General features: G+C 38.2%; 1 protein-coding gene and 1 pseudogene across 1 annotated transcript; both read right to left on the minus strand.

The window, feature by feature from the left end:
- Positions 1-7,294: 7,294 nt before the first annotated feature.
- LOC127696017 (UDP-glucuronosyltransferase 2B17-like) lies at positions 7,295-23,292 on the minus strand. Its single transcript, XM_052198451.1, has 6 exons — positions 22,569-23,292; positions 20,955-21,103; positions 19,853-19,918; positions 9,353-9,440; positions 8,712-8,931; positions 7,295-7,574 (listed from the first exon to the last, which is right to left on the minus strand). The coding sequence occupies exons 1-6, from the start codon at positions 23,290-23,292 to the stop codon at positions 7,295-7,297; spliced, it is 1,527 nt and encodes a 508-aa protein (XP_052054411.1).
- Positions 23,293-51,741: 28,449 nt separating this feature from the next.
- Positions 51,742-55,181, minus strand: LOC127696721 (UDP-glucuronosyltransferase 2B1-like; annotated as a pseudogene).
- Positions 55,182-72,089: the final 16,908 nt, after the last annotated feature.

A 72,089-nucleotide genomic window follows, 5' to 3' on the forward strand; every position in this document is an offset into this window, starting at 1 on the left:
TATAGTAATGAAGTAGATAGATTAACAAGTATGACAATAAAACTTAAGGCACATTATCAAGGTGAACAGACAGGATCTTCAAAACTTAAAATTAAGAGGAAATGGATCCCTTTCTACCCCTCACTTCTCCTCTACCACTGCCTGCAGTGTTTGTTCCAATGTGGTAGACCCCTGCCAGTTCTGGCATGATAAAGACCTCATTTCCTGACTCATTCTAGAGAACCACCAGCATCAGGGCATTCAGTAAGAACTGTCCCCCGCTTCTGGAGTCCCAGAGACACAGGCTGGGACTCACCACCCAGCAAACAACAAAACCTGCCCTCCCTCCAGATCAACAGTCCTCCTCCATCCCTTCTACCCCTCCCTCCTCTGCCATCACCTGTCCTGTTCAATCCAATGTGGTAGATCCCTGTCAGTTCTGCCATGGGGAAGACACCATTTCCTGATACTTTCTAGAGAACCAGCAGAAGCAGGGCATTTGAGAACCAGCAGCACACAGGGCATTTGACCCTTGCTAAGTCTGCCACAGAGAAGACCCCATCTCCTGATACTTCCTGGAGAAACAGCTGTATGCAGGACATTTGAGAGAAAGGGGATCACTTCAGGACAGAGAAGTCAGAGTCAGAGACAGCTAACACCGGAGATAACTAGAGGCCAAAGGCAAACTCAAGGTCATTACCAACAGAAACCAAGGCAACAGAGCAACATCAGAACCCAGTTCTACCTCAATAGCAAATCCTGGATACTCCATCACATCAGAAAATTCAGAGCTGGATTTAAAATCATATCTCATGATGCTGATGGAGGACTTCAAGAAGGACATAAATAACTCTCTGAAAGAAATATAGTAGACCATGGGTCAACAGGTAGAAACCCTTAAAACGGAAACACAAAAATCCCTTAAAGAATATCAGGAAAACACAAACAAATAAGTGAAGGATCAAAACAAAACTATCCAGGATCTAAAAAATGGAAGTAGAAACAATAAGAAATTGAAAAGTGTGATGTCTCTGGAGAAAGATTGGCGGTTCCTCGGGAAATTAGACATAGGACTACCTGAGGCCAGCTATACCACTCCTGGGAATATACCCAGAAGATGCTTCTACATGTAATAAGGACACATGCTCCACTAGGTTCATAGCAGCCTTATTTATAATAACCAGAAACTGGAAAGAACCCAGATGTCCTTTAACAGAGGAAATGATACAGAAACTGTGCTATATATACAGATTGGAGTACTATTCCGCTATTAAAAACAATGAATTCATGAAATTCTTAGGCAAATCGATGGAACTCAAAAGTGTATTCCTGATCAAGGTAACCCAATCACAAAAGAATGCCCATGGTATGCACTCACTGATAAGTGATGGTAGTCCAAAAGATCAAAATAAACAAGTTATAATTCACCCAGCACAGGAAGCTCAAGAAGAAGGAGAACTGTAGCGGGGATGCTTTGGTTCCTCTGAAAAAGGGAACAAAATACTCACAGGAGCAAAAAAAGGAGACAAAGTGTGGAGTCGAGACTAAAGTAAAGGCCACCCAGAGACTGCCCTGCTTGGGGATTCATCCTATAAACAGTCACCAAACCCCAACACTATTATGTATGACAAGAAGTGCATACCAAAAGGAGTATGTCATGGCTGTCTCCGAAGGGGCCCTGCTAGAGCCTTACAAATACAGAGGCAGATGCTAGCAACCAACCATTGGACTGGGCATGGGACCCCCAATGGAGGAGTTAGAGGGTGGTCCAGAGGAGCTGAAGGGGTTTACAGCCCTATGGGAAGAACAACAATGTTGGCCACCCAGATGCACAAGGACTCCCAGGGACTAAACCATCAACCAAGAGGTACATATGGTTCCAACCAAAAAATGTGCTATATTGGATGTCAGTAGGAGGAGTGGTCCTTGGTCAGAATAAGACTCAATAGATGCACCAACAAAGGGAAATTGAGGGGGTGGTAGGAGTGGGTCAGGTGGAGAGGCATGTACTTGAAGGTGGGGGGGGGAAGAGGGGATAGGATTTTTTGGGGAGGGGGAAAACTGGGAAAGGTTTTACCATTTGAAATGTAAATGAAGACTATCTTCAATAAAAAAATAAATAAAATGTTAAAATTTTAATATTTTCAAAATGTAGCCATTTTAGTTCGGAGAAAAAAAAGATTTAAATATCACCCAGGATATTTGAGTAGGATAGATGAGAAACTCAGAAGAGATGAGCAAGGAGAACTCTTAAAAGACTGAAAGACAAGTGAACAAGCAGTTTCTGTGTTTATTTTTTTAATTTTACTTATTGAATATAATCTTCATTTACATGTCCAATGGTAAAACCTTTGGAAAGGTTTCCCCCCATCCCCAATTACCTGGGTCCTCAGGTAATACTATGTCTAATTTTTCTGAGGAATCACCAAACTGATCTCCAGAGTGGTTTTACCAGTTTGCAATCCCACCAACAATGGAGAAGTGTTCCTCTTTCCCCACATCCTCTCCAACATCTGCTGTTCCCTGTGTTTTTCATCCTATCCATTCTGACTGGTGTAAGGTGGAATCTCAGTGTTGTTTTGATTTGCATTTCCCTGATAACTAAGGATGCTGAACATTTCTTTAGGTGCTTTAGAGCCATTCAAGTTTTCTCAGTTGAGAATTCCCTGTTTAGCTCTGTACCCCATTTTTAAGAGGGTTATTTAACTCTCTGGAGACTAACTTTTTGAGTTCCTCACATACATTGGTTATCAGCCCTCCGTCAGATGTAGGATTAATAAAGACCTTTTCCCAATTTGTTGGTTGCCATTTTGTCCTATTGACTGTGTCCTTGGCCTTACAGAGCTTTGCAGTTTTATGAGGTCCCATTTGTCAATTCTTATTCTTAGAGCATAAGCCACTGCTGTTCTGTTCAGGACCTGTTCCCCTGTGCCCATGTGTTCAAGATTCTTCCCACTTTCTCCTCTATAAGTTTCATTGTGTCTGGTTTTATGTGTAGATCCTTGATCCACTTGGACTTGAGCTTTGTACAAGGAGATAAGAATGGGTCAATTTGCATTGTTCTGCATGCTGACCTCCAGTTGATCCAGCACCATTTGTTTAAATTGCTGTCTTTTTTTCCACTGGATGCTTTTAGCTCCTTTGTCAAACATCTAGTGACTGTACATCCCTGATTTTAGTTGGATTGCTTCAATTTCTCTTTGTTTAACTTGATGTTGGCTTTGGGTTTGTAGTATATTGCTTTCACTATGTTTAGGTATAGGCCTTGGATTCCTGAACTCTCCAAGATTTTTATCATGAAGGGACAATGAATTTTGTCAAAAGCCTTTTCAGCATCTAATGAAATGATCATGTGGGATTTTTTTCCTTGAGTTTGTTTATATAGTGGATTATATTGATTGATTTCCATATATTTTTGTATTGAACCATCCCTGCATCCATGGGATGAAGCCTACCTTATCATGATGAATTACAGATTTAATGCATTCTTGGATTCATTTGTCCAGGATTTTGTTCTGTATTTTTGCATCGATGTTCATTGGGGAGATTGGTCTGAAGTTCTCCTTCCTTGTTTGTTCTTTGTTCAATTTAGGTATAAGCCTTATTATGGCTTCATAGAATGAGTTCGGTTGTGTTCCTTGAGTTTCTATTTCATGTAATAGTTTGAAGAGTATCAGTTGTACAGAGCCATGTTGGGGTGTCATGCCACATGGTAGGAACTTGACTTTGGCCAAGGACAAGGGCTTTGGGCAGGAATCTGACATTAGGCCATAATAGGGAAGTAGGTTACAGCAGGAATTTTTATCCTAGGGTAGAATGCTCAGAGTGAACTTGACATTGGTCAAGGTGAACTTTTCTCCCAGCCTTTGTTGAGCATGGATTCCTGTGCTATTCAGGATCCTGCTCCACCTAGGGTGGAGTGCTCAGACTGAAGGTAAAGTTCTTTGTTCGTCCAGGTCTATGAATTCCTGAATTAAGCAGGTGACCCACCCATCTGCCTGAGCAGTGGAGCCAAGAACCACCAGAGAAATTCCACAGAACTCAGCCTGGAGTTTGGGGAGAGGTTTTTTTTTCCAAAGATGTATATTGACTAACATTTATTAAAGTTTTGGCCTCAACCAGCAACTGTCACCCTGCCCCTCTCTCTTTTCGCAGCTTCCCCATCCATCCGTCAGCTTCTCTTCCAGGAACCAGTTCTCAATAGCTGCAGGTAGCAACAGAATGCAACAATCAGCTTTAGCTCTCCTTTGAAGATCTGATAGAATTCCACTATAAACCCATCTGATCCTGGGCTTTTTTTGATGGGAGACTATTAATGACTGTTTCTCTTTCCTCAGCACTCATGGGACTATTTAGATAGTTTGTCTGATCCTGTTTGAACATTGGCACATGCCATGTATTTAGAAAATTCTCATGAGGTGGTGGTGGCACATGCCTGTAATCTCAGCACTGGGGAAGCAGGGGCAGGTGGATTTCTGAGTTCCAGGTCAGCCTGGTCTACAGAATGAGTTCCAGGACAGCCAGGGCTACACAGAAAAACCCTGTCTCAAAACACCAAAAAAAAAAAAAAAAAGAAGAAGAAGAAAGAAAATAAGAAAAGAAAAGAAAAGAAAAAAAAGAAAAGAAAAGAAAAGAAAAGAAAAGAAAAAGACAGTTGAAAATCCAGATTTTCAAACATTTGGTGAGTATAAACTCTTGCAGTAGGTAGGATCTGATGATTTTTGGAATTTCCACAGTTTCTGTTGTTGTGTCTCCTTTTTCATTTCTAATTTTATTAATTTGGGTAGTGCCTCTGTGCCCTCTGGTTAGTTTGGCTAAGGGTTTATCTATCTTGTTGATTTCTCAAAGAACCTGCTCCTTGTTTTGTTGATTCTTTGTATAGTTCTTTTTGTTTCTATTTGGTTGATTTTGGCCCTGAGTGTAATTATTTCCTGCCATCTACTCCTCTTGGCTGTATTTGCTTATTTTTGTTCTAGAGCTTTCAAGTGCACTGTCAAGCTGTTAGTGTAAGGTCTCTTCATTTTCTTTTTGGAGGCACTCAGAGCTATGAGTTTTCCTCTTGGCACTGCTTTCATTGTGTCCCATAAATTTTGGTGTGATGTGTCTTCATTTTCATTAAATTCTAAAATGTCTTTAATTTCTTTCTTTATTTCTTCATTGATCAAGCCATGTGTAGGTATGTTTGCCATTGTTTTTTGTTTTGTTTTGTTTCATTTTTTGTTTGAGCTTTAGAGCAGCCTTAGGCCATGGTGATCTGATAAGGTATGCATATAGGGAATTTCTTAAGAGCAATATAGGCTGGATTACAATCTTGGCAGGCTTCATCATTAATGATTCTGTGTTCTTATTAATTCAGTAATTACAGATACACTTGAAAAAAGGTAAATGTATGAACTATTTGGTTCACTTTACATGGACCTTAGTAGTTAATTTCAGTTCCAAGTAGCAAAACAAGTATCTAAACCAAAGCAATATGGTCAAATTAACGTGACCACTATTCAATCTCTAAAGATAGCCTTAAACCTATAGAATTTCCACAGTAGATAATCTACCATATCTATCATTCTATTATTTTCTTAAAAGCATGCTCAAGTAAAAAAAAAAAAAAACCCTAAAGCAAGGGAAGAAGTAGCAGTTCAACTGAGACAAGTGCCTGCTGAGATGTAAACTCTAAGAGACACCACTGTAGACTAATTCACAGACCAAACAAAGCTCAAGAAGGAAGACCAAATTATGGATACTTTGGTCCTTCTTAGAAGGGGGAACAAAATACTCTGGGAGGAGATAGAGAAAGTGTGGAGTAGAGACTGAAAAAAAGACTATCCAGAGACGGATCCACCTAGAGATCCATCCCATATATAGTCATCAAACCCAGATACTATTGTGGATGACAACAAGCACGTGCTGACAGGAACTTGATATAGCTGTTTCCTGAGAGGCTTTGCCAGTACCTGACAAAGAAGTGGATGCTCTCAGACAATCATTGGACTGAGCACAAAGTCCCCAATGGAGGAGCTAGAGAAAGGACCAAAGTAGCTGGAGGAGCTTGCAGCTCCATAGGAGGAACTACCATATGAACAAACCAGTACCCCCAGAGCACCCAGGGAATAAACCACCAACCAAAGAGAGGCCCATGGCTCCACCTGCATATGTAGCAGAGGATGGCCTTGTTGGATATCAAAGGGAGGAGAGGTCCTTGGTCCTATTAAGGATCAATACACCAGTATAGAAGAATGCCAGGAGAGGGAAGTAGGAGTGGGTGGGTTTGTGAGCAGGGGTGGGGGAATGGGATAGGGTGTTTTTATTGGGGAAACCAGGAAAGGTGATAACATTTGAAATAAAAATACCTAAAATATCTAGTTAAAAAATAAATAAAATATTTACTGGGCAAGCACTATCATTATATGCTTCCCTCTCCAGATACGATTTGTATATTGGTATTTGGCCAACCAGACACTCCAGGACTCCCAGGGACTAAGCCATCAACCAAGGAGTACACATGATTCCAGCCAAAAGAGTGCCAGAAGAATGCCTTGTCGGGCATCAGTGGGAGGAAGGTTGTTGGTCCTGTGAAGGCTCAATAGAGACCCCAGTGTGGGGAAATCGAGTGGGAATCATGGGAGTGGTTTGGGTGGAGGAGCATATTCTTGGAGCAGGGTAGGGAAGGATGGGTTGGGGGTTTTCAGGGAGTAGGTTAACTGGAAAGAGGCATAACCTTTGAAATGTAAATGAAGAATAAATTCAACAAATAAAGAAAAAAAGAAAACTGAATTTTAAATACTTGCACATAAACTACACAGAGACCGTCTTTTTTACTGTGGAAACAGGGTTTCCCTACATGGCCCAGATTGTCCCAGAACTCACTCTGTAGAACAGACTGGCCTCAAACTCAAGAGATCGACCTACCTCTGACACCCAAGTGCAGACATTAAATCCATAAGCCACTATACAAGGGTCCAGAGAACTCTCTTTATGAAGTTACCACTTGACAGTCTCCTGGAAACTCTGAACACTGGGGTATCAGAAGCTACAATGAAATATTCTTTGATTTTTTTTAAGACTCTATTATGTACATCTTTATTTTCCACATTTTTCTAAAATGTAATTTTTTTACATTAAATAGTTTGAAAATTAAAAATAATGGGATTTTTGATAACATATCTGTATTCACAGCATTATATATCTCCTTACACCATAAAAATTTACAAAGAAGATGTGCCTTGATTAAAAAAAAAACTTAGTCGGTGTTTAGAAGGTGATTCATAAATAAGAATGAGGCTGAAACTTTGTTCACATAATGCATTGTCAATGAGCTCTACTCATTCTTCATTTTCTTTTCTGTCTTTACAAAGAGTCGGTACACAAACAAGAGGCACTTTACAGCAATGGCTGCAATAACTGCCACACAGGTGAGCAGGAATCCAATCACATCCAGAGAGTGGTACTGGTACCAGGTAAGGTTATGCCCAAGTGGTCTCAGGTGCTTGGCACTTTTGTGGCGCATGATAAACTCAATCCAGAAGACTGCTCTGTCCAGGGGCTTAGTAAGCTGGTCATGGTGAATAGTTGACAACCACATAGCATTCTTTTTATAGCTGTAAGGAAAAAAAATGCCATTAATTAATGGAATGAATGTAACCAAAAAATCCTGTTCTTACCCACTGAGAGAGCTGTCCTTTGAGCCTAATTTTTGATATTATTGTTGATCTAGATTTTTTTTTTTGTTATCATTCCAATGTTAGAAAAGTGGTCCAAATTTCAGAGAGAAGCATGCAGGTACATTTGATTCTATTGTTGAAAAGATTACCAATGAGTGCATAAAGGAGAAGGGTGACTTAGAGACATGAGTCACCGGCCCTAAATATCAGTTTAATGTAGCACAACAAGTAGGAATTAGAGTGATGGTAACTTACATTCCTTCTGTTTACAAATTACAAAAGCAAATTTGTGTGTCTTTTCTCATTAAAACATTCTCATTTCTTAGTATGCTATTACAGTTATTTACAATTTAGGATTTAACTTATCTGATAGAGGAATAGGTAGATCACATGCTCCTTAGAGACGGGGGGGGGGGGGGCGGTTAGTTAATACAGAAGAAGATATGAAGAGTGTGAAGGGAGATGGCAGAATTAAGGGATCTGATAAGGGAAATGGGATGAGGGGAAGGGCAAGGGAAATAGGAAGAGGAAGGAAAAGGAGAAAATAACAAGAAGAATGTCTGAAAAATCAGTATACTATTAACTATGCCCTACATCCAATTCTACATGTAAACATACATATATATATATAGTTTAATGAACATTTCTCATCTGAACTGATGGTCCTCGCTCCAGTAGCCAAGGTCTTCCTACCCAAAAGCCCCACACTAGATATGAAAAACTTCTTTCGAGGTGTTGGCCAGGACTGTCAATATCTTTCTTGGCCAAGCAGTGTGGAGGATGAAGCAGAAGGATTACATATTTAGGACCATCCTGATTTACATAGAGAAGAAACATAAAGCATAACAAGAATTAGAAAACAAAAAGTAAAGGAGAGAATAATATATATACTGAATTATGCCCTAATTTATCTCTCTTCCTATCATGACCATTACTTTCAAGATAATTCTTGTTTATTTGGCATTCAGTAAGAAGACAATGAATGTATGAATAAATAAATGAATGAATGAATGAGAGAGAGACAGAGAGAGAGAGAGACAGACAGAGAGAGAGATTTTAAAAGGTTATACTCACAAAGGATTGTCTATGACTTCCTCCAGGGCATTGAGCATATCTGTCCTTGACATTGTTCTGATATTCAGTGTAACAGCTGCTCCTTTTGCCACCATGTGGGCAATGTTGTCATGTTGTTCTGCAAACATAGGAATGCCAATCATAGGGATTCCATGATAGATCGCCTCATAGATACCGTTGGCTCCACCATGAGTTACAAAGGCTTTGGTTTTTGGATGACCTAGAATAAGACAAATTTAGGTTAACATTAATTAGAAGTCTTAGCCATGAAAAGAGATATGCATACTATGAGGAACTGCAAAGAGATTTTCTTCATGAAGATTGTTATATTCATAACCTCACTGAAATATTTTTCTTTCTCAAAACTAGAAGAAACTAAATTTACAGAAAACTATTTTCGCAGATTAGTATGTGACTATGGATTGAAGCATGATATACTCATTTCCTGTGGAGCACGTGAAGTCCATAGTAGATACGGAAAAAAAATGAGTGGTAAAAAAAGACTAAATCCATGTCAGAACTTTGCATCCTAAATAAATAATCCATGAAGTCAGTGTAATACAAACGTTTTGAAGTCAAAAGGGATAGATATAGGTATCAAGGACATAGTCATGATTTTAAATTGTTTTCCAGAATCTTACCAAGAAGGTCATTCTGGGGAAGCCACTTGTAGACTCTGGTATTGGGTCCTAAGGTTGCTGGGGTTTTGCCATCAAATTTCCAAAGAACCTATTAAACGTTAGACAATATTTATTGGTGGAGGCAAATTTTACATTACAAAGACAGAGCAGAATGTATTTAGGAATATAAATGTAGAGACATATTCATATATGTATGTAACAACAACTAATTAAAAAGAAGAGTTCATGAGTTAGAAAGAGACCAAGGGGGTATATTTATGAGAGTATTTGGAGGGAGAACTGGAAAGGAAGAAATGAGGTAATTATAATTTCCAAAAGAAATAATTTTAAATGTTATCTTCTTTTTTTGTCCAATGTAGAGAAAACAGATCTGAACACCTCCAATAGGATAGATGAGAAACTCAGAAGAGGTGAGCTGTGAGAACTCTTTAAAGACTGAGCAAAGAGTATGCCAGCAGTTTTTGTGTTTATTTTTACACGCAGATAGGTTGAAGAAAATCATCACTTTCCACAAAGAGATATGTAGACAAATGAGACAGTAATACATGAAAATATTATTACATTGCCACAATGACATAATCCAACTGCAAAGAGTATTGACAAATTACAAATGATTTAAATTTTATATTAATTATTTTGGAAAATCTAAAATAGTTTAGAGTTTATCTTTATTCACTTGTGCTACGTTATTTTCAGTGAATTTCAATTTTTCTGTCATTTTTTCTTAGACATGTTCTTTATTCACATTTCAAATGTTATCCCCTTTCTGTGTTTCCCCTCCACAAACCCCTGCATCCAGTACCCCCTTTCCCTGCTCACTACCCCACCCACTCCTACTTCCCTATTCAGGTATTTTTGATTGTATATTCTTAATTGCTTCACATCCAGAATTATCCCTGCCCATGAGTACTTAGAAATAATGGCCAAGCTGTTGGTCAATAGAAAATGGAATCATCTGACCCACCTGGAAGAACCCTTACATACTGTAGTGTTGGAATGGTCCAGGACTGGAGTCATGTGAGTAGAACCTTAGTGCATTGAAAATATTCCAAGAAAACAGGACAAGAGTCTTGTTACCCCTGTTTCTTCAAAACACAAGACTTCTCTTGGCATGTGTCTATGCCATCTTACCTTGTGTACCAGATAGGAGTTGAGTCTATGTTATTACCTTAACTAGTCTCGCTATCTCTGGAGTTGGGACAAGTGGCACTGAAGGGGGGACCTAAAGATGGTTTCACAGTAGGAGAATGGAGACCCTCACAGAAAGATGTGAATGAGAATAAGCAGGCAGAATACAGAGAAAGCTATGCCTTGTGTGAGCTTCTGCATCATTTCTTTAAGGGAGGATCACACATCTCAAAGTCACAACTATCAGGCTGCTTACAATTACTTGTGATTATAAACCCTACCAAACAGAAGATGGCCCTTTAGATGAAGAAGTACCAGACAGTGTCTGAATGAATATAGAAAAAGCATATAAAGAAGGAGAAAAAGATCTCCTTTCAATCTTTGGTCATGTGGGCATTGATTTAGACTGTTATCAAAAAAAAAAAAAAAAAAACCTTCACAAAGATAAGGAGGTTACTAATCACAAGGAAGTAATGCCCAAGTCCTTGCATGAATATAAAGAGGATGATGATTAACCATTAAACCATTAAAACTGTTTTTTAAAAGGTTAAAAAGAAGATTGGCCAGTGTAGGCAAAATGGAAAGGAAAATCAGCACCACTACCAATTATGCAGGTGATCTAATCTTGAGTTCTCTCATTGTTTGATGAGGATTTTAGAGAGCATACAGAAAAACTAATATTATAACCAAGGTAAGCTAGGGCAATGCAAGGAAAAGAAATTCATTCATCAATTGCTCCCTGACCTGATGAGTTTTGCTCATTGTTTCCTGGAACGTTTCAATAAAATCAAAATGTTTATTAGGAATTAGACAGGGATATTCTGAAAGATAAGGAGGTCTGTGCTTCCTATGGACCTACTGTTTTAGATGGTTATGAATATCTTTCCAGTTGGAGCAATAATACACAATGTTTGCCACATGGTTTCCAGGTAATTGCTAAAACTGTTCTGAGCCCTTTCCAATTTCCTCATTGTCAGATATGGTTTTAAAATAAACCCCATAAAATGTTGGGCAGCTTGGACTGAGGAATAATCCAAGAAATGTCATAAAGTAATGCTGACAGGGATTTGTATTAACAGATTACCAGTTGCATGAGATACCTCCTTTGCCACACCAACCCTAGTAGAATCTATGTGACAAGGTCCACAGGCTGAGGCATTATACTTCAAAAGAAGGTCTCCTGGAACTGGTTGTTGAACTCTCTGCAGGAACAAGCATATTGAACCATGGTTCTCATGGAAATCTTTCTGTTTTGTTCTCTTTTGTTCCCTTTCTTTTTTTTTTCTTTATTAGATATATTCTTTATTTACATTCCAAATGCTGTCCCCTTTCCTAGTTCTGCCCTCTCCTGAAAATCCCATAATCCATGTCCCCTTCCACAATCAACCCTCCCCCACTTTCCTGTCCTGGTATTCCTCTATACTACAGCAACAAGTCTTTCCAGGACCAAGGGACTCTCCTCCCTTTGGTTTCTAGCAAGACCATCCTCTGCTGTTTTTGTGTCTGGAGGCATGGGTAACTCCATGTGGACTCTTTGGTTGATGGCTTTGTCCCTGGGAGCTCTGGGAGTACTGGGTGACTCATTTTGTTCCTCCTATGGCTCTGCAAACCCCTTCAGCTTCTTGGGTCCTTTCTCTAGCTCCTCCATTGGGGACCCTGTGCTCATTTCAATGTCTGGCTGAGAGTGTCCCCCTCTGTATTTTTCATTCACTAGCAGAGCCTCCCAGGAGATAGCTATATCAAATCAGCAAGTACTTGTGGGCATCTATAATAGTGTTTGGGTTTTGTAATTGTATATGGCATGGATCCCTGTATGGGGTAGTCTCTGAATGGTCTTTCCCTCAGACTCTGCTCCACCCTTTATCTCTGTATCTCCTTCTGTGGGTATTTTGTTCCCCTTTTTACCAAGTACCTGAGTATTCATACTTCGCCCAAGACACATTGCACTCCTTTTCTTTGTTACAGATTCCTGGGAGCCTAGACCATGATCTTAAGTAAGAATAATGGGTAAGAAACAATCCATTGAGATGGGGGTAACTAACATGATCTTACCTCTGGGGAAACTAATGCTTTATTTTTTAACTCATTTACAAAATTATTATGATAGAAAAAAAAACTTTCCCAACAATAAAATTTCATATAGCTACAGGTGTGTCATTGGAGGTGTGTTTCTGTATATGGTAAAGAAAGCCATAATTAGAAAGAATTAAAATAGTTTAAATTTATGTATTGAAGATTTATAAAAAAAAGAAACAGACATTAGAGGCTAAATAAGTAACCATATGATGCTAGAAAGTTGTCTCAGTGGTTAAGAGCACTGACCATAGATTTATTAACCTGTTCTTGGGAATATACCACTAGCCTTGGATGACTGCCCTATTGAATATATTCTTTTAGAATTGTTATATTTTGATAATTGATATTATTAATGATGAGGTTACCTGTTCTGTTTGTGATTCACTGAACATGTAGTTTCAGAGTTGTAATCCTCAGATGATTTTTGTAATTTACTGCACCAAATGATTTTTGGTGGTATTAGTGATTGTTTCACTGGATATGGTTTCTAGAGTTGTTGTGTTTGGTTTCTATTGTATAAAATCCCCTGCATGAGAGCTGCAAAATACATTAAAATTGAAACTGCCTCAGTGTTTGTTTCTGTTTGTCACCTCCCAATACTTACCAATGTGGACTTTGAGGACCACCATCCCTGGGACCCCCATACCTGGTTGGGATGGTCCATGGCACTCCTTCAGCACCCCCACATTAGAAATGTCACTAGGGCTGCCTGCATGAAAACTGATATGGAATCAGACTAAGGGTCTAGCAGTATAAAAAATAAATAAGGTCCCTCTGAGCCTTATGCTGAATTCAGAGGGATACTTGGAGATGCTATTGAAAAACAAATAAAGAGGGAACAATTTCAAGAGTTCTTACAAAAGAGTTAGATTTTCATAATGAAGATTGCCAAGAATTAATCAGGCCTCAAAGAGAGATTTAAAAAAATGCTATGGACTTTCTGAAGTTATGTAGAAATTTAGGGACTTACAAACCTAGAGCAAAATTCCCTCTTTTAGGAATGTTTGCTCTACAAAAATGATGTTGTCTAAGTGGCCACTTGAAGAAGCAAAGTAAACTGCCCATACTACAGTTCAATGCTCAGAATCAAGGAGATCATGATTTAAGTTCTGCATGCAAAAAGGGAAAACAGTGGGATAAGGAATACTAAAATAAATATGATGAGGATGGCAACATATTGCCTGGCCAAAATAAAAAACAATCGAGCAACCAGATGAGGGAACCCTAAAGACTCCACATGTAAGGATTTAAATCTAAAAGCCATAGCACTTTTGCCAGCTTCAGATTGTAACCAATTGATTCTTTTGTTACACGCTACTACTCAATGTTAGATATTCCTTGTTCTAAAGTATTGCCATTTACAGACTTCAATGTCCTAGTAAGTGACACACAGGTTATTTACTGGGGAACCAATCAGCCTGGAATAGTTGTACTATGTTTTTGGATCACAGTAGTTAGAAAAGGCCTCCTCTGCTGTCTATGTATCTGGAGCCATGGATCACTGCCTGTACACTCTTTGGTTGGTGGTCTAGTCCCTGGGTTGACTGGGTGGTGTAGCCAGTGGATGTTGTTCTTCCTATGGGATTTCAAACCCCTTCAGCTTCTTTAGTCCTTCCTCTAACGCCTCCATTGGGGCCCTGGTACTCATTCCGAGGGTTGGCTGCAAGTATCTGCATCTGTATTGGTCAGGCTCCAACAAAGCCTCTCAGGAGAAAACTATAGAAGCCTCCTATCAGCAAGAACTTCTTGGCATCATAATAGTGTCTGCTTCTGGTATCTGCATATGGGATTGATCCCTAGGTGGGGCAATCTCTGGATAACCTTTCCTTCAGTCTCTGTTCCACTCTAAATGTTGAGTGTTTTTAAATTGTCCTTTTTATGCATACTAACAGGTATTCTAGTTACTAGTTGCCCCAGATATCATGCAAAGTCTGTTATTTGTAAATTTTCTGGTGTAATAATCAGTCATATTTACGTAGTACATCCTGAGTCATGTCAGATTCAGATTATAGCTCTTTTTTATTTATTTTTTTTTTTTTGAGTTGACTAGCAGGATATAATCTAGATAACCAATACAATAAGCCTGAAAGAAGGCCTGCCTCACAGTCTCTAAAACATTTCCAGCATGGATTTTTGCCATGTCTTGAGTAAACAGCCCATTGATATCAAAGTTGGGGTTCTTTAGGATTCAGTGAGGAAACAGAAAAGGCTACATATACCTTATTATCAAGATGAATAGGTATTGTATAAATACAGTTGTTCAAATCCATAACAACTGAAGGCCAATATTTAGCAATGGCTGTCAGGGTAGATAATCCAGGCTATAAGGCTCGAAATGACCATATGGTGGCATTAAGATTTCAGAAGTCAATAAACCATTTCCATTTATCATATTTTTAATCAAAAACATAAAAATTTCAGCTAGAAAAAGACAGATCTGTTATCATTCTCCAACTGTTGTCTGACTACTGGAGAGGAGCCCAGAAAGTTCATTTAGAATTGGTTTTTGAGATGTTCAGATAGACTAAAGTTTGATGTTGTTTTTGGCCACTATGTAAAACCCAATCCATGTGGGAATAGAGGTTCCATAACCCCTTGCTACCCTTAACTCCTTTGATAACCCAACCTTTACCTTAGTAATTTAGATTGTGAACAGTAGGTAGCATTAGCATTAGGAATGTAGATCTCTGCATAATATTGTTTTAGAAAGTATGTTCACAAAAGATTAATAATAACATGTGTAACACAAGACTAACTGCTTACATATGCCTTCTGAATTTATACATTGTAATTTTGTCTAATCTTCATAGAGCTCATAGTTTAAAACTCTATCAGTATTTATTTACTTCTATAATATGCCATTAAGGGGAGTCACTATTCAATAATTATAAAGGAAACATCAAGTGCCAGGCAGTGGTGACTCACGCCTATAATCCCAGCACTTGGGAGGCAGAGGCAGGTGGATTTCTGAGTTTGAGGCCAGCCTGGTCTATAGAGTGAGTTCCAGGACAGCCAGGGCTATACAGAGAAACCCTGCCTCCATAAATAAAATAAAAAAAAAGAAAGAAAGAAAAGAAAAAGAAAAAGAAAACATCAGTTCCAGAATCTGAAAAAAGTTCTTCTTATTTTTAAATCTACTAATTATTTATTGCGTTCCTTTATTAGAGGCCTTAAACTTATAGACTTATTTATACTACAACATCCTTCCTCATGAAGTACATTTTCTTCATGAAGTAACTATATAGGCAATAATAATAACTGTGTAAATTTACTTATACCTTTAAATGCCGATTAGTAGGGACTGTAATCAGGACCACAATTTCTCATATATAACTTACATCAGTGACTACTGTAAGAAACATGGTTCCTTTCATGCATAAAGTATTGTTTGTTCATGGAAGGGTAGGCTCTTGGTCCTCTGGAGGCTTGATATCCCTGCATTGGAGGATGCTAGAGAGTTGGGGCAGGAGAGGATGGGTAGGTAGGGAAGTAGCCTCATAGAGGCAAAGGGGAGGGAAGAGAAGGAGGTTGTAGGATGGGGGGCTTGTGGAGGAGTAACCAGGAATTGGGATATCATTTAAGATATAACTGAATGGAATGATGAAAAAAAAAGCAGGGGGATGGGGGAGGGGATAGCAGGTTTCCAGAGAGGAAACAGGGAAGGAGACTAACATTTGAAAAGGAAATAATAAAATAACCAATAAAAATAATAGAAACACCCAGCAAATTTCAAAATTATTAGGAATTACTAATCACTCACATACTATTTTAAGAATACCTAATTTTGGATTAACCAATCTATTTGAAAGTCTGAAAGTCAAAATGGCATTGGATAATCCTTGATTTTATATTGAGAGTCAAAATTATTACAGCTATTTGAATCCAAACTAAAAGAGGTATTTTTCTATTGTGGGGCCTTTACTGCCTTTACACACATTTTCTTCACTAAGTTGTCTCCTCTACATACTAAAGCACAAGCAAATAAACCTTTGGAATGGATCTATGTATACCATAAGGGCCACAAAATACTATTTGTCTTTCTCTTCTTGCTCAATTAATAAATCAAGGGAAGATTTACTGTCAACAATTATATGGATATATTCCTTGCTCTATTATCTTTTACCTAACTAAAAATCAGTTTTAAAGAGAGTTATAGCACTCTCTGGAGTTTTCCAGTTTCAAACACAGATTGTTATGGTAGAATAGGAAACTTTTAATTTCATCTTCACATCCTACCATGCTGCCATAACTCCAGGATGTACAGCAACTAGTTCAGTCCAGCACTCATCCTTTGTTTATTACTCATTCTTGTGCACACTCTCACCTCCCTGGTTCTACTGCAGAACAAAATAAGCAAGATGATGCACTAAGCAGCTCTATTTTTGCTTTCCTACAACATGAACATCACCACATACACAACAGTGATTTTGGAGTTCATGTACAATATCACATCCCACTTAGATAAGTGAGGTTGATTGTATAAGAATGTCCTACTTCTCCCTTACAATATCTTATTCTTATAGCTAGAGTTAACACAGGAGGAAAAATACATTAGTGAATTATGGACAGCAGATGCAATTCACTATGCTCTTCTGACTTGGATACTGAACCTGCATGTGTGCATTGCTATATATTCTAAATTTTTTGGGTTCTACTTGTATACACAGAGAATGCTTTTGCAATATACTCTTTTCTTATCCAAACTTTGGATGATATGGGAGTGTCTACTTCAACTGAAACTGACAATGGGCCAGCTTGCAATAGAAAAAAATGAAAACTTCTTCAAATGGTGGAATATTAATCATATTGTAAGACTTTATAATTATGGCCAAGGCATAATTGAAAGAACACATAGAATGTTAAAATAACAATTATTCAAAAACAAAAAATTGTGGGAGATACCAAAAAACATCCTTATACTCCCTTATTTACTCTTATTTTTAAATTTACCTGAAGGCGATACATGTTCAGGAACTCAAAACTATGTCTCTACAGAACATTCTGGATTGCCTTTAGACTGGATTCTGTGATTTCAACTATTTGAACCTTGAAAACCTGTTTGGTTCAAGAAATTTGGCAAAGGATATGCATCTGCCATTGCAGATGTTTCCAATAAAACATTGGATTCCTCTCAGGTTCCTCTAGCCCTGAACAATGAAGGATAAAGGGGAGGGTGAGAAGATTGTGGCAGTCATCATGAAGATAGCAATATTCCAGCTAAAAGATAAAATGGATTTGTTGACTGTACCATCAGAAGTCAAGTCTGTCTACTTTAGGCCAATTAAAGACTGTGCAACAAGGAAGAAGTTAACTGGTGCCATAGGTCACCCGAGAATCTCCTTCTGGTGATAGCATCTGTTTTCACCTGTGAACCTGTGGATACTCAAGCATCCAAAGACAAGTGAATTTGAATACACATTAAACCAAAATAACTCTGGATATTCTGTATTTAAAAAAATTATAAAGGAGGAGATGTGAGAAAAGGGTCCAAGCACAGAGGAGATTTTTCTGTGCTTGTGAAAACACTCCATGAAAACTGGACAAGGGTCTTTGGCCTCAGTTTCTTCAGAGAGATTAGTTTTGGACTGTGATTTGGCCCCCTTCTCAGCTCCAGCAGAGAGGAGCGAGTCTACTTCAGGTGAACCACTACTACTTGTCAATGTTTAAGCTTTCCTTTGTGTTTCTTGTTAGAAAGGCAAGCTTTTGCCACACATAGCTCATCTTTATGACTGTATACAGCTGTAACCTATGTGTTATGTACTCATGTGACCTTTCTTAACCCTCAGAGCATAAGTTTATGAATATCTGAATAAAGTTGTCTATTGCATATGACTTTAATTTCCCACTTCCACTGGAGTAGTGACAGTGTAGGATTTAAACACAGATAGTACACCCAACTTCTTCACCCAAGTAGACACACATACTTTACAGAGCAATTTCTGTGGACCAATAGTTCAGAACATGTCAACATCATCTACAGACTGGACTTATGCTTCATCTCCAAATGAGGACTAGGACCACACAGTTGGATTGACATGTATTTTTTCATTTCTTTAAACGTTTCATATAATGTTCATTTTTTCTTATTCATCCCTTCCTACCCCAATCTTAGAAACATCTCCCCCTTCCCTATCCACCCTACTTGCATCCCTAAAAATAACCCATCTTCCTACCTTAGATGTCTGAGGCAGGAGAATTTCTAGCTGTTTAAGCCACTACTAGCCTGTGCTGCAGTATGAGAGTGTGTCAAATCACAGGCTCTTAAAGCAACTCCACAAGGGTTTGTGTTAAGTACTTCTATAAATTGCCATGGTATTGTGAAAATGACATTTGCTCATTTGACCTGTGCAGTTTTTTTGTGTGTGTTTTATCATCACAAACAAACAAACAAAAAACTTAAGGAGCCATTTGTCCTCTGCAAATATCTTGCATGTGTGCTTTTCCACTGGAGAATGCTTGAATTAGATTTGTTCTGCTTTTGCACAGGTTTTGTGCATGTTGATTTTGATTCCCATGAATTTAAAATCCATGTGACTATTAGCTTTTCAGGGGAAATCAAGAAGAATTTGTTATGTCTGTATACCCTTGACAGTGATATCATCATAATGCCAACACTTCAGGTTGTACCCACACAGATCAAAACATTGATGTACTGGCTAGTTTTGTGTGTCAACTTGACACAGGCTGGACTTATCACAAAGAAAGGAGCTTCAGTTGGGGAAGTGCCTCCATGAGATCCAGCTGTGAGGCATTTTCTCAATTAGTGATTAAGTGGGGAGGGCCCCTTATAGGTGGTACAACCGTTAGGCTGGTGCTCTTGGATTCTATAAGAGAGCAGGCTAAGCAAGCCAGTAAGAAACATCCCTCCATGGCCTCTGCATCATCTCCTGCTCCCTGACCTGCATGAGTTCCAGTCCTGACTTCCTTTAGTGATGAACTGCAACATGGAAGTGTAAGCTCAATAAACCCTTTCCTCCCCAACTTGCTTCTTGGTCATGATGTTTGTGCAGGAATAGAAACCCTGACTAAGACAATTGATTTCCAAGGTACTTGCAGTTAAAAAATACCTTCCCTATTGTAACATCACCTGTATGTTTCTATTTGTAATTTGGCTAGGGTAAATTAGAGCTTACCTAAACCTTTAGGTTTGACACCGTCATTTCTAGAATCAGACCTAAGTAATTTCATAGACTCAGTACAGAGTTGCCTCCCATGGGCACTGTTCCTTACCTTTTGTGGAATCTGGGCAAGGGCCCATGCAATTGCGTTGGCCTTTTCTTCTGTCATGCTACTGGCCATTGAGCCGAGAGAAAACACCACCACGCCATGCTCTCCAGAGCTCTGGACAAATTCTTCCATATCCTGTGATTAAAGAACTTATTCTATCACACAATAGCAATTGTAGAAAAATCACTTATGAAATTTTTACAAAAAAAGTAGGAGAATAAAAATTGAAGTGTTCTTAGGAATTTTTAGAATAGTGGCATTAAAACATACAGAAGACAGAGCTGGCAGAGTTAAACACAGGCAGTGGTATGAGGTGCACCCACATACAGTCAACAAGCATTCTCAATAGATTTTTGTGGCAAAATGAAAGCTAAGAAATGCAAGAATAGTATGTGAAATATTTGTAAAATTGTAGCTGCATTATATTATTCATCCTACAGAATGTATAAATTTTGTGTTGTTTAGTTTTCTCCTTTAATGGCTGATTTAATATTATTAGCCAGTATTTAATGAAATAATATCTACGTTGTGGTATCTATTATGTAATAGTCAATGCATGTTTCCTCCTATGATTAACAAAATGTTTTGGTTCTTTATAAAATGATCATGACTGTGTGGTAAATATGTACTATGTAATAATTTTTCTGATACTGTGTATAAGTGGGAGAATTTTCTTAATTTTTCCAAATCCCCTGCCTTTGTTTTAGCTAATGAAGGCCATGATAAAATTAAATGTTCTGCTCTATTAACTTTAACATATTTTTTTTGAGACTGTGTCTCATTGAAAACAAATGTCACCATTTTAACAGGTTAGTATTCTCAGTATTTACCTGTTTCTTCATCTCAGTACTAAAGTCATACATGCAATGCCAGAACAATCAACTTTTTATGTGGGGACTGGGATTTAAACTCACATCCTCATTGACCTTGGGTAAAGACTTTATGCAATGGATCATCAGACCAGTACAGTTCCTACATGACTTAACTCACTGATATGAATATTTTTCATGTCTCTCATATTCTTTGGTGAGTTTATTGAACTCCTACTTAACAGGACTCTTAATTCCATTTCCCATACATCTCTATCATTGGGAGAAAAAGGTGATGGTGGATGTAGAATCACTTTCACCAGAAATGAAGTGAATTGAAAAGGATATAAAGAGATATTTACCTTAGGCAAGGGTTTAGCAGGTTTGCATTGGAGTCCTCCAACATAGTCAACATTTGGTAAGGTTGGGTGAGGAAAATCCAAATCCCAGTAGGTTCTAATGAGCCACATTTCTGCTTTGCCCATTGTCTCAGCTAAGGTGGTGGGCCTTCCTAGATGGAGAAAATGAGAAAATGAGATAGAGAAAAGTTGACAGGACTGTTTGCTGAGCATGAAAAATATTTTCCTTAAAAATATTGAAAAAATTTTTACTTGATGTAGAACATGTGTTTTAAAATGTAATATTTTATGTGTACTAAAACATATCGATAATTGATTTGTAAATCACGCAAATACCCGTTAATTTGTGTTTACTTTTAAAACAAGATGTAAGACTTATTTCATGTATCACCAGTAATTTAAAACCATAAATAATTACAGAAATAAATCACTAAGCAACTATATGAAAAAGCACATATTTTTTCTCTCCAAATCTTCAAAAAGAAAAAAATTTATATGTGTGTAAATATAAACACACATTCCATGACCAAAACTTATCATGCTGTGTACCCTGGCCAGAATCCCAGATTCCCAATATCATGATAGTTTGTAGCTAGTTTTTATTCCTTACAGGGAGCTGTAAAGCTTATAAATGGCCGAATTTGTGGTTATTACATCTAATCTTGTTTCATATTGTGATATTGAATAGTACTTACACTAAAAAACAGTCACAATACATTCAGGATTATGAGAATAAAAATTTTTGGTTTGTCTTACCTGTGGTACATTTTTAAGAGAAAATAACTTGACTTTAAAAAAATATAGCATGTATGGTCATGCTTCTGTAGAAATAAGGTATTTGCAATCAGATTTAGGAAGAACCCAATAAAGAAATGTGGGGCTGATAGAAATATCACTTCTACTTTTAAGATTTGGAAATAACAAAAGTTTTCAAGATTAGGGGAAATTTTTATAAAATACAAAAAAATATTTTATATTTTATGGTTTCATTTATGTGTATGTGTATCATCATGAGTATATGTTAAGTTTATGCCAGTGCCTGAGGATACCATAAATGGGCAGCAGTTCCCTAAAAGCTGAAGTTACAGGATGCTTTGAGCCAACTGGACCTGAGTGGTGCCAAGAAGAGAGCTCTGGTACTAAAGTGTAACAAACTGTCTAATCCCTTTGGCCATGTTTTCTGACCCTACATTTTCCTTTTAAATAAAGACATTGGCCTAGGCACGAGAAAGTAATTTTTTCAATGTTTTAAACATATTGGTATTATAAAATATGCCATTCTTAAATCTCCAATAATCAAGATTAATTGGTAACTAATTAAAGACTTGTTAAAGTAGCGGAAAACACTTTGGTAAATGAGTAAAGAATTTACAGACCATCTAATTTCACCTCTTTCTAACTGTATAGCTAACCAAAATGTCTAGTATCAGAACTTTCTACCTTCTTCTGGTTGATCAATTGTATGAGCTTTTACAAGACTTTGTGAGTTTGATAGCTAATATCATTACACATTTCATCACATATTAAAGACTACTTCACTTTGTACTTCATGGACATCAAGTTTTACATACACATAAACCTTATGTTTTTAAGCTACTTAGAAAAAATATAACTTACCCAAATATTCACTGTAAAATGAATTCCATTTCTTGCCATTAAACATCTGGAACCAAAAGTCAAAATAAAGCATGCATATCATATTTTTTACCCTCTCTGTGAATGTCATTTGGCCACCTAATCCTGACAGAAGTACAGGTACATAAGAGGGAGGGAGTAGAAATCTTCCACTGGACTTTTCAATTGTGTAGCCTGGAGAGCCGCGAAGACTGTACAGAAAAGGAATCTGGAGCAGTTCGGCTATCAGCTCACCACAGGCAGCAACAGGATCTGACAAAAGGACATCAAACTTGGTTTCCTGTAGTTTTGTCATGAGCTGTTTGTTTGAAACAATGTCTTTACAAAGACTTAGATAATAATCAGAAAATTCATTGATCATATTTTGCAGTAAAGATGAATATGACAAACATGAATCTTTTGGAATCTCATAAGTCCACACATCCACAAGCTTTACGAAATAATTTTCCAGATCATCTTTACTGACAGAAGTAGAAAATGTTTCAAACTTAAGTGCAGGTGATTTTTTTGGATCAAGAACATAGTAAGCCGAAGGTCTCAGAACAGTGACTTCGTGGCCCCTCTGAACAAGTTCATCCAGTATTGTTTTTATGTTCATCCAATGACTGAATTCCATGGGCCACACCAACACCTTCCCGCTGTTCGCAGATCTAAAGCAGTAACTAATCTGCAGCAGGAGCAGAGCAGAAATCCACCTGATAGACATCCTGAAAATCAAAGTTCTTCTGTTCACAGTGTGTTCCCATCTGTCATTGCTTCACCTTTTATCTAAAAAGCTTTAGTCCAGAGGTTAAAATATAACTTGCATTGCCCAAAGCTGACAAGTAAATGACCGTTACTATGGTGACAGGGGAAAAAAAGCAAAGAATGAATTTAATTATTCTCTGATTACATGGAATGCTTAATGTCTCTCTTATAATGGAGTACATTCAATAAGCCAAGAAGTAATGACTTCATGCCCAATTATTACTAGTACATAGATATTAGAATATTCTAAAATATCTCACAAAGCTAATGGCATCATAATGTGATTGGTCTCTGAATTCTCCTCTATTTGGAATTAAAAGCATATTAATTTCCATAGTTGATCATAATTTATTCCATATAATGGATGAAAAAAATTGCATCTTTGTTCATCAATATAGTCATGTAATCCAATATAATTCACCAATATAAGTATATGACAAATATTTTGTGGTGTACTTGCAGTAAACTGCCTGACAAGAAGTTAGTAAGAATTTCATGACACGGAGTTATTTACCTCATTTTCTGTATCCATTCTTTTATTGGGGAACATCTGGGTTATTTATAGCTTCTGGCTATTGTAAATAAGGCTGCTATGAATATAATGAAGAATGTGTCCTTGCTATATGTTGAAGTGTCTTTGGGGTATATGCCAAGGAGTGTTACAGCTCAGTGCTCTAGTAGAACTATTTCCAGTTTTCTGAGGAACCACCAGACTGATTTTCAGAGTGTTTGTACAAGCTTGCAATCCTGGCAGCACTGGAGGAGTGTCCCTCTTTCTCTAAATCCTTATCAGCCCCTGCTGCCCCATGAGCTTTTGATCTTAGCCATTCTGACTTGTGTGAGGTGGAATCTCAGTGTTGTTTTGATATACATTTCCCTGAGTACTAAGCATATTGAACATTTCCTTAAGTGCTTCTCAGCCATTCAAGATTCCTTAGTTGAGGATTCTGTTTTGACCTGTAACTGCCAGCAGTTACATCAAATGGGTTACTGGGTTACATGGAAAGAAACCTGGGGATAGAACAGGGTGGCAAGAGAAACATGAAGCCAAGACAAATTTCCTGATCAAGGCTCAAATTAGTTTAATGGGAGTCTCCAAATATATCTAGGTGAGGGAAGACACTTCCCCTAAAGGCTGGAATCTCTCACAGAACCTGCTCACTTGCTCTGCAGTTGGCTAGTGTCAGGTGGCAAGTGCCTCTCAAGAAACTGCAGGTCCTTGGAGAACAATAGGCCTAACTTTGGTCTGAGTGCTCCACCCTAGGTGGAGCAGGATTATGGCTAGCACAGGAATTCCTGTTCAAATGCTGGAAAAGGAACTTCACCTTTGTCAATGTCAAGTTCCTGCCAGGTGGTATGACACCCCAATATGGCTCTATACATGTACCCCATTTGTTAATAGGTTTGTTTGTTTCTCTGGAGTCCAATTACTTGAGTTCTTTGCATATTTTGGATATTACCATTCTATTAGATGTAGGGTTAGCAATGATCTTTTCCCAATCTGTGGGTTTCTGATTTGTCCTATTAACAGTATCCTTTGCCTTTCAGAACTTTCCAATTTTATGAAGTCCCAAATGTCAATTATTGATCTTAGAGCATAACCTATTGATGTTCTGTTCAGGACATTTTTCCCTGTGCCAATGTATTCGAGGTTCTTCCTCACTTTCTCTTCTATTAATTCGAGAGTATCTTGTTTTATGTAAAGGTCCATGACCCACTTAGACTTCAACTTTGTACAAGGACAAAATGATGGATCAATTTGCATTCTTCTACATGTAGCCCACCAGTTGAACCAGCACCATTAGCTGCAAATGATGTCTTTTTTCCACTGTATAATTTTAGCTCCTTTGTCAAAAATCAAGTGACCATGGGTGTGTTGGTTCATTTCAGGGTCTTCAATTCTGTTCCATTAATTTATTTGCCTGTCTTTGTGCCAATACCATGCAGTTTTATCACTATTGATCTGTAGTATAGCTTGAGGTCTAGGATGGTGATTCTCCTGGAAGTTCTTTTATTTTTGACAATAGTTTTCACTATCCTTGGATTTTTGTTATTCCAAATGAATTTGAGAATTGCTCTTAATAACTCTAAGAAGAATTGAGTTGGAATTTGGATGGGAAATGCATTGAATCTTAGATTTCTTTCAGCAAGTGAAAGGATAGAAAATAATACAGCCTAACTCTAATGACCCCAAGAAGTCAGAAGTTTAAAATGCTATCTTGCTTTGTTAGAAACTAGGTAAAAGGTCACATTCCAGAGCCCACCCTTTGTTTAGAGCTAGCAGAAAGGCCTTGAATAGGTGATCCTGGCCCCATAAGGTAACTGGAAATGAGCTAAGCTTATCTTGCTTCTGTAAACTTATGCCTTTATCCCTATGCCGGAGTTCATGCAGCTGTAGACATTCAAGAAAATAGGAAACTAATTGGTCCACTGAGCGGGGTCTCCGATAATATAAACTGAATGGCCTAAAAACTATGGAGTGGTAAAAATCAATTGACTCGCATTTCACGGGCTCTCCATGCTAAGAGATGATTGGTTTGTGATTCGCGGGTTTTGTCATAAACTTATAAATGCTGTCGTGATTGGCTCGCATTTCGCGGGCTCTCCATGCTTAGAAATGATTGGCTTGTGATTCGAGGGCTTTGTCATAAACTTATAAAAGCTGTTGCAATTCAGCACTCATGGTCCTCAGTTGTCTACCTCTGCATGGTGTATGGCTGTGGAACCCAGAATTCTGGAATAAAGAAATCCTCATGCTATTGCATCGAGACCGTTTCTCGCGAGTGATTTGGGTATCACCTTCTGGGGTGTGGGGTTCTGGAGCACCCTTGGTTTTTGGGGTCTTCCATTTTTTGGTGCCTGGGCCGGTAAGTGCGATTTTCCTTCACACGCGAGAAACAACTCGGAGGTAAAGGGGATCCCCTATGGAATGTGTGTGAGCCAGCTGGTGTCTGTATCCTAAATGTCTGTACTGCTCTGTTTTCTGTATCTGAGGAGATGTGCGTTTCAGTGGACAGCTGTCCTTTCGGGTTCGTGAGAACCAGAGGACCATGGTGGGCAGATGTGCTCTGTACCACAGGCTGTGACCCGGGGAGATGTTCCCAGGTATTTTGGGGGAACTCCAGAGACCCTGGAATTTTCCCGTCTGAATTTCAGAGAGACACAGTACTTCTACTGAATTGGAGAACTTATAAGCCCTCCTGGCTGTCTGGTTTTCTGATCTGGGTCTGTCCATCTCAGTGGAGGTGAATACTTGTCAGCTTTGTGTGTCTTTGTCTACAGTTTGCCCACTAGACCGGTGCCACGGTTTGTTTTCTGTCTGTCTCACTGTGTGTCAAAATCTGAGTCTATAAGCCTTTCTGAAAATTTCGGCTTTGCTTGCAAGCTTCTGGTGTGGTGCGTTCACCTGGCAGCTGCTAGAGTCAAGACTGTGAGAGGGTCTAGAGGAAGCTTTAGACCCAGGAGAGAGCTGAATAAGGCTCTTCTCCATCTGTAAACAGCAAGTCAGTAATGGTAGAAGCCATGCTTTGCTGAAATCTGTTTTATCTGATCCCTGCTATGTGTGCAGGGACGCCTGGTGTTTGAAACTGGGCCCCTCTAGGGGCAAATTGTGTGATTTTCTTGCTCTGTGTTCTTGAATCTAGAGGCCTGACAGTGGCAGGGTCAGACTGTCTGTCATGTCCACCTTCGCCAGCAAAGAGTGCGCAACACCAAGGAGTTTCTTCCTTTAAATGGTTTATTCGGGAAACCTTGAATTGAGCTTATTTCTTCTTTTGGCGGCCCCGGGCTCTCTGCCAGCCTGACCTTATAAACCCTAGAGAGCCTCATTTGCCCAGGGAGATAACCAGCCGGTTTTTTTTTTTTTTTTTTTTTTTTTTTTAATTTCAAGAATAATCTGTTTAATAGAAATTGCTGTGTCTCTGGCCCCCTTCTCCGCATCCTGGGGTCCCGCCCCCTTTTAATACTAATCTTGATAATAAAAAATGATCAGCGGCCCCGGCTGTTAGAGACTGCTTTCCCCCCCGCCCCCCCCCCCCCCCCCCCCGCCTCGGGTCTCTCAGCTTTCTTCCCTCTAAGAAGGGACACTAGGGGCTATCGCTGGGGTTAGGGGTGCGGCCTGCCGGTCCCCACCACCAGCACACAAGGAAGGGCTCCCTCGCCCCTGCCTGGAGCAGCACAGGCTGGGGAGAGCCTCGGCCCGCTGGACCCGCTGAAGGGGCACAATGGGCACACTGTCCCTGGCCCTGGCTCGCAGCTGCCTGCATACAATGGGTTCGAAGCAGAGTGAGGAGGGCAAGATGGGGGCGGGAGAAGGCAGAAGGATTGCGGCGCTCCGGGCTCCCAGATAAGGGCAATAGAAGCGCGGAGGGGGCCACTCCGCGCTTTTATTGATCTGTAGCTATACTACAGATCAATAGTGATAAAACTGCATGGTATTGGCACAAAGTCAGGCAAATAAATTAATGGAACAGAATTGAAGACCCTGAAATGAACCAACACACCCATGGTCACTTGATCTTTGACAAAGGAGCTAAAATTATACAGTGGAAAAAAGACATCATTTGCAGCTAATGGTGCTGGTTCAACTGGTGGGCTACATGTAGAAGAATGCAAATTGATCCATCATTTTGTCCTTGTACAAAGTTGAAGTCTAAGTGGGTCATGGACCTTTACATAAAACAAGATACTCTCGAAGTAATAGAAGAGAAAGTGAGGAAGAACCTCGAATACATTGGCCCAGGGAAAAACGTCCTGAACAGAACATCAATAGGTTATGCTCTAAGATCAATAATTGACATTTGGGACTTCATAAAATTGGAAAGTTCTGAAAGGCAAAGGATACTGTTAATAGGACAAATCAAAAACCCACAGATTGGGAAAAGATCATTGCTAACCCTACATCTAATAGATAATCCCTGGCTTTGGGCAGGAATCTGAAGTTTGGGCATAATAGGGAAGTAGGTTACAGTAGGAATTTTTATCCTAGGGTGGAGCACAAAGAGTGTACTTGACATTGGTCAAGGTGAACTTCTCCCAGCCTTTGTTGAGCTTGGATTCCTGTGCTAGTCAGGATCTGCTCCACCTAGGGTGGAGAAGCTCAGTGAAGGTTAAGCTCATTGTTCCTCCAGGTCTACATATTCCTGAATTAAGCAGGTGACCCACCCAGCAGTAGAGTCAATAACCACCAGATGACTTAGCCAGAACTCAGCCTGGTGTCTGGGGGGAAGGGTTTTCCCAAACTGTTAAAAGGTCTGACTAACATTAAAGTTCCAGCAATCTAGTTTGTAGTAGTGGCAGGCAGCTATGGAATGCAACATTAAGTGTTAATTCTGACAGTCTTTTAAGATAATACAGATTAAAAGGGTTCTGTTTGACAGGGATGATAAGCTAGGTGTTATGTCTATCTTATAGTTTATAATTTAGAAAATGGTAATAATTATTCTCAATTGATATTTAGAGAGGACCACAGAATGGAGCAGGAGAGGACCTGAGACCACCTATCCTAATACAATGGTAGCTCTCTCACTAAGGGTATATTTCCCAAGAGACTAATTCATCTCTTTGAGACTGTTTTATTTGTAATACAGGAAGCCAAAAAGATTACTCCCTCAAGCAAAAGGTAAGAGGGATCTGACAGACCAACACCACACTCCATTGGCAGGTCTCAAGGGCATGGCAGCCCACAAATTTGGCCAAGGTATGTAAGGTTGAGCAGCTACCAGATGAGTCACCTACAGCTTTTTTAGGGCAGCTCATAGAGGCATTCTGCCAATATACATGCTATGAATCTAGGGGCTCGGAATATAAAGCTACTATGACAATGGCTCTTATAGACAGGGCTAGTAGAGATATCAGGAAAGCTTCAGAGGCTAGAGGGATTTGGTGCAGATTGCTGAGAAGGACTGTAGAAGGATTTAGTCATATAGGTTATTGAGAAAGTCTATAGAGAGATATAATACAGTTTGCTGAGACAGGGAGACAGAGGAAGAGAAGAAACTGAGAAAAAGAAAGAAAATGACAGAGAAGGAAGGAAGCTACAGAGAATCCTGGATATAATAGTTAGAAAAAGCAGAAAAGGGAGTCAGAAAAGGACCAATGTGCATACTATAAAGAAAAAGGCCAATGAGCCAGAGTGTGCCCTAAGAAATAGAAGTCGGGAGCAGGAATTCCCAGGCCTTGGGAAAAGTGCCCCCAAATGGCAAACCCAGGTGTTAGCCCTGGGTGAAGACAGTGACAAGGGGAGATGGCTTTTCTGACCACCTCCCCCAACCTAGGATAACTGATGGAGTGAAAGAGAAACCCTCTCAGTTCTTGGTGGACACAGGGGTTCAACACTCAGTCTTCCAAACCAATGGCGCTGGTTCCAAGAAAACATCTTGGATCTGAGAAGCCCCTGGCACCAAATGTATTCATGGACTACCCGAAGAACAGCGGACCTAGGGATGGGATGGGTAGCCCATCCATTTAGGGTCACCCCAGACTGTTCCTACTCTCTGTTGGAGTAAGACATACTCTCCAAAATGGGGAGGGGGCAGATATGCTTCCTGCCCAACAGGCTGCAGCTAACAGGCCCAAAAAGAGAGACTGACCCCTGCTGAAAGTTGCTACAGACCAGAGCAGTTTTCTCCATGATGGAAGCAGGTGCTGCTATGGTGGACGGCACAAATGTCATCTGGGTAGAAGAATCTTTACCCCCTGGCATGTCTATGCAGAAAGTGGAGCTCATTGCCCTCACCAAGACCTTGGAACTTGGAACCAGCAAGAAAATCAACAGCCACATGGATAACGGGTATGCCTTTGCCACAGCCCACATCCACAGGGATATATGCCAAGAGGACTGCTCACATCAGGGGAAACCAACAGGAAATCTTGGACCTCTTAGATGTCCTAATGAAGTCAGCCACTGTGAGTATTCACTGCCCAGGACGTGCAAAGGGAAAAGACTCAATGGGCAATAACCAGGCAGAGCAAGTGGCTCCATGAATGGATATGCAGGAGCCTATACTGATTATGGGTCTATAAGAGACACCCGTTTGGAAATGGGACTAAATTAAGGAACAGCCTCACTTAAAAAAGGACTGAGATTGCTAGCCACCATACCAACTATTACCAAGAGAGGGTACACACAAGAACGGAGAACTATACTCCCCAGAAAGTAAGTTAAGGACTCACTAGGCCAAATGCACAGATGGACTCATTTAGGTGATTAAAAAAAAACTGTCCTGGCAGTTAAGGGACCTAAGGTATATATTTATGACTCAGGTTTTAGGCTAGAGAGATAATTAATAGAACAGTGCAAGATATGCCAGCAAGTAAATGCTTATGCATAAAGAGTAAACTGGGCAAAAGACCTAGAAGAGAACAGCCTAGAGTATATTAAGAGATTTTATAAAAGCTACAGCAGGAGAATATGGCTATAAAACATCTTATAGCATTTATAGATACTTTTATGTAGATGAGTTGAAGCAGGAAACAGGTGCTAAGGTTAGAAGAAATTTTTCCAAGTTTCAGAGTGCCCATGGTAATTAGATCAGACAATGGTTCTGTTTTTGTTTCTAAGGTAAGTCAGAAATTGTCAGATATATTGGGGACTAATTGGAAATATTATTGGATGTACTGTTCCCAGGGCTCAAGGCAGGTAGAGAGAATAAACAAAACGCTATGAGAGACCTTAACTAAACTGACCTTGGAGACTGGCTCATGCTGGGTGGTGCCTCTCCCCTTGTTTCTGAAGAGCCCCTACCATTTTAACCTGAACCCCCTAGAAATCTTCTTTGATAACCCAACTCCTTTGGTGTCCACTGGGCCCTCCCAGGAGATGTCCCACAATATGAGATTTGCCTTAAATGCTCCAGGCATGCCAGAGATTCCTCAATGCTTCCAGATAGGTGACTTGATCTGTACAAGAAGGCTTCAGGAACTGTTGCTGGAACCCTGATGAAAGAAACCCTCACCAAATTGACCACAGAGACTGGTGTTAATGATTAGATAGCTCTCCTACCCTTTTTGCTTCAGGATTTTGTTCTCTAGGCTCAAGGCCCTCGAGTGGGTGAGGCAGGAAGCTTGGAAGGCCTACTCAGGAGAAAGAGAATTTCAAGTCATTTCCAAGTTGGAGGTCTGGTCTACATTAGATGCCACTGTGCAGAATACCTTGAGACTTGATGGAAAGGCCCTTATCTTGTACAGAAAGACCAACCTGCTTTCTTCTTTGATGAGACCCCTTGTAATTTTACTTCTTTTGCTTACAATTGGAATCTGTGTGATTAACCGGTTAATTGTTTTTACTAGGGAAAGAATAAGTGCTATGCAGACTCTTATGCTATGCCAACAATATCAGAGATTTAGGGCAGGACAATCCAGAATATATAGAGTCAGAGATTTAGCTCTGTAGTTCTAAGAACTATTAACAAGAGAAGAAGTGGGGAGTGAAAGGATAGAAAATAATACAGCCTAACTCTAATGACCCCAAGAAGTTAGAAGTTTAAAATGCTATCTCGTTTTGTTAGAAACTAGGTAAAAGGTCACATTCCAGAACCCGCCCTTTGTTTAGAGCTAGCAGAAAGGCCTTGAATAGGTGATCCTGGCCCCTTAAGGTAACTGGAAATGGGCTAAGCTTATCTTGCTTCTGTAAACTTATGCCATTACCCCTCTGCAGGAGTTCATGCAGCTGTAGACATTCAAGAAAATAGGAAACTAATTGGTCCACTGAGCGGGGTCTCCGATAATATAAACTGATTGGCCTAAAAACTATGGAGTGGTAAAAATCAATTGACTCGCATTTCACGGGCTCTCCATGCTAAGAAATGATTGGTTTGTGATTCGCGGGTTTTGTCATAAACTTATAAATGCTGTCGTCATTGGCTCGCATTTCGCGGGCTCTCCATGCTTAGAAATGATTGGCTTGTGATTCGAGGGCTTTGTCATAAACTTATAAAAGCTGTTGCAGTTCGGCACTCATGGTCCTCAGTTGTCTACCTCTGCATGGTGTATGGCTGTGGAACCCAGAATTCTGGAATAAAGAAATCCTCATGCTATTGCATCCAGACCATTTCTCGCGAATGATTTGGGTATCACCTTCTGGGGTGTGGGGTGCTGGGGCACCCTCGGTTTTGGGGGTCTTATACAAGGTGGCAAGTTTTACTATATTAATCCTGCCAATTCATGAACATGGAAGACCTTTGAATCTTCTGAGATCTTCGATGTCTTTCTTTAGGGCTTTGCAATTCTTGTCATACAGATCTTTTACCTGCTTGCTTAGAGTCACACCAAACTTATACATTTTCTCTCTTTTTATTTTGGTTCTTTGACAAGATATTTTTAATGAATATATTCTGACTATGGTTACCCTCCCCAAATCCCTCTCTCCACCCTGCTCCTGTCCTCACCATCTTTAATTAAATAGCTCCTTTCTTTATACAACATAGCTCTTTCCTATGCTGGTCACCTGAGTGTGGGGTGTATCCCATCTCTGACTCATTCTGTAAAATCATTCAGATTTGTCAGTTTATCTGCTCCTGTAAAATATGACTGCTTCCTTCCATAATCTAATTTCCCTTAAAAGGTGTCTACTAAGGTTGTGTCTGCATACTAGTCAGATTAGACAGATTTTAAAGACTTGCAATATGATCTCTTACCTGAGAAGCAATGTTTGCTGCCTTAAAATTCCTCTGATAGATAGGGATTCATCAATTCCAATTCTACCTGTGAGACTTCACCTGTTAGTTCTGATATAAACATCAAGGCAGATAGATATTGAGGCCTTGTTCTTTAGGTGCCCATTGGCATAGACAGTGTCACAATAGGCAAAGGACTCATCTAAGTAATAAGAGTCATTACATGTGAACTAATTCAAATATCAGTAACAAATAGCTATATTAAATTTGGAAATAAAAAGTGTCATCAATATATATTAGAAAAACAAAATCAAGGCATACATTTGTAACGTGGGTTAAAAGTTGAACTGAAAGTATAGTCACACATTTCTTGTGTGACTTGACATCCCTGGGCCTAACATTGGTTAAGCTGTAGTTCGTTAACTGTTAGGTGGCATGCTGAAACTTGGATGAAAACAAGAATAAATGCAGAAGTGTGAAGCATATTTGCATCCTTGCTGTAGTTATTCCTCATGGTTCCTATCAATCTCAGACCTGGCTCCTACTCAATGGGTTTTTCTCTCCATTGTTTCTTGATCTCTTCTAATTTCTACCATGAATAACTTGACATTTGCCCAACAGAATAAGAGGCTAGCTTCACCTTAATAGGTTCTTTGCAGATATGAAGGAAAGAGGCCAGAAATATTGAACTCCAACACGCATCTGTACAAGAATGACCTTCTAGGTAAGCAACAGGACACAACTACTACGTAAGGAGTGGCCAGTCAGGACAATATAAGTCAGGACTAATGCACTTACTGCCATTAGGAATTCATAATTCATTTTGTGACTGTAGGAAAAGTGGTCTTAAAGGCAATTTAGATTTAGAAATAACTAAAGCAGAAAACTTTTACAAACTCTTCAATGTATGCTCAATCTACTACTAAACTAATATCTTCTGGATATCTTTTCACTGACTTCAATTACATCATATAACTAATTTTACCAAACAGAAGTATATTTAGGCATAAAAATAATAATCTAAAAGAGTTCAAAAAGCATGTTTACTTTTTGACCCATGTGTAAAAATCATAAGAGCATCTGGTAATGGTCCTTGATATAGTATATCATTTATCACAAATTCAGTTTTCTTTTAAAAATCCCAGATTTATTTTTTGGTAAATGATACTAAAATTGACCTATAATCTTTATTAAAGTTATCTGAATTGGTTCAACCATAGCATACAAATACTCTGCTTTATCTTTGGTTAATGGGAATATAACGGTAGTGCAGTCATACCCACTTATTTGCATACTTCTTAGACCGCCCATTAGTACAAGTAAGAATATCATTCCCTCAAACATAGTCAAAGTTTTAGAAAAAGCATGCTTCATACAAATTCATCCCTAAGGGTGATCTTTTTGAGCTAATACTCCTCTCAGGTATTGAAAAGTACTCAACAAAAGCAAATCATTAGGAGCATAAATAAGGTAACAGCTCAGAAAGAATCTTTAACCCAGTTCTCAACTATTCATAATTATTCTTTTCACACTAAAGGTACTTCCCTTTTACTCTCTAAAGAAGTATCTCCTTGCAAAGTCATAAATAATTATGTGACTGTTGAGTAGGAATACATAAAGACAGACATAACAAATTAATATTTCCCAACAATTGTTAAAAATCATTTAAAAATTTTTAGACTGTCTATTCTTAACTGCATTTTCTGTGGACACACATACTATCTAGGTATAGCATCTCCTAAATAGTTAAACAAGCTGTTATTTTAAATCTTTTGAACTGCTATTATTAACCCAAATGGTTTAAATGCTTCTGATAAAGGTTGCAAGACATTTTCTAACTCTGCCATTTTAGGTCTTGGAAAAAGACTATCATCCATATAATGAGAAGTACATAAATGATCATAACTGTCTAATAGGATGCAAAGCCTTATCTAAATTAATCTGAATACAGTAGGGAAATTCATCATTTTTCCTGGGAGTTATTTCCATTGATATCTTTGGTGAGACCTCCCATTATTTATATAAGGTGTGCAAAAAGCAAAAATGTTTTCTAGTGCTTTTATTGGATATTTTATTTGTTTACATTTCAAATCTTATCCCCTTTCTTGGATTCTACATTACAAATCCCCTATCCCATCCCTATTACCTGCTTTTATGAGAATCCCTCACCTGCCAACCCACTCCTGCCTCACCACCCTAGAATTCCTCTACACACGGGCATCAAGCCTTCACTGGACCAAGAGCCTCTCCTCCCAATGATGTCAGATAAGGCAACTTCTGCTCCTTCAGTCCTCCCATAACTCCACCATTGAGATCTCTGTGCTCAGCCCAATAGTTGACTGTAAGCATCTGCTTCTGTATCAGGTACTGGTAGACCTTTTCAGGAGACAGCTGTAACAGGCTCCTGAAAGCAAGCACTTCCCAGCTTCAATAAAAATGTCTAGATTTGGTGCCTGCATGTGGGATGGATTCCCCAGGAGGGACAGTCTCTGAATGTGCTTTCCTTCAGTCTCTGCCCCAATCTTTATCCCTGTATTTCATTTAGACAAAAGGAATTCTGGGTTAAAATTATGGAGATAATTTATTAAATTCTTCATTTTCATTAAATTCTAAAAAGTCTTTGATTTCTTTCATTATTTCTTCCTTGACCAAGGTATCATTGAGTAGAGAGTATTGTTCAGTTTCCATGTGTATGTGGGCTTCCTGCTGTTTTTGTTGCTATTGAAGACCACTTTTACTCCATAGTGATCTGGTAGGAGGCATGGGAAAGGTATATTCTTTTGCTTTAGGGTGAAATGTTCTATAAATACCTGTTAAATCTAATTGGTTTAAAGCTTCAATTAGTTTCACTGTGTCCCTGTTTAGTTTCTGTTTTCCTGATCGGTCCATTGAGGAAAGTGCAGTGTTGAAGTCACCCACAATTATTGTGTTAGGTGCAATGTGTGCTTTGAGCTTTAGTAAAGTTGCTTTTATGAATGAGGGTGCCTTTGCATTTGGAGCATATATGTTCAGGATTGAGAGTTCTTCTTGGTGTGTTTTTCCTTCTACCCGCAAGAAGTGTCCCTCAGTGTCTCTTTTGATGACTTTAGGTTGAACGTCAATTTTATCTGTTATTAGAATGGCTACTCCGGCTTGTTTCCTGAGACCATTTGCTTGTAAAATTGTCTTCCAGCCTTTTACTCTAAGGTAGTGTTTTTCTTTGACAGTGAGATGTGTTTACTGTATTCAACAAAATGTAGGATCCGGTTTACGTATCCAGTCCATTAGTCTGTGTCTTTTTATTGGGGAATTGAGTCCACTGATGTTAAGAGATATTAAGGAATAGTGATTACTTCCTATCATTTTGATGTTGTCTTCCAGCCTTTTACCCTAAGGTAGTGTTTGTCTTTGACAGTGAGATGTGTTTACTGTATGCAACAAAATGTAGGATCCGGTTTACGTATCCAGTCCATTAGTCTATGTCTTTTTATTGGGGAATTGAGTCCACTGATGTTAAGAGATATTAAGGAATAGTGATTACTTCCTATCATTTTTGATGTTATCTTTTATATTTGATTGGTTATCTTCTTTTGGGATTGATTAAAGAAGTTTACTATCTTACATTTTCCAGGGTGAAGTTTCCCTCCATGTGTTGGTGTTTTCCTTCTATTATCCATTGTAGGTCTGGGTTTGTGGTAAGATACTGGGTGATCTTGGTTTTGTCATGGAATATCTTGGTTTCTCCATCTATGGTGCTTGAGAGTTTTGCTGAGTATAGTAGTTTTGGCTGGCATTTGTGTTCTCTTAGAGTCTGCACAGCATACCCAAATCTATGGGACACAATGAAAGCAGTGCTAAGAGGAAAACTCATAGCCTTCAGTGCCTCCAAAAAGAAAATGGAGAGAGCATACACTACCAGCTAATTGACACACCTGAATGCCCTGGAGCAAAAAGAAGTGAAATAATCCAGGAGGAGTAGAAGTCAGGAAATAATCAAACTCAGGACTGAAATCAATCAAGTAGAAACTAAGAAAACCATACAAAGAATCAACAAAACCAGGAGCTGGTTCTTTGAGAAAATCAACAAGATAGATAAACCCTTAGCCAGACTAACCAAAGGGCACAGGGATAGTATTTAGATTAACAAAATTAGAAATGAAAAGGGAGATATAACAACAGAAACTGAGGAAATTCAAAAAATCATCAGATCCTACTACCAAAGCCTATACTCAACAGAACTGGACAATCTGGAGGAAATGGACAATTTCCTAGACAGATACCAAATACCATAATTAAGTCAGGATCAAATAGATCATCTAAACAGGCCCATAACCCCTAAAGAAATAAAAGGGGTCATAGAAAGTCTCCCAACCAAAAAAAAGCACAGGACCAGATGGCTTCAGTGCAGAATTCTATCAGACTTTCAAAGAAGACCTAACACCAATACTCTTCAAACTGTTCCACAAAAGAGAAACAGAAGGAACACTACCCAACTCGTTCTATGAAGCCACAATTACACTGATAACAAAACCACACAAAGATCCAACAAAAAAAGAGAACTTCAGGCCAATTTCCCTTATGAATATCGATGTAAAAATACTCAATAAAATTCTTGCCAACTGAATCCAAGAACACATCAAAACGATCATCAACCACGATCAAGTGGGCTTCATCCCAGGGATGCAGGGATGGTTCAATATAAGGAAATCCATCAATGCAATCCACTACATAAATAAACTCAAAGAAAAAAAACACATGATCATTTCTTTAGATGCTGAAAAAGCATTTTACAAAATTCAGTATCCTTTCATGCTAAAAGTCTTGGAAAGAACAGGAATTCAAGGCCCATACCTAAACATAGTTAAAGCAATATACAGCAAAACGGTAGCCAACACCAAACTAAATGGAGAGAAAATTGAAGCAATCCCACTAAAATCAGGGACTAGACAAGGCTGACCTCTCTCTCCATATCTTTTCAATATAGTACTTCAAGTTCTAGCTAGAGCAATTAGACAACATAAGGAAGTCAAGGGGATACAAATTGGAAAGGAAGAAGTAAAATTATCATTATTTGCAGATGACATGATAGTATACTTAAGTGACCCTAAAATACTCCACCAGAGAACTCCTACAGCTGATAAACAACTTCAGCAAAGTGGCAGGTTATAAAATCAACTCAAGCAAATCAGTGGCCTTCCTATACTCAAAGGATAAGCAGGTTGAGAAAGAAGCTAAAGAAATGACACCCTTCACAATAGCCACAAACAATATGAAGTATCTTGGTGTGACTCTAACCAAACAAGTAAAAGATCTATATGACAAGAACTTCAGACCACTGAAGAAGGAAATAGAAGAAGACCTCAGAAAATGGAAAAATCTTCCATGCTCATGGATTGGTAGGATTAATATAGTCAAAACAGCCATCTTTACAAAAGCAATATATAGATTCAATGCAATCCCCCTCAAAATCCCAACTCAGTTCTTCACAGAGTTAGAAAAAGCAATTCTCAAATTTATCTGGAATGACAAAAAACCCAGGATAGCTAAAACTATTCTCCACAGTAAAAGAACTTCTGGGGCAATTAGTATCCCTGACCTCAAGCAATACTACAGAGCAATAGTGTTAAAAACTGCATGGTATTGGCACAGTGACAGGCAAGTGGACCAATGGAATAGAATTGAAGACCCAGAAATGAATCCACACACCTATGGTCACTTGATCTTTGACAAAGGAGATGAAAACATCCAGTGGAAAAAAGATAGCCTTTTCAACAAACGGTGCTGTTTCAACTGGAGGTCAGCATGCAGGAGAATGCGAATAGATCCATTCTTATCTCCTTGTACGAAGCTCAACTCCAAGTGGATCAAGGACCTCCACATAAAACCAGTCACACTGAAACTAATAGAAAAGAAACTGGGGAAAACCTTTGAGGACAGAGGCACAGGGGAAAAGTTCCTGAACAGAACACCAATAACTTATGCTCTAAGATCAAGAATTGAGAAATGGGATTTCATAAAATTATAAACTTTTTGTAAGGCAAAGGACAAAGTCAAAAGAACAAAACTGGCAACCAACAAATGGGAAAAAGAGCTGCACCAATCCTACATCCGATAGAGGGCTAATATATAATATATACAAAGAACTCAAGAAGTTAGACCCCAGGGAACAAAATAACCCTATTAAAAATGGGGTACAGACCTAAACAAAGAATTTTCACCTGAAGAAATTTGGGTGGCCGAGAAGCACCTTAAGAAATGCTCAACATCATTAGCCATTAGGGAAATGCAAATCAAAACAACCCTGAGAGTTCACCTTACACCAGTCAGAATGGCTAAGGTTAATAACTCAGGAGACAGCAGGTATTGGCAAGGATGTGGAGAAAAAGGAAAACTCCTTCACTGCTGGTGGGATTGTAAGATGGTACAACCACTATGGAAATCAGTCTGGCGGTTCCTAAGAAAACTGGACATGACACTTACAGAGAATCCTGCTATACGTCTCCTGGGCATATACCCAGAGGATTCCCCAGCATGCAATAAGGACACATGCTCCCCTATGTTCATAGCAGCCTTATTTATAATAGCCAGAAGCTGGAAAGAACCCCGATATCCCTCAATGGAGGAATGGATACAGAAAATGTGGTATATATACACAATGGAGTACTATTCAGCAATTAAAAAACAATGAATTCATGATTTTTTTTAGGCAAATGGATGGAACTGGAAGATATCATTCTAAGCGAGGTAATGCAATCACAAAAGAATACACATGGAATGCAATCATTGATAAGTGGATATTAATTAGCCCTGAAGCTCTGAATACTGAAGATACAATTAGCATATCAAATGATTAACATGAAGAAGGAAGAAGAGGGCCCTAATCCTGGAAAGGCTTGATCCAGCATTGTAGGGGATTACCAGGACAGAGAAAAGGGAGGGGGAAAATTAGGAGAATCGATGGAGAGAAGAGGACTTATGGGACATATGGGGAGGGGGGAACTGGGAAAGAGGAAACCTTTTGGATTGTAAAAAAAGAATATAGAAAATAAAAATATATATTTAAAAAAATTATGGAGATGGTTGGGTGGCCCCCATCCCTAAACAGGAGTGAGAGGGGCTGCCTAACCTCTGGATATGGTCTCTACAGGCTCTCCCTCCTCTTATGGGGATATTTCAGCTAATGTCATCCCCATAGGGTCCTGGGAGGCTCTTGCTTTCTTGGCATCTGGAATTTTTTAGTTGCTACCCCAGTTCCCCATCCTCTACTGCTGCACAACTCTGTTCAATATCCTAACCCTCTGTAGAGCTCCACAAATCCCCTACTACCTGTTTCTGCATCTCTTCCCCCGCCTCCTCTCTTCCTCCCAAGACCCTCCCACCTTCTACTTCCCTTGATTATATTCTTCCCTCTTCTAAGTAGGACTGAAACATCAACTCTTTGGTCTTCCTTCCTCTTGAGCTTCAAATGATCCATGAGATATATCATGATTATTCCACACTCACTGCCCACTTATCAGTAAGTACATTCCAAGCGTAGTCTTCTGTGAGTGAGTTACTTCACTCAGGATGATATTTTCTAGATCCATCCATTTGCCTGCTAATTTCTTGAAGTTATTGTATTTAATATCTGAGTAGTACTCCACTGTGTAAATGTACTACATTTTCTATATCCATTTCTCTATGGAAGGCTATCTGGGTTCTTTCCAGTTTTGGCTATTATAAATAAGCCTGCTATGAAACATGTGTCCTTATTACATGTAGGAGCATCTTCTGGGTATATGCCCAGGACTGGTATAGCTGGGTCTTCAGGTAGTAATATGTCTAATTTTCTGAGGAACCACAAGACTGATTTCCAGAGTGGTTGTACCAGCTTGCAATACCACCAGCAATTGAGGAATGTTCTTCTTTCTCCACATCTTCACCAGCATCTGCTTTCCCCAGAGTTTTAGTAGTCATTCTGACTGGTGTAAGGTGGAATCTCAAAGTCATTTTGAATTACATTTCTCTGATGACTAGGATGTTGAAACTTTCTTTAGGTGCTTCTCAGCTATTTGAGTTTCCTCAGTTGATAATTCTCTGTTTATCCCTGTTCCTCATTTTTTTTTTTTTGATAGGGTTAGTTTGTTCTCTGGATTCTAACTCCTTGAGTTCTTTATGTATATTGGATTCAAGCCCTCTATCAAATGTAGGATTGGTAAAATACTTTTCCCAGTCTATTGTTTGCCACTTTGTTTGCAGCAAAATGCTGGATCCTGTTTATGTATCAAGTTTGTTAGTCTATGTCATTTTATTGGGGAATTGAGTCCATTGATGTTAAGAGGTTTTAAGGAACAGTGATTATTTCTTCCTGTTATTTTTGTTGCTTGAGGTAGAATTATGTTTTTGTGGCTATCGTCTGTTGGGTTTATTGAAAGGAGATTACTTTCTTACTTTTTCCAGGGTGTAGTTTTCTTCCTTGTGTTGGTGTGTTCCATCTATTATCCATTGTAGGGTTTGATTTGTGGAGAGATATTGTGTAAATTTAATTTTGTCATGAAATATCTTGGTTTCTACATCTAAGGTAATTGAGAGTTTTGCTGCATATAGTAGCCTGGGCTTGCATTTGTGTCTTTATGAGGTCTGCCCAGGATCTTCCAGCTTTCATAGTCTCTGGTAAGAAGTCTGATATAATTCTGATAGGTCTGTTTTTATAAGTTACTTAGCTATTTTCCCTTACTGATTTTAATATTCTTTCTTTGTTTTGTGCATTTGGTATTTCACTATTATGTGACCTGAGGGATTTCTTTTCTGATCCAATTTATTTGGAGTTCTGTAAGCTTCTCTTATGTTTATGGACATCTCTTTCTTTAGGTTAGGGAAGTTTTCTTCTATAATTTTTGAAGATATTTATTGGCCCTTTAAATTGAGAGTCTTCACTCACTTTTATATCTGCTATCCTTAGGTTTTAGTCCCTGATAGCTCTGTGGGTACTAGTTGGTACATATTATTATTCCTCATTCAGGGCAGCAAACCTCTTCAGCTCCTTGGGTCCTCTCTCTAGCTGCTCCATTGGGAACCCTATGTTCATGTAATTGGTTGGCTGTGACCCATGGGCGTTTTGATCCACCTTCCAAAAAGAATCAAAGTATCCACACTTTCTTTTTCCTTCTTCTTGAGCTTCATGTGGTTGTATCTTAGTTATTCCAAGCTTCTAGGTTAATATCCACATATCAGCAAGTTCATACCTTGTATTCTTTTGTGATTGGGTTATCTCATTTAGGATGATATTTTCTACCTCCAGCCATTTGCCTAAGAATGTCATGAATTCATTCTTTTTAATACCTGAGTAGTACAATGAGGTGCTGAGAAGAAGTTATATTCTTTTGTTTTAGGATAAAATGTTCTATAGATATTTGTTAAATCCATTTGGTTCATAATTTCTGTTACATTCACTGTTTCTCTGTTTACTTCATGTTTCCCTGATCTGTCCATTGATGAGAGTGGGGTGTTGAAGGTTCCCACTATTATTGTGTGGGGTGTTATGTATGCTTTGAGCTTTAGGAAAGTTCCTTTTATGAATGTGGGTACCCTTGCATTTGGAGCATAGATGTTCAAAATTGAGGGTTCATCTTGGCAGATTTTTCCTTTGACTACTATGAAATATTCCTTCATATCTTTTTTGGCAATTTTGGTTCTGGTGAGAAGTCTGGTGTAATTCTGATAGGTCTGTCTTTATATGCGACTTGACCTTTTTCCCTTACTGCTGTATCTTTCCACAAATCCAGCCCTCCAGAGGATAATAGAAGGGAATTCCAACACAAGTTGGAAACTACACCCTGGAAAAAGCAAATAAGTACTCTTCTCACAACAAACCCTAAAGAAGAGAATCACACAAACATAATTCCACATCTAACAACAAAAATGATAGGAAGCAACAATTGTTGGTCATTAATATCTCTTAATTTCAATGAACTCAATTCCCAATAATAAGAAATAGACTAACAGCCTACATACTTAAGCAGGACACAGTATTTTGCTGTTTGCAGAAAACATACTTCAGACAAAGACAGACCCTACCTCAAGTAAAAGGCTAGAAAAAATTTTTCAACCAAATCATCCCAACAAACAAGCTGGAGTAGTCATTCTAATACCAAATAAAATTAAACAAAAGTTTTTTTAAAAATGAGGAAAGACATTGCATATTCCTCAAAGCAAAAATCCACCTAGACAAGCTCTCAGTTCCAAGCACCTATGCCCCAAATACAAGGGCATCCACATTTGTAGAAGAAACATTACCTAAGCTCAAAGCAAAAATTGAACCTCACACAATAATAGTAGGACATATCAATACCCCACTCTCATCAATGAACAGATCATGGAAACAGAAAGTAAACAGAGACACAGTGAAACTAACAGAAGTTACAAACCAAAGGGACTCAGTGGATATCTACAGAACATTTCAACCTAAAACAAAAGAACATATCTTCTTCTCAGCACCTGATGGGACCTTCTCAAAAACTAACCATATAATCAGACACAAAACAAACTTCAACAGATACAGGAAGATTAAAATAATCCCACGCATATCATTAGATCACCAAAGGCAAAAACTAAACTTCAACAAGAAAAACAACAGACCACATACACATAGAAGCTGAACAACATTCAACTAAATGATAACTTTGTAAAGGAAAAAAATAGAAAAATAATTAAAGACATTTTAGAATTTAACAAAAGGAAGGTATAAGATACCCAAACTTATGGGATACAACGAAAGCAATGCTAAGAGGAAAATGCATGGCATTAAGTGCCTCCAAAAAGACACTGGAGAAATCCTATACAAGCAAATTAACAGCACACCTAAAAACTCTAGAATAGGTAGAAGTAAACACATCCAAGAGGAATAGACCACGGATAATGGTCAAACTGAGGATGGAAATCAATCAGTCAGAAACAAAGAGAACTATACAAAGAATCAACAAAACCAAGAGTTGATACTTTGAGAAAATCAACAAGATAAATAAATGCTTAGCAAAACTAACTAAAGGGCACAGAGACAGTATCCAAATAGACAAAAGCAGACATGAAAAGAGACATAACAACAGAAACTGAGGGAAATAAAAAAATCATCAGAATCTACTACAAAAACCTATAGTATACAAATCTGGAAAATCTAGATGAAATGGGTGACTTCCTAGAGAGTTATCATGTACCAAAGCAAAATCAAGATTAGGTAAACTATCTAAATAGTCCCATAACCACTAAGGAAATAGAAATAGTCACCCAAAACTACCCAACCAAAATTAACCCAGGTCTAGAAGGTTTTAGGGCAGAATTCTAGAAGCTCTTCAACAAAAACTATTATCAATATTCCTCAAAGAGTTGCACAAAATAGAAACAGGAGGAAAACTTCCCAATTCATTCTATGAAGCCACAATTACTCTAATCTCTAAACCACACAAGGTCCCAGCAAAGAGAACCCTACATCAATGCCACAGGGATGAAGGAATAGTGCAATATATTAAAATCCATCAATGTAATACACTATATAAACAAGCTCAAGGGAAAATAACCACATACTACATAATCATCTCATTCAATAAAATATAATACACCTTCATGTTAAAAGTCCTGGAGAGACCAGGAATTAATGGCAAATAACTATACAAAATAAAAACCATTTATAGCAAACAAACAGCCAACATAAAATTAAGTGTAGAGAAACTTGAAGCAATCCCACTAAAATCACGGACAAGACAAGGTTGCCCACTCTCTACTTATCTATGCAATGTTCTAGCTAGAACAATTAGACAACAAAAGGAGATCAAGGGAATACAAATGGAAAGGAACAAGGTAAAGAGTCACAATTTGCAGATGATATGACAATATACATAAGCAAGTGTATACTGCCAACACTTCTTCCAGAGAACAACTACAGCTGATAAACAACTTCAGCAAAGTGGCTGGATATAAAATTGACTCAAACAAATCAGTAGCCTTTCTGAATAAAAATGATAAGCAGGCTGAGAAAAAATTAGGGAAAACACAACCCTTCATAATAACCACAAATAGTATAAAATATCTAGGCATAACTTTTTTTTTTTTTTTTTTTTTGGAGAGGAAAGGGTTTATTGACCTTATACTTCCATACATCTGTTCATAACCAAAGGAGGTAAAAGGAACTCAGCCTGCTCTCTTATATAACCTAAGAATACAAATCCAGGGATGGTCCCAATCCACAAGAGACCCTCCCTCTTAATCACTAATTGAAAAACATGGCCCACAGTTGGATCTCTTGGAGGAACTTCCCCAACCTAAGCTCATTTCTCTGTAATAACTCCAGCCTGTGTCAAGTTGACACACAAATCCAGCCAGTACATTTGACCCCTTCTCAACTTGACACACCAATATATCACCATTAATCCTATACCCCTAGTTTCCTATCCATCCCTAAGATCTAAATAACTTTACAAGTCCCATACTCTTTACATATTAAAAATTCAATTCCTTTAAAAGGTCCAATATCTATTAAAATTCAAAGTATTTTAAAAATTCAAATTCTCTTAACTGTGGGCTCCACTAAAATACTTTCTTCCTTCAAGAGGGAAAAATATCAGGGCACAGTCACAATCAAAAGCAAAACTCAAACTTAAATGCTTCAATGTCTGGAATCCAACTCAAGAAGTTCCAGGCTCCTCTGAGGGCTGGGGTCATTTCTCCCACTCTGCCCTTTGTAGCACACAACTTTTCTTCTAGGGTCCAGCTGCCTGTACTCCACTGCTGCTGCTGTTCCTGGTGGTCATCTCAAGGCACTGGCATCTCCAAAACACTGCTGTTTTCTGCCATAACTAGGCTTCACATATAGCCTCTCATAGTCACTTTTCATGGTGCCAAGCCTCAGCTCCTATGCATGACACCCTTCAGTCCTGGGCCATCAATTCCAACTGAGATTGCACCTTCACCAAAGGGCTTACATGGCCGGCCTCTCACAGTGCTGTGCTTCAGCTGTTCTTCTTGGCACCTTCACACCTTCAAAACTAGTACTGTCTGTGTTACACATATGCACATTATCAATTCCAACCACACCACAAATTCCAACCACAGCACAGAGTACAGTTGTGGTTATCTCTGGAACACAGCCTCTGTACTCACAGAAAACACTTCCCAGAAGATTTCAGCTCAGTGGTGCTGGGCTCTTCTTTTTTTTTTTTTTAATTTTTTTATTCGATATAATTTATTTACATTTCAAATGATTTCCCCTTTTCTAGCCCCCCCACTCCCCGAAAGTCCCGTAAGCCCCCTTCTCTTCCCCTGTCCTCCCACCCACCCCTTCCCACTTCCCCTTTCTGGTTTTGCTGAATACTGTTTCACTGAGTCTTTCCAGAACCAGGGGCAACTCCTCCTTTCTTCTTGTATCTCATTTGATGTGTGGATTATGTTTTGGGTATTCCAGTTTTCTAGGTTAATAACCACTTATTAGTGAGTGCATACCATGATTCACCTTTTGAGTCTGGGTTACCTCACTTAGTATGATGTTCTCTAGCTCCATCCATTTGCCTAAGAATTTCATGAATTCATTGTTTCTAATGGCTGAATAGTACTCCATTGTGTAGATATACCACATTTTTTGCATCCACTCTTCTGTTGAGGGATACCTGGGTTCTTTCCAGCATCTGGCAATTATAAATAGGGCTGCTATGAACATAGTAGAGCATGTATCCTTATTACATGGTGGGGAATCCTCTAGATATATGCCCAGGAGTGGTATAGCAGGATCTTCTGGAAGTGAGGTTAGGCGTAACTCTTACCAAACAAGTGAATGATATGTATGACAAGAACTTCAAATCCCTGTTTAAAAAAAAAAAAAAAAAAACTGAAGAAGACCTCAAAAGATGGATAGATCGTCCATACTCATGAATTGGTAGAATTAACATAGTGAAAAAGGCCATCTTACCAAAAACAATCTACAATTGCAATGCAATCACCAACACAATTTCAACACAATTCTGCACAGACAATGAAAGAGCAGTTCTCAACTTCAGATGTAAAAAGGAAAAAAAAGTTTAGCCAAAATAATTCTCAACACTAAAAGAACTTCCAGGGATATCACCATTTTGACCTCAAGAGGTACTACAAAGCAATAGTGATAAAAGCCACATGGTATTAGTAGACAGACAGACAGCTCAATCCATGAAAAAAAAAATCAAAGTCCCAGAAGTAACCCCACTCATCTATGAACACTTGAATTTTGACAAAGAAGCCAAAAATATATGGAGGGAAAAAGTATCTATAGTAAATGTTCTAACTGTAAGACTGCCTGTAGAGGAATGCAAATAGGGCCATATTGATCACCTTGAACAAAGATAGAGTCAAAGTGGATCTAGGATCTTGACATAAAACCAGATAAACTGAATCTAATAGAAGAAAAATTGAGAAGGGGTTTCAAACTCATTGGCAAAGGTGGAAATTCCCTGAACAGACAACAATGGCTCAGGTTCTGAAATCAACGAATGATAATGAAACAGTGTTAAATTGAAAAGTTTCTACACAACAAAAAAACACCTTCGTGAGGACAAATCAACAACCTACAGATTGGGGGAAAAATCTTCACTAACCCTAAATCTGACAGAGGTCTAATATCCAAAATATATAAAGAACTCAAAAAGTTAACCTCCAAGTAATCCAATAACCTAATTAAAAAATGGGTTACAGAGCAAAACAACATTCACAAGAAAAAAATCACAAATGGCCAAGAAGCTCTTAAAGAAATGTTCAGTGTCTTTAATCATCAGAGAAATACAAATCAAAATGACCCTGAATAGCAAAGATCAAAAACTCATGTGAGAGCACATGCAGGCAAGGATGTGTAGAAAGAGGAACATTCCGCCATTGCTGGAGGTATTGCAAACTGGTATAACCACTCTGGATATCAATCTGGTGATTCCTCATATAATTGGAAATAGTTCTGCCTGAAGACCCAGCTATACCAGTCTTGGGCATTTATTCAAAATATGTGCCACTATACCACATAGATAAGTACTCCACATTGTTCATAGCAGCCTTACTTTGTAATAGAAGCAGGAAAGAACTGAGATGTCTCTCAACCAAAGAATGGATACAGAAAATGTGGTTCATTTACACAATGAAATACTATTCATCTGTTAAAAACAAGAACATCCTGAATTTTGCAGGCAAACAGATAGATCTAGAAAATATCATCCTGAATGAGATTATTTAGACCCACCCCAAAAGGACATAAATGAACTGCAGGGACAAAAATGGAGGAGAGACTGAAGGAAAGGTGGTCCAATGACCAACCCAGCTTGGGATCCTGCTCATCTTGGGACTCCAAAGTCTGACACTATTACTGCTGCTATGATCTGCTAACATATTGTAACATGGCATGTCTCAGAGGGGGCCATACCAGCAACTGACTGAGATAGACACAGATACTTATACCCATCCATGATGTCGGGGACCCCTTTGGTTGAAGTAGGGGAATGATTGATGAAACTGAAAGGAAGAGTGACCCCATAGGAAGACTGGAAGACTCAACTAAACCAGACCCCAGGGAGCTCCTATAAAATGAGTCACCAACCAGGAGCATACATGGGGTAGTCTGAAGCTCTAGAGTACATGTAGTGAGCCATTGTGGCCTGGCCTCAGTGGAAGAACAGCTTAGTCCTGGACAGACTTGAGGCTCCAGGGAAAAGGAAGGCCTAGTTGAAGGGGGGCACCCTCTGGGTGGCAAGGAGAAGGAGGAATAAGATGAAGAACTGTGGAAGGGGGACCAAGGAGGAGCAACTGGAATGTAAATAAGTAACTTAAAAATAAAATAAAAAATATTTAGAAGAAAAATTACTAAGCATCTTCTAGGAGTATATTAGATCATTAAGACTACAGTACATACTGTGATAGTAAATTACTATGAAGTAATCCACACACTGGCCACCTCCACACACACATGTTTCGTGTGTGACTTCTCAGCCATTTTAACACATAGACAAATACTGTCACTAGATAATAAATACAAGATGTCTAGACTGTCTAGCCACCAACGTTTTCCATGCACTGTAATATGCCACAATTATTTTGTACTACACACATAAAAATATTTTTAAAAATGACAACACTTGATTTGACCAAATAAAATGAAGTTTTACAATTCTATAGATGTATATTTTACTGTAACATTTGAAATCATGAGATCTATGTTATGTACATTTATATTACCAGAAAATTTATGTCTGTTTTAATGAGAAAGATAAATTTTTATTCAGTTCCATTATTTTATCTTTATATTTCTAAGAGTAGGAGAGGGAAAGCAAAGTGGTTAAGATGCTGGAATAGAAAGGAGATAGGAAATGAACCTTGACGGCTTCCAGGTCATCAGAGTTCTATGGCATCCGAATCAAAAACCATGAGTATTGATTTACAAGAAAACATATAAAGTTTAGATTTTAACTTCTTGTTTGCTTTGCCCTTAGGGTGAACCAGAAAGAACAGCAAAATTTGGCAGAAGCATTCAGGTTGCAACAAGATACCTACGCAGTGGATATCAGTTCTGCTGACACATGCCACAGCATATGTACAAAGGGACAAATTGGGAGAATTGCTTCTCTCCTTCACCACATATTTATGTAGGATTGAATTCAGGTCATGGGCTGGGGTTAAATGTCAAGCAGAGAAATCTTACTGATGCTAGTCAACATTTATTAATTGCACATTTTCATTAATTAAAAGATTAAGTGAAGGGCTTTGAACAGTGGCTCAGCAGTAAAAAGCTTGGACTGTTCTTACAGGACACAGGTTTTCCCATGCAATGGCTCACACTCTTCTCTGATGACAGTCCCAGGGGTTCTACAACATCCACTTCCCTCCCCAGGAACCTGACACAAGAGTGGGTGCACAGACATTTATTCTCGCTAAACATGCAACACAAGTAAAATAAACTAAAATTTAAAAGAGCGTGTGAAGGTTTTACAAGTTCCTACACTGGCTGTTGTTCATGTTTCCCAAGCCCACCAGAAACATTCCTACATTTGCAGGCCTAGCACTTACCACAGCTCCTGCACAGACTTTCCTAGGTGAATGTCACCAGAAGGAAGCCCAAACCAGGATCTCAACACTTCTAGACCAAGTTCCTAATATGTAATGAGTGCTTCAGTTGGGGACTTCAACAGAACCTTGCCCTTCAAAAACACCCCCAAACTCCAAGGCACAGCTCCAAGGTTGGAGTTCCTAAGGAAGCCCAATGAAGCTGACTAGAATATTATTAAATCAGAAAGAAAACTGAAAAGTCAAAATAGTACCTCCAACCACTATCACCATAGTCCTATGGAAAGGTTTCCATAGTCCTATGAAATCTACTGAGCTGAACCACAGGACACTAACTCATACAGCTAGGAAACACTGCTTCATTGTTTCCTCAATTGGCAGGTCTCTTAATATTTTCTGGAACCATGGAAATCAGACTGAAGGAAGGGGATTACTGGTGGTCACATCCAAATACAATAATCTAAGTTCTGTGTCACTTTCTGAAAAGATATGCCAGTGTATGAAGGAGAATTGCACATTGTTAATTTTTAATATTTTGTAGGTGTCTAAAATACCAAAACTAAGTGCTGTTATCTAAATTCATTAATAATAAAAATTTTAATTTTTAATTATTACTGCAATTTTAAAAGGGTAATCCAATTTTTACTTTAATAAACAGATAATTTAGCATTATATTATCTGTAACAGAAGGCAGAATATGAGTCATATAATGCACAATAAAAGAAAGAGTAGTGAAAGGGGATAACAACTAGCCTGTAAAAAAGATTAAATGATAATTAAATAATTAAATTTATTAAATAATTATAAAAAGCAAGAGGAAACTATTTGCTTTAGTTCTCCTGAAAGCAATAACAACAAACTTTTGTTATAAATGTGGGCTGTTGGTCACAGTTTAATTCTTTTTTCCTTATTGAATGACTGCCCTTGGAGAGCCAGAGTTAAACCCTTGAGTATATGAAGGATCAGTATAAGCACAGAGACAGTTGCAATTGAAATATCTAGAATAGGCAGAAAAGAATAGGCGTACTAATACCCTGTTCCTGTTGGTTCTGTAGAGAGTATCAGGAAGGCCGGCCTGATGTATAGAGTCTGGTTGCAGGACAGCCAGGCTATATAGAGAAACCCTGTCTTGAAAAATCAAATAAATCAATAAATACATACATAAATAAATAAATAATCTTCTTCATATAAGTAATATTCATGTAATATGTGCAGTTCATCTATGCCACTCTTTTGTGATATCTGAGGGATATAATTACAATGGAAAAATCCACTTAATAATGTTTATTATATCACTATTTATAATCTCTCCAATATAGAATTAGCATAGATATTCTTCAACTGATAAATGTGTAACAAAGTATTGGTAAATATACATAATTGTGCTTTACTCAGATAGAAAAATATTATTATTATATAACTTAGGAAAATTGCTACTGTTTAGCAATAAGGTTTGTTTTCTTTTGTACATGAAAACTACAAAGACAAAAACAAAATACTTGCAAAACCTATATATAGAAATTCTACAAGGAAGTAGAAATGTTAAAAGGGAGATGTGTGCGGAACACGCATACATGAAGTTGTCTAATGCCAACTGAGTGTCATGTCATAGTCTTGCTTTGCTAAGTCTGGTGTTCTTGGCAATAGTTCTTGCAATTTTCTGTTTTTCTCTCTCTTCTTTTCATTCATAAATCTAACTCTGTACATTGGCCAGGTCATTTTAACTTTACAAGGATTCTGGGACATTACCTCTGATCTTTGTTGGATATTTCTTCAACCTATTTGTCTACCTATAAAAACAAATAAGTAACATTTATTACACTGTATATAACAGTTCTTCATCACTATAATATGTTCAAGTAGAATATAATTTCTCTTTAGTGAAGAAATTGATTATTTCTTTAGGTGTTCAACATGTCTCTAGCATTTACTGTATGTTCTTGAAGAGAATATAAATTCTCTTTTATTAGTTACCTAAACACCCTCAAATCACTGACCACATTCTAAAGTGATTTGACAAATTGTTTAACAGTAATGAGACCAAGAGATGTAAGGAAATAATGTATATGCCAATTGCCAGAGAGTTCTAATCCACTTTATATATGTCTTATGAAACCAAATATCTGGAAATAGTGGTGAAGAATTTTTCCATGAAAAATAAAAACAGTTTATCAAGGAAATCAATATAGGGATACCTTAGGCAGTGTTTTGTCTGGTTTGCAATGGAGTCCTCTAACAAAGTCAAATTAGGCAAGAGAGGGCGAGGAAATTCCACGCCCCAGAAGGTTTGGATGAGCCATATGTGTGCCTTCCCCATCATCTCAGTTAATGTGGGGGGTCTCCCTGTACTCCAAAACATGTAAAATACACAATGGTGAAAGGAGTTTGTCTGGAATATAGCATGTGATTTCAGGAAGTGAGTTGAGGTCATGTAGACAAGAAATTTAAAATGTTCCAACTATGATTCCTGATATTAATTGTGTGAAAATTACATTGTTTTCCAAAGTGATACCCATAAATTTGAAATATTTTGATTCATTCAAATAAGGTTGAAAATGCTTAGAATACCTTTCATGGATTACTTACTCTCTTTAATACATTTAGCAGCTATTCTCTTTATTTCTGATACTTGAAATTCACTGTGATAATCAGTAAGGCATGAATAATTTTCTTTAATCACTGCTGTGCTATGCTCATTACTGGAGACTTGTATTACTAACTTGTGTATGTCAAAGTTATAGCTGGATATTTCCTTGAGAGTTAACATTTAAACTCTGTCTCCTATTAATTTAGGTAATATTTCATTTAATGGAAAGGTTTTGTTAAATAAACTAATAAAAACTTGTGCATTTTGTAGCAAGTTTTAAGGCTTTCAGACATAAGTTTTATGGATCTGAGACATCTCAAATTCTAGAAAAATCAGCTGACTGTTTCTGGTTCTTGTGATACTATTTAATTGTGAAAAAAATCTTTTGTGATGCTCTTGATAAATATTTTAATTTATAAATGAGTATCTTTTATAAGGGAATGTGTTTTCAGTGCTGCAAAGACAGTTGTGGGAGTAAATTATAAGTCTCGAGAGTTCTCATTTATAGTCATTAAAGCATTCAATGAAACCTGGAGGGTTTTTTTTTTTTGTTGTTGTTTTTGTTTTTTTGTTTTTTGTTTTTTTTTTTGTTTGCTTTTTTTTTTTTTTTTTTACTGAGACAAACAGAGCAGATCAAATGATTACCAAGAGAAATTTTCCTTGTCTCCCTTTGCCTGTTTAGTAATTTCTGGAGTGTTTCAAATAGTTACTCTATAATATTTTGCCTTGTTTTGAATCTATTTGATTGTTTTCTATTTTTACTTTATCAACTCACCATTAAGAATCTCATTCTATGCCTTTATATTCACCTATCCACATTCACACTCAAAGAAACATCAAGTCAGGATTTCACAATAACAATGAAAGGCACAGTTTACCAAGAACATCACTGTAAAACTGACTCTAGAACTTCTCATTAAATGCTTGAAACCAAAAGTCAAAATACAACACCTGCAACATATTCTTCACCCTTTCCACAAATGTCATACGAATTCTGACAGAACCACAGGCATATAGGAAGGGGGGAGTAGAAGCCCCCCACTGTACTTTTTATATGTGTATCCAGGATAGAAGTGGAGACTGTACACTAAAGGTGTCTTAAGCAGTTCTGTTAGCAGCTCCCCACAGGGACCCATTCTGTGAGAATGACAACAAACTTAGATCCTTGGAGTTTTTTCATAAGACTCTTGTTCCAAACTACTGCTTTGCAGAGATTTTCAATGACATCTGAATATTCAGTGAAGACTTTTACAGTTTTGAATAAAATGTCCAAAATGACTGTTTTTGAAAATCAAATGACTATTTATCCATTCATTTTCCAACAATATTTTCAAGATCATATTAACTAAAAGGTACAGAGTAAATCTCCAAATTAACAGAAGATTCATTGCTTGGCTCAGTGAGGATAGAAGCAGTAGATATAAGAATGGTGACTTCATGACCTCACTGGACAAGTTCATCCAGAATTATCTTTATATTTGTTCAATGGTTGTATTCAGTGGGCCACACCAGCACTTTCCCACAGGCTCCATGTCTAAAGTAGTATTTGTGCTGTATCAAAGCAAAACTGAAGTCTGTTTCGTAGACATCTTGCTGAAAGGGAATGCTGTTGAAATCTGTCACTTTTCACTGACTTTTGTGCTTTTATCAAAGTTCTATCAATCCAGAATTAACACATAACTTTAGATCTATTTTTAAATAAATGAGTCTGATGATGTAATGTCTTGTGTAAATACACACATGGGACATGAACTCAAGGTTAACAAAGTTTATTTGCTTTTTGTTGTCCCTGATACTACTGAACCAGAACTGATTCCCTTCTTACATGCAAGGATTGCATATTGAATATAACAGAGTATGTAATGAGTCAGAGATAAAAAGCTTCTATTTCTTAAGTGTACTTAACATTACAGTAAAGTTCAAACAAGGATCTGGGTGAATCAGCATTTCTTAGACCTTGGTGTCTTTCAAAAATTTTTATATGTATAATTCATTATGTTATGTTAGTTTGTCCATGAAATTGCCATATTTCCTCCCATAAGGTGGAGGTGAACCTATAATGTTAAGGAAAGGTAGAAATCTTATACTACTTCTCTTCTACTATATCACACACAGTTACTTGTGACCTGGATATTCTTTAGTGGACATGTCTTCAAGTGTGTCCTTTCTAGGTTCCTTTTGTCATGAGAAAAATCATTATTAAAAGGAGTGTGGAGAGTATGGAAGTTCTTTTTGCTTAGAGTTGTATTACATAATGAAGGGCACTAAGGGCAGAGATTGAAGGGAGCAACTTGAGGTAGAAACTGAAGTAGAGGCCATAGATGAACAATACTGGTTTATCCTGGTGACTCTTAGTTTTCTCTCTTACATCCAGGACTACAATCCTATTGATGCCAACAGTCAGAGTGAGATGGGGTTTTCTACAGCACTTGGAAAAGAAGGAAATGATCTACAATCAGTTTTAAGCATTTTATGTGGTAAAGTTCGCTCCTCTAAGATGGCATTATTTTGTATCAAGTTAACTAAAAACTCATCAATATGAAATAACAGGAAACTCCAGTGACATACCTCTCCTAGGGTTTCAACATAATGGAGTCTTTTAGCAGATGTATCTGCTTGTAATGCTTCCATACTCTTGTAAGTAACTTCTCCCCCATGCTCTTGCAAACGACTCAATAAATTCCTTGGATCATGTCATACCTGAATGGAGCCATTAGTCTGCATTTCAGTTGCTGTTGTGTTCTCTCTTTCTCTCTGATTCTCTGTCTCCCTCTCTCTCTCTCTTTCTCTCTCTCCCTCTCTCCCTCCCTCCTTCTCTCCTTTTCTCCCTCTCTCCCTCCCTCCTTTCCCTTCTCTGTCTCTGTTTCTTTCTTTCTTTGTCAGTTCCTTTCCTGATTTTAATAGACAGCAGTTCTTATATTTCCAGGAAAAAAATCATCTTATGTAATTGTATCCCAAAGAGTGACAGATACAGATAAAATCAAAGGGGATTCTAGGATGGGCACTTTTATGACTGTTGTAGATTATGTAAATCCAACTGAGACTCAGCTGTTGGCTTGTAAATAACTTCCTTTTTGAAGGATAATATTTCAACATATACACACACATATAAACATGTGTGCACCTGTGCATGCACAAACACACACACACACACTTATACACACACACACAAAATGGGACAGTCACATCCTCTGTTGAACAAGTGCCAAACCTGGACACATGTGAAGTTGGGAAATGACTCCTGATACTCAGTGATCATGAATGTATACTGTATTTAGAGAACAGTGAAAAGTAAGAACTCTCTCTCCCTCCCTTCCATTCTCTCTTTCTCCTAATATTGCTGGTTTGATAAAGAACCTGAAGTAAGGGCATAACTGTTCAGGCAAATTTTTATAAATCCCATAGATCAGTGTTCTTTCATATGAATATTGGCAACACCAACCATTTATCATCACTGTTTAATAATTTTATGTATATGGCTCAGAGGTCCATTGTAGATTCTCAGAATTATATACACTGCACTTATACACACAGCATATCGTAATCTAGATAGAAGCCCTGTTCTTTTAGCCTTTCCATTGGACCCAGCTCTACCCTATCATGAATATGATTCATGTAAGTAGTCAGCTGGCTGGAGTGAAGACATAAGGATACATTTCTGTTTTTCACCTTTACTCAGACTATTGAAAGACTTTCCACAGTAACCTTCTTCAGGAAGAAGAAATGTTTGATCTCTGGGGATACCCAGAGGAGGAATTTGTTTCTGAGGAGGACCATATACAAGCTAGGGGAGGCTAACATTTCTAGAGCCTAGGAGCTAAGATAATGGTGGGTAAGGTCCCATGAAATGCCTGGAATGCTGAGCTATGCATATGTCTTGTAAGAATCTCAAAGATGGAGTTGGGAAGGGGTGAATGGTTCCTCTTTTTCTCTCTTTCTAAAGTGATTGCACTGAATATATTTTCATTCAGTATTTCAGTAGTAATTTGACTCTTTTTCCTGCACAGAGACCATGCCTTAGTCATCTTTATATAGAACAAACCAATACTTAGGGAATGGTTTTTGAATGAATCCATGAATTTAGTTCTCTAATCTTGATTATGGGTAGAATATAATTCTAAATGTAAAAACAGGTCTGTCATCCTCTAATACCATAGCTATTTGAGACAGAACTTGATAGTGTTATTCTAGAAATGGCAACATTGCTTCAAGGCATAGTGTGATTTGTAATATATGAGGACAGTGGGTTTTTTCATTTTTTTAAGAAAACTAGAATTTTCTACTCCAAGCTTTTGAACCTGATGGCTATATTATGTCAAAAACAGTTTAATGTCAACCAAGTAATATAAAAACCATTTTCTTTGACAGAGAAGATGGAGTATTTAAATGAACAATGATAAATAACCAAATGCATTAGGTCAGCTCATTCAATGTATATTTTGCATTCAACCTCTCAAACACTCGGTCCATGAAGTTTAATTTTCTTTAAAAGGAACATTCACCAAATAAATGTATGATTCTTATAGTCCAAATGATCATTGGATAGGTTCTGAAGTACTTGGCTCTTAGAAACTATCCCTTCATATGACTGAGAAGAGAAGCTAAAGCCTGACACCAATGTTGGGTCTTAAATTTGTGCCAGGCAGGATATGCAATGTAGATGCGAACCTATTGCTATATTCTAATAAATGACCATTGTATGAAAATGACTTCTAATTACTTATACCCAAAGATTAAGGCATCTATTAACTCTCATCAGAAAATCTTTTACAATAGATAGTGATTGATATACAGACTCACAACTGGCCAAGGTGCAGAACATAAGAAAACACTAAGCCATAAATGGGACATGTCTATTCACAGTATCCTTCCAAGTTTGTAAGAGACAGAGCTTATAAGAGAAAGCTTGTGAAATATGGGAGTGGTGGATAACTATAAGCAAGCTCTTTCATATTCAGCAGTCATCTGTTGAGGATTAGTCAGAGAACAAAAATTCAATTCCCCACACACACATGGTCACTCTAGTTTAGATCTCATGGGACTCAGAGATGCAGGGGGTGTAGAGATACCTTATATATAAAATACACACACACACGCACACACACACACACACGCACACACATATATATATTTCACTCATAAATGTATGTGTGCATATATATACACATATAACATGCAATGATTTATTTTATTGTTTTTGACACTGGGATTTTATGTATAGTTCTGACTGTCCTTGCTTTCTAGACCATGCCAGTCTAGAACTCAGAGATCCCTGCCTCTATAGTGCTGGGATTAAAGGCATATGCCACCATACCTGACAACTGTTTTATTTTATTTATATTTTTACATAAAAAATTAAAAAAGAAGTTTAATTCAGCCAGGTAAAATGACACTTATCTTTGGTACCAGCCCTCTGGAGGCAGATGTAAGTAAATCTCTATGAGTTCAAGGCTAGCCTGGCTTGCAATGAGAGTTTGACGGGAGCCAGAGTAGTAGTAAGATTCTGTTTCAAATATATAAGTCAACAAACACAAATGAAGGAAAAGTAAGAAATAAACAAACAAGCAAGTTTTATTTCACATCCTGAGACTGGAGTGTTGACTCAACAGTCAACAGACAAGAGCAATGGCTGCCTTTGCAGAGGACCCAGTTAGATTCCCAGGATTCATAGACATCTGTAACTCTAGTTCAGGGGTATCCTGTGCAATATTCTATGTACCAAGCATGCATTAGTACAGACACACATACATGTTGTGAGAACATTAATAAGATTTAACAATTGGTATCTCAAATGTAATTCTGTGCAAGGAGGCTTGGAAAATTAGGATCTCTTAGGAAGATGTTTCTTTAGAATAAAAACCACAGTATAGAAATTAATGTGGGAATATGCCTTTATATTCCAGATAAGTGAAGCCTTGAATTAAGTGGTAATTAAAGCAGAAAGGGGGTGTTTAAGTGAACCTTGGAATGGGGAGGAACACATTTGATCTCAGATAAGGTGAACTTTGGTTTCAGCTCAGGATTGCTTTGGATCCAATATTGGCAAAAGCCAGAGCCTGCTTCTGTTGTAACTTAAGTTACTCCCTTTGAAAAACCTACTCTGTTAACCCTTCTTTACAAAGTTGTTGTTTGGCCAATGTTTCCTTTATAGCTAGGTCCTGTACCTGGTTCTTTGGTGTAATATGTTTCTAACTCCACAGACCTCTTGGCCATCTTCAGTCCTCTTTCTTATTTTGCTGTCATAAAGGTTATCTACATTCTGTGATCCTGTCATAGGGTCATAGATAGAATATCTTGGGTTTTGTTGTTGTTGTTGTTGTTGATGATGATGATGAAGATGATGTTAATAAAAGCATTTCATCAGCATGCAGAAATAGAAATCACACTGAGGCTAGAATCATTCTTTCTGATTCTAGAACAACACTATCAAGCTGTGTCTGAATTAGCTAGGATATCAGATTAGAACAGAACTGATTTTAGATTTAGAATTTTATCCTACCCATGAGCAACTCAAAATATATACCAGAAAAAATATATATATACCAGGATTATAGAACTAGATTCATGGATTCATTCAAAAACCATGCCATAAGTATTACATTGCTCTAAAGAGTAAAGACATAAAGATGACCAAGGAGTGTTATCTGTCCAGGTGAAACTTAATATAGCGCAATGTAAACTATCAGTGCAGGAGCAAATGAGTGTTCCAACTGCTCACTACGCCATTTGATGTTTTATTCCTGATATTTAGGAACCTGGCATTTTTGAATTAGGATTTTATTTTGTGAACCTCTATTTTATTGACAGCCTTCAAATCCATCAAAAATGATATATTTCTTTTTTTTCTTTTTTTAAAAAATTGTATTAGTTTATTCTATAACAATTTCAGAATGCTGTTAATACAGTCTCATCACATGCATCCCTCTTCCTTCTCTTATACTTTTCCTCCCCAAATAAACCCCATCTTCTTCTCACCTCAATCAACAACCTTTCTTCTACTCTATTTTAGGACTTTTCACTTTGAAACCCACTGGATTTATCCAGTCACTCATGTAAGCTTTGTGGGCTGAGTGTAAAGCTGTTCTCTGGAGGAAGTATATCATTGCTCTCAATTATTTACTCTTCTTCAGTTCTTCTTAATTGCCCTAAGCTCCGCTGGGCAGCCAGGGTATTATGAAACACATCTCTAACTAAATTAACATAATCATTTTATTAAAATCCACTTATTAGCTACTGGTTCATTATTTGCTTAATATTATATGATTATTTTATATGAAATATTAATTTCTTTTTTTAATTTTATTTGATATATTTTTATTTACATTTCAAATGATTTCCCCTTTCCTGGTCCCCCACTTCCCGAAAGTCACATAAGACCCCTTCCCTCCCTCTGTTCTTCCCCCCATCCCTTCCCACTTCCCTGTTCTGGTTTCATCTTATACTGCTAAACTGAGTCTTTCCAGAACCAGGGGCCACTCCTCCATTCTTCTTGTACCTCATTTGATGTGTGGATTATGTTTTGGGTATTCCAGTTTTCCAGGCTAATATCCACTTATTAGTGAGTACATACCATGATTGATCTTTTGAGACTGGGTTACCTCACTTAGTATGATGTTCTCCAGCTCCATCCATTTGCCTAAGAATTTCATCAATTCATTGTTTCTAATGGCTGAATAGTACTCCATTGTGTATATATACCACATTTTTTGCATCCATTCTTCTGTTGAGGGATACCTGGGTTCTTTCCAGCTTCTGGCTATTATAAATAGGGCTGCTATAAGCATAGTGGAGCATATATCCTTATTACGTGCTGGGGAGTCCTCTGGGTCGCTGTCTCCTGTGTTTTTAATCTTAGCCATTCTGACTGGTGTAACGTGAAACCTCAGGGTTGTTTTGATTTGCATTTCCCTGATGACTAGTGAAGTTGAGCATTTTTAAAGATGTTTCTCTGCCATCCGAAGTTCTTCAGGTGAGAATTCTTTGTTTAACTTTGTACCCAATTTTTTAATAGGGTTATTTGGTTTTCTGGGGTCTAACTGAACATCAAGACTCTGAAGAAGGAAATAGAGGAAGACCTCAAAAAATGGAAAAACCTCCCATGCTCATGGATTGGCAGGATTAATATAGTTAAAATGGCCATTTGGCCAAAAGCAATATACAGATTCAATGCAATACCCATTAAAATCCCAACTCAATTCTTCATAGAGTTGGAAAGAGCAATTCTCAAATTCATCCGGAATAACAAAAACCCAGGATAGCTAAAACTATTCTCAAGAACAAAAGAAATTCTGGGGGAATCAGTATCCCTGACTTCAAGCAATATTACCGAGCAATAGTGATAAAAACTGCATGGTATTTGTACAGGGACAGGCAGGCGGATCAATAGAACAGGATTGAAGATCCAGAAATGAAACCACACACCTACGGCCACTTGATTCTCGAAAAAGGGGCTGAAAACATCCAATGGAAAAACATAGCCTTTTCTTTTTTTTTTTTTTTTTTTTTTATTCGATATAATTTATTTACATTTCAAATGACTTCCCCTTTTCTAGCCCCCCCCCACTCCCCGAAAGTCCCGTAAGCCCCCTTCTCTTCCCCTGTCCTCCCTCCCACCCCTTCCCAGTTCCCCGTTCTGGTTTTGCCAAATACTGTTTCACTGAGTCTTTCCAGAACCAGGGACCACTCCTGCTTTCTTCTTGTATCTCATTTGATGTGTGGATTATGTTTTGGGTATTCCAGCTTTCTAGGTTAATAACCACTTATTAGTGAGTGCATACCATGATTCACCTTTTGAGTCTGGGTTACCTCACTTAGTATGATGTTCTCTAGCTCCATCCATTTGCCTAAGAATTTCATGAATTCATTGTTTCTAATGGCTGAATAGTACTCCATTGTGTAGATATACCACATTTTTTGTATCCACTCTTCTGTTGAGGGATACCTGGGTTCTTTCCAGCATCTGGCAATTATAAATAGGGCTGCTATGAACATAGTAGAGCATGTATCCTTATTACATGGTGGGGAATCCTCTGGGTATATGCCCAGGAGTGGTATAGCAGGATCTTCTGGAAGTGAGGTGCCCAGTTTTCGGAGGAACCGCCAGACTGCTTTCCAGAGTGGTTGTACCAATTTGCAACCCCACCAGCAGTGGAGGAGCCTTTTCAACAAATGGTGCTGGTTCAACTGGAGGTCAGCATGCAGGAGAATGCGAATTTATCCATCCTTATCTCCTTGTTCTAAGCTCAACTCCAAATGGATCAAGGACCTCCACATAAAGCCAGACACTCTGAAGCTAATAGAAAAGAAACTGGGGAAGACCCTAGAGGACATCAGTACAGGGGGAAAGTTCCTGAACAGAACACCAATAGCTTATGCTCTAAGATCAAGAATTGACAAATGGGACCTCATAAAATTACAAAGTTTATGTAAAACAAAGGACACCATCAAAAGGACAAATCGGCAACCAACAAATTGGGAAAAGATCTTCACCAACCCTACATCAGATAGAGGGCTAATATCCAATATATACAAAAATGATATATTTCAAAAAATATAAGCTCAATATAAATTGGCCAGTAATTAAATACAAGCAAAATCTCTCAAGAGCCTTTACAAACGTTTGAATTCTTCTTTCCAGTTTGTCTGACACAGTTGACAAGCAGTCCAATTGGTGTTTTTTCTCTGTTCCTCTGAGACTCTAAGGAGTCCAGCTACATGGGATGAAAAATGAAGAAGAAAATTTGCTAACTTGGCTTGAGGTGGGAATTACTTTATTCTTGAAAGGAAATCATATATAAAGAATATCCTATCTATAGTTTTCTGTAGCATGCAGTTTGTGGCAGATGTACCATTATAGTGGCCTTTCTGTAATTTTTGAGACCAAGGAACTTGTAGAAGATATATGAGCCCTGAAGGGAGTGGACCTTCTACAGATAGCTGCATTCTGGAATCTGTGATTATTAGAAATTTATTTTTAAAATGTCATGGTGGACTTAGCTATCTGAGAATTCTCATTGTATTCTGAACTGCCTATAGCATGGATGGCACTTGGTCAGCTAATTCAATTTCTTTTGGAAAATAAAAGTAATATTTAAACATCAGGTCTGAATTAGCTTAATGGTTGAACAAAATATTTTGTTCATGGTCCCAGGCCCTAGCGAAGTGGGGAACTTCCCAATAGCTGAACAGCTATTGTTCTCTTCTGTTTCAGAATATTATTTTATTGATATTCAGAATATCATGACTGCACTGAACCACAGCTCCTGTTACTCATCCTTTACTCCCTCCTAAATAATGACTGTTCCTAACTATGAAAGAACAAATGTATTTGATTGGTTGAACTGCAAAGCCTTCATTCTTTGAGTTCATCAGTCTGCATTGATTCATCAGTTGAGATAGATCAACCACATAAAGAAAGCACTTATCCCTAAATCGTGATTGGAACCTGGGATTTTTACCAACATGAATAGATATGAAATATGTTTGCTATAAAAGAGTAGTAACTGTTATAACTGGCATATAAAGTTGGAGTTGAGTGAGGTCTGAGTTCTGTAAAATAACCAAAACAATGACTTTCCTTATAAAGATGGAAAAGTGGGTCTATTTCAAAAGTGTGACAAATGAACATTATTATTTATGAGCATTGAAAGGAAAAAAAACAAGCAGGGAAGAAAAACAATGCACCAAATGAAGTCAGAGCAGGCCTGTCATTTGTAAAGGTATATTGATATTTAGAGTTGTTTTTCAATGGCTTTATGACCATGAAAATTTTGGGAACCACAGTTTAGCTCAGTGATAGTTTTGGGGGATAGTTCCTCTTTTGTTTTGTGACTCATAGCTAAGACCTTATTTAGCTTTCGTGTTCAATCCAGGGCCCATTTACTAGGAGTGATCATGTCCACAGAAGGCTAAACCCCTACCTTCTATCCCCGGTCCACATTATTTTAATCATTCCAGTAAACCTGACCATAAGCCAGACTTTCCTCTCAGATGACTCATAAGTTTTGTCAAGTTAGCAACTGAAGCTAACCCAAATGGATAACAAACATTTTCCACCACTCTACTGGAAGAAATTAATACCTAATAAAGTTAACTTTATTAAAAGTCAAGAAAGAAATCTAGTACCTACTAAAAAAATAGTAGGTACTAAAAAAAATAGTACCTACTATTACTATTTTGCAAAATGATCACATTGGCAAATGACATTCACAATATTTGTTAATAATCATAGATGTGAAATGTTCTCAGGCTTTGTCAGGGAGTCCTTTGTTATAGTGAGCACCAATCAATTAGGAGACAACTGGTGAAAAGACTGAGAATGATAAGGCCCCATTCTACGGTTCAGGGAATACAGAACAAGTATGGAAAAAAACCTACAATATAATTTGTGTCTTCTTTTAATCTTCTATTTTCTTGTTGGATTTATTGGTTTGGGTTCTATTTCAAGAATGTTTACAAGGTTCCTAGGTACTGTATCACCCCGAGCTTTAGATCTCTGGTGGTGCAAACCACCAGGGGTCTGGAACTGAGCACATAGGTGGTTTGTCTGCCAGTCCACTGGACATGGGACATGTGGCCTGCCCAGAGAGCAGCAGAGGAAGAGATTCCCCACAGCCATATTCGCTGCCTGCAGGGACAGAAAAGAGTCACTAGGTACTGTATCACCCTGAGCTTTAGATCTCTGGGGGTGCAAACCACCAGGGGTCTACCTGCACTCAGGAACTGAGCACATAGGCGGTTTGCCTGCCAGTCCACTGGATGTGGGGCCTGTGGCCTGCCCAGAAAGCAGCAGAGGAAGAGATTCCCAGGGGCCATATTCGCTGCCTGCCTGGACAGAGAAGGATCACTAGGTATTGTATCACCCTGAGCTTTAGATCTCTGGGGGTGCAAACCGCCAGGGGTCTGCCTGCACTCAGGAGCTGAGGACATAGGCGGATCATTTGCAAGCTGGTTGGTCCCAGGACCTGTGTCTTAAGTGAGAATCAACAGAGGGAGTGACCCCCACCACACAATCTTCTCCCCATAACAGAAAATGCAAAATGCAAAAAGCTTGTAACCCAAAACATCCAGGAAATCCAGAACACAATGAGAAAGCCAAATCTAAGGATTATAGGCATTGATGAGAGTGAAGACTTACAACTTAAAGGGCCAGCAAATATCTTCAACAAAATTATGGAAGTAAACTTCCCTAACCTAAAGAGAGAGATGCCCATGAATATACAAGAAGCCTATAGAACTTCAAATAGACTGGACCAGAACAGAAATACCTCCCGTCACATAATAATCAAAACCCCAAATGTACTAAACAAAGAAAGAATACTTAGGGCAGTAAGAGAAAAAGGGCAAGAAACATATAAAGGAAGACCTATCAGAATCACACCACACTTCTCACTAGAGACCATGAAAGCTAGAAGATCCTGGGCAGAGCTCATGCAGACTCTAAGAGAACACAAATGCCTGCCGAGACTATTATACCCAACAAAACTCTCAATCACTATAGATGGAGAAACAAAGATGTTTCATGACAAAACCAAATTTACCCAATATCTTTCCACAAACCCAGTCCTACAAAAGTTAATAGGGGGAAAACACCATTACAACGAGGGAAACTATACCCTGGAAAAAGCAGGATATTAAGCTTCTTTCATCAAACCCAAAAGAAGATAACCACACAAGTATAAAAGTAAAATAAAAAATGATAGGATGCAATAACCACTACTGCTTAATATCTCTGAACATCAATGGACTCAATTCCCCAATAAAAAGACATAGACTAACAGACTGGTTATGTAAACAGGACCCTACATTTTGCTGCATACAAGAAACACAACTCAGTGTCAAAGACAAACACTACCTTAGAGTAAAAGGCTGGAAGACAATTCTACACACAAATGCTCCCAGGAAACAAGCTGGAGTTGCCATTCTAATATCAGATAAAATTGACTTTCAACCTAATGTCATCAAAAGAGACATGGAAGGTCACTTCTTGCTGGTCAAAAGAAAAATCCACCAAGAAGAACTCTCAATCCTGAACATCTATGCTCCAAATACAAGGGCACCCTCATTCATACAAGAAACTTTACTAAAGCTCAAAGCACACATTGCACCTAACACAATAATTGTGGGTGACTTCAACACTCCACTCTCACCAATGGACCGATCAGGAAAACAGAAACTAAACAGGGAGACAGTGAAACTAATCGAAGCTTTGGACCAATTGGATTTAACAGATATATATAGAACTTTTCATCCCAAAGCAAAAGAATATACCTTTTTCCCAGCACCTCATGATACCTTCCCCAAAATCAATCATATAGTTGGTCACAAGACAGACCTCAACAAACACAAGAAGATTGAAATAATCCCATGCCTCCTATCAGATCACTATGGAGTAAAAGTCGTATTTAATAACAATAAAAACAACAGAAAGCCCACATACACATAGAAACTGAACAATACCTTACTCAATAATACCTTGGTAAAGGAAGAAATAAAGAAAAAAAATCAAAGATTTTTTAAAATTTAACGAAAATGAAGGCACAACATACAGGAATCTATGGGACACAATGAAAGCAGTGCTAAGAGGAAAACTCATAGCTTTGAGTGCCTCCAAAAAGAAATGTGAGAGAGCATACACTAGAAGATTAACAGAACAACTGAAAGCCCTGGAACAAAAAGAAGCTAATTCACCCAGGAGGAGAAGAAGCCAAGAAATCATCAAACTCAGGACTGAAATCAATCAAGTAGAAACCAAGAGAACCATACAAAGAATCAACAAAACCAAAAGCTGGTTCTTTGAAAAAATCAACAAGATAGAGAAACCCTTAGCCAGACTAACCAAAGGGCACAGAGAAAGTATCCAAATTAACAAAATTAGAAATGAAAAGGGAATTATTACAACAGAAACTGAGGAAATTCAAAAGATCATCAGATCCTATTACAAAAGCCTGTACTCAACACAACTGGAGAATCTGAAGGAAATGGACATATTCTTGGAAAACCAAATACCAAAATTAAACCAAGATCAAATAGACCATCTAAACAGACCCATAACCCCTAAAGAAAGAGAAGGGGTCATAAATAGTCTTCCTACCAAAAAAAGCATAGGACCAGAAGGTTTCAGTGCAGAATTCTATCAGACCTTCAAAGAAGACTTAACACAGATACTCTTCAAACTATTCCACCAAATAGAAACAGAAGGAACACTACCCAACTCCTTCTTCGAAGCCACTATTACGCTGATACCAAAACCACACAAAGATCCAACTAAGAAGGAGAATTTCAGGCCAATTTCCCTTATGAATATCGATGCAAAAATACTCAATAAAATTCTTGCCAACTGAACCCAAGAACACATCAAAATGATCATCCACCATGATCAAGTAGGCTTCATCCCAGGGATGCAGGGATGGTTCAATATAAGGAAATCCATCAATGCAATCAACTACAAAAAACAAACTCAAACAAAGAAACCACATGATCATTTCATTAGATACTGAAAAAGCATTTGACAAAATTCAGCATCCTTTCATGCTAAAAGTCTTGGAAAGGACAGGAATTCAAGGCCCATATCTAAACATATTGAAATCTATATACAGCAAACCGGTAGCCAACATCAAACTAAATGGAGAGAAACTTGAAGAAATCCTACTAAAATCAGGAACTAGACAAGGCTGCCCCTCTTTCCATATCTTTTCAATATAGTTCTTGAAGTCCTAGCTAGAGCAATTAGACAATATAAGGAGGTCAAAGGGATACAAATTGGAAACACAGAAGTCAAACTATCACTATTTGCAGATGATATGATAATAAACTTAAGTGACCCAAAAAATTCTACTAGAGAACTCCTACAGCTGATAAACGACTTCAGCAAAGTGGCTGGTTACAAAATCAATGCAAGCAAATCAGTAGCCTTTATGTACTCAAAGGATAAGCAGACTGAGAAAGAAATTAGGGAAATGGCACCCTTCACAATAGCCACAAACAGCATAAAGTATCTTGCGGTGACCAAACAAGTGAAAGACCTATATGACAAGAACTTCAGATCTCTGAAGAAGGAAATCGAAGATTTCAGAAAATGGAAAAATTTTCCATGCTCCTGGATTGTCAGGATTAATATAGTTAAAATGGCCATCTTGCCAAAGGCAATCTACAGATTCAATGCTATCCCCATCAAAATCCCAACCCAGTTCTTCATAGAGCTGGAAAGAGCAATTCTCAAATTCATCTAGAATAACAAAAAACCCAGGATAGCTAAAATTATTCTTAATAGTAAAAGAACTTCAGGGGGATTCAGTATCCCAGACCTCAAACTTTACTATAGAGCAATAGTGATAAAAACTGCATGGTATTGGAACAATGTCAGGCAAGCGGAACAATGGGAATAGGATTGAGGACCCAGAAATGAACCCACACACCTATGGTCACTTGATCTTCAACAAAGGAGCTGAAAACATCCAGTGGAAAAAAGATAGTCTTTTCAAATGGTGCTGGTTCAATTGGAGGTCAGCATGCAAAAGAATGCAAATCGATCCATTCTTATCTCCTTGTACTAAGCTCAACTCCAAATGGATCAAGGACCTCCACATAAAACCTGACACACTGAAACTAATCGAAAAGAAACTGGGGGAGACCCTGGAGGACATGGGCACAGGGGGAATGTTACTTAATAGAGCACCAATAGCTTATGCTCTAAGATCAAGAATTGACAAATGGGACCTCATAAAACTACAAAGTTTCTGTAAGGCAAAGGACACTGTCAAAAGGACAAAACAGCAACCAACAGATTGGGAAAGGATCTTCACCAACCCTAAATCTGACAGAGGGCTAATATCTAATGTATACAAAGAACTCAAGAAGGTAGAACCCAGAGAACCAAATAACCCCATTAAAAAGTGGGGTACGGAGCTAAACAAAGAATTTTCACATGAAGAACTTTGGAGGGCTGAGAAACACCTTACGAAATGATCAACATCATTAATCATTAGGGAAATTTAAATCAAAACAACCCTGAGATTTCACCTCACACCAGTCAGAATGGCTAAGGTCAAAAACTCAGGAGACAGCAGGTGTTGGCGAGGATGTGGAGAAAGAGGAACACTTCTCCACTGCTGGTGGGATTGCAAGATGGTACAACCACTTTGGAAATCAGTCTGGTGGTTCCTCAGAAAACTGGGCATGACACTTCCTGAGGATCCTACTATACCACTCCTGGGCATATACCCAGAGGATTCTTCAGCATGCAATAAGGACAGATGCTCCACTATGTTCATAGCAGCCCTACTTGTAGTAGCCAGAAGCTGGAAAGAACCCAGGTGTCCCTCAACAGAGGAATGGATACAAAAAAAATGTGGTATATTTACACAATGGAGTACTATTCAGCCATTAGAAACAATGAATTCATGAAATTCTTAGACAAATGGATGGAGCTGGAGAACATCATACTAAGTGAGGTAACACAGTCTTAAAAGATCAATCATGGTATGCACTCACTGATAAGTGGATATTAGCCTAGAAACTTTGAATACCCAAGACATAATCCACATATTAAATGAGGTCCAAAAAGAATGGAGGAATGGCCCCTGGTTCAGGAAAGACTCAGTGCAACAGTATAGGGGAATACCAGAACAGGGAAGTGGGAAGGGGTAAATGGAGGAACAGGGGGAGGGAAGAGGGCTTATGGGACTTGCGGGGAGTGGGGACCTAGAAGTGGGGAATGCTTTTGTAATGTAAATAAAAATACATCAATAAAGAAAAAAATTTAAAAAAAAAAGAATGTTTGCAATTACTCATTGGAGTTTCAACACTACAACTCTCTTATATCATTGTCTGAGATTTCAGCACATTATTTTTTTATAACGAAAAGCCAAAAACCAAATAACAAAGAAAAATCTAGAAGCAAGTTAAGTAAATTGAACTTGAGAATATCTATGTGTTTATCATTCTAATGAAATGATTATTTCTTTTTTTCTTTTTTTTTATTGAGTATTTTCTTCATTTACATTGCCAGTGGTAAAACCTTTCCCAATTCCCCCTCCCAAAAGTCCCCCTCCCCAAAGATTGCCTACCCCTCCTCCCACCCCCTGACTCCATGTATATGCCCCTCCTCCGGACACACTTCCATCTCCCCCCCAACTCCCCACCCCCATCCATTTCCCTTTGTTGGGGCCTCTATTGAGCCTTTACCTGACAAAAGACCACTCCTGATGCCCCAACAAGGCATTCCTCTGCCACAGCTTTGGCTGGAACCATGTTTACCCCTTGGTTGATTGTTCAGCCCCTTGGAGTCTTGGGGTGTCTGGGTGTCCAAAGTCATTGTTCTTCCAATGCGGCTATAAACCCCTTCAGCTCCTCCAGACCACCCTCCAAATCCCCCACTGGGACCCCAAGCCCAGCCCAATAGTTGGTTGCTAGTTTCTGACTCTGTATTTGTAAGGCTCTGGCAGGCCCCTCTGGAGACAACCATGGCATGCTCTTTTTTGTACATGCTTCTTGTCATAGTATTGGGGTTTGTTGACTGTTTATAGGATGAATCCCCAGGTAGGGCAGTCACTGGGTGGATTTTACTTCAGTCTCTGCTCCACACATTGCCTCCCTTATTGCTGCTGTATTATGTTCCCTTTCTCAGAAGAACCATAGCACCCTCATTTAACACCTCCTTCATCTTGAGCCTTCTGTGCTAGGTAAATTGTAAATTGTTTATTTTGAGATTTTGGACTAGCATCCGCTTATTAGTGAGTGCATACCATGTGCGTTCTTTGGTGACTGGGTTACCTCACTCAGGATGACACTTTCTAGTTCCATCCATTTGCCTAAGAATTTCATGAATTCATTGGTTTTAATAGCTGAATTATACTCCATTGTGAATATATATATCACAGTTTCTGTATCCATTCCTCTGTTGAAGGACATCAGGGTTCTTTCCAGTTTCTGGCTATTATAAATAAGGCAGCTATGAACATAGCGGAGCATGTGTCCTTATTATGTATAGGAGCATCTTTTGGGTATATGCCCAGAAGTGGTACAGCTGGGTCCACAGATAGAACTATGTCTAAATTTCTGAGGAATCACCAAACTTATTTCCAGAGTGTTTATACCAGCTTGCAATCCCACCAACAATGGAGAAGTGTTCCTCTTTCCCCACATCTTCTCCAGCATCTCTTGTCCCCTGAGTTTTTCATCTTAGTCATTCTGACTGGTGTAAGGTAGAATCTCAGTGTTGTTTTGATTTGCATTTCTCTGATAACTAAGGATGCTGAACATTTCTTTAGGTGCTTTAGAGCCATTTGAGTTTCCTCAGTTGAGAATTCCCTGTTTAGCTCTGTACCCCATTTTTAATAGGGTCATTTGATTCTCTGGAGACTAACTTCTTGAGTTCTTTGTATACATTGGATATTAGCCCTCTATGGGATGTAGGGTTAGTTCTTCATAGCAAAAACTATTCTCCACAACAAAAGATATTCTGGGGAATCACCATCCCTGACGACAAACTCTACTGCAGAGCGATAGTGATAAAAACTGTTTGGTATTGGTATGCAGACAGCAGGAAGATCAATGGAATAGAATTGAAGACCCAAAAAAGGAACCACACATGTACAGACACTTGATATTTGACAAAGAAGCTAATAACATCCACTGGAAAAAAGACAGCATTTTTAACAAATGGTGCTGGATCAACTGGAGGTCTGCATGCAGAAAAATGCAAATCGATCCATTCTTATCTCCTTGTACAAATCTCAAGTCCAAGTGGATCAAAGATCTACACATAAAATCAGACACACTGAAGCTTATAGGGGAGAAAGTGGGGACAAACCTTGAACATGTGGGCACAGGGGAAAAGTTTCTGAACAGAACACCAATGGCTTATGCTCTAAGAACAAGAATCGACAAATGGGACCTCATAAAACTGCAAACTCTCTGTAAGCTACAGGACATAGTCAATAGGACAAAACCAACAAAATGAGAAATGACTATTTCTTAAGATTTTTGTAATAAAAAGAATATGAGAACCTGATGATAAGGAGACATGTGAAGAAACACTTTCTTCTGGATATAACATGGTTATTGCATCCATAAACTCAAAACAAATGTGACCTGCCCATCACTCGCATAAGATAAAGTAGCCAAAATTCCAAAATAAATGAGGAGGAGCTCTTAATACTCCACATAAAAGTAAAGACCTATTGGCTGTCATAGATTCATTGATAGGATAAATTATTGTTATGGAGTGAGGTGACTGTTGGTACAATGTTTGTGGTCCTGTGATGTCTGCATGTATATACACAGCACTAATTGAACTTACTGGTTTATTAAAAATCAAATAGTAAGACACAAAGCTGGCATTGGGGCATACTGGGTGAGGCCAGTGGGGATTAGAAAGGTGAACATAAGGAAAGATTTTAATATTTTATTGAATCAAGGTAAGAAATTCTGTAGGAATGAATTAAACAAAATCAGCAAATCAGATTGTGAGTCTATGGGGGGATGTTTCAGATTTGAAATATAGCATGATCTAGGTGATATTGTGGCTTAAAAAATATG

Source organism: Apodemus sylvaticus, chromosome 11 (assembly GCF_947179515.1).
Source record: "Apodemus sylvaticus chromosome 11, mApoSyl1.1, whole genome shotgun sequence".
Classification (NCBI taxonomy): domain Eukaryota; kingdom Metazoa; phylum Chordata; class Mammalia; order Rodentia; family Muridae; genus Apodemus; species Apodemus sylvaticus.

Excerpts from the sequence above, each read along its gene's own strand:
- LOC127696017 (XM_052198451.1), bottom strand. The coding sequence starts at position 23,292 with ATGTCTATCAGGTGGATTTCTGCTCTGCTCCTGCTGCAGATTAGTTAC. Across the intron at positions 21,104-22,568 it reads ATTTTACAGTGAATATTTGG|GAAGGCCCACCACCTTAGCT; the intron begins GTAAGTTATATT and ends TTCTCCATCTAG. Across the intron at positions 9,441-19,852 it reads TGTTTTCTCTCGGCTCAATG|GTTCTTTGGAAATTTGATGG; the intron begins GCCAGTAGCATG and ends AACGTTTAATAG.